This window comes from Sminthopsis crassicaudata, chromosome 3, assembly GCF_048593235.1.
Source record: "Sminthopsis crassicaudata isolate SCR6 chromosome 3, ASM4859323v1, whole genome shotgun sequence".
In the NCBI taxonomy this organism is placed as follows: domain Eukaryota; kingdom Metazoa; phylum Chordata; class Mammalia; order Dasyuromorphia; family Dasyuridae; genus Sminthopsis; species Sminthopsis crassicaudata.
In genome coordinates this window covers 365,739,178-365,811,266 of record NC_133619.1, presented here as the reverse complement: position 1 = coordinate 365,811,266, position 72,089 = coordinate 365,739,178, and the positions used below count along the sequence as shown (strand labels likewise).

The following is a 72,089-nucleotide window of genomic DNA, read 5'->3' as shown; positions in this document are numbered from 1 at the left end:
ACTTGATATCATTTTACTTGCTTTTTTAGTGGGTGGGGGAGGGGTAGAAAAGAAGGAGAGAATTAGGAACTCAAAATTTAAAAAGAAAAGGTTAAAAATAAATAATCAACTTAAAAATATGTTTGTTGACTGATTGACTTTATGTTCTTCTTTCTTACAATGGAAATGAACTACTAGTGGTAGCTTTTAACCATGACCTTATATAGGGATTCAAATGGTATATAGTAAAAGGACCTCCTAGGATGGCAAACTTTTTGGTTATATTCAAATTCAAAATACTGTTTGTATCATCTGTTCAAATTCATATTTGGAGTCTCTACTCAGAGCCTTTAAGTTTTAATCAAACAAATAAGTAATAAAATTAGAGAAAAAGTATCTAATAAAACAGCATAACAAAATAAATGCAAAGAATTGGATTTGGTATTAAATGTTCTCAGCACCCATTTCCAATTGTTCCAATCAGCTCCCTGTTAATCTTTCTGTCTCAACCCAGTAGAGAGGAGACATAGAGTCTAGCATGCAAATCAAGTTCTACTTAATCCTCCCATTTTCATCTTGGTGTATCATCCGGTTTCAGAGCACTGACTTCACAATAGCAACTAAATAAATTTCAGAAAGTCTTGGGAGTGCTGACTTCTCAAAATATAGCAACTGGACAAACATGGAAACATCAGATTGTAATTCTTTCTATCATCAAGGTCTGAGAAGCATTTTGAACTTCAACATATGACTGCCATTTCATCTGTTCCATTTCCCTAAACTGTATCCATCCATGTCTAAGGACTATTGCAGACCCCCACCAATCACCACTTTAGTTAGTCTTTCATGCTTTTTAAAACAAGACAGGTCAGCCTACCTAATCAGAATACAAACTGAGTGATATAATCACACTGTGAAACCCCTATGAAATGTTGCTGGAGATTAAACCATTTAAATTTGCCCCAATGAATGACACTTTCTCTTTGGCCCAATCACTGTAGGAACATATGGAATCTATTTATGGACACAATCTCTTTAAATGTTAAAAATTTTTACTACCTATGCTAAGAGTTTCACATCATTTGTTCTATGCCTACTATATGTTTTTAAGGGTCCATATGTCTGCTTAAGATTTTAGAAACCTTTTGTCCAGGACTAATTTAGTTGGCAGCTATATGTGTGATAAAATTTAAGAGATACCAGGCAGCTTTCTCTCCCAATTTTTTAAGCGATTTCCTTTCCCATAGTTTGTCCTAGTGCATACAATTTCATTATTAGCCATTCATTGTCTTGAGTTTTATGAATTTATTTTTAAGAATCCCTTATTAAAAATGAAAATATATTTAGAAAGGTTAAGATCATCTTCTGGTATAAAGGTCAGAAATACTAACTGGTTGAGGCCATGGGGCTGGCAACCTATTACACTCTCTGGCCTATAACCCAGTCACAATACTTTTCTTGGATTTTAATTCTGAGAGAAGCCTGACTTTTCAATAGGGAGGTAGGTTCCCCATTCTCATTGTTATTGAGCTACTCCAGAGATTTTTGGCTCTAGTCTAAGGCTTCCTCAAAAATCAAAGAGTTAAAAGATGTTTCCAAAGTACAGTTAAATAAAGTATAGAATATATATTTTTTTCAATTAACGAAAATTGATTTATCATGCACTGGGAGTCAAACACAAAAGCAAAGATAGTCCCTGACTTTCGTAGCAGCCAGAAAAGGGCAATTTGGTCCAAAAAATTATAGGCATGTTAAATGGGTCAATAGGAAAGTAAATTTATACATGCATTTCAGGATGACCAATAAAGTTGCTGAACCGAGCCACTTAATAGATATTTACCAAGAGCATTCCTTTTTCTTTTATGAGCTTATGATTTTGCCTAAGGCCAAAAAAATATTATGCCTGCAGGCTGGGTTAAGTGACTTCAAGTGTGTGGATAATGGAGGCAAGAAGCCAAAGTGCTTATTTTTTTTAATGTTAAATTCAATATATGTAAACATGTTTATATAATTATCTTTCTGCACAAGAAAAATCAGATCAAAAAGGAGAAAAAAATGAGAAAGAAAAACAAAATGCAAAGAAACAACAAAAAGAGTGAAAATGCTATGTTGTGATCCATACTCAGTTCCCACAGTCTTCTCTTTGAGTATTGATTGGAACTGGCATCAATCATCTCATTGTTGGAAAGAGCCACTTCCATCAAAACTGATCATCATATAATATTGCTTTTGTTGTGTACAATGATCTGGTTCTGCTCATTTCATTTAGCATTACTTCATGTAAGCCTCTCCAGGCCTCTCTAAAATCATCCTGCTAATCATTTCTTATAGAATAATAATATTCCATAACATACACATACCATAGTTTATTCAGCCATTCTCCAACTAATTGGCATCTACACAGTTTCCAGTTAGAATAATTTAGAATAAAATCTAGAAAAATTCATTTGTTTTCATAGAGAAAGCTATGATAAACATGAGAATAAAAGTATGTATTAACAGAATGATTTAAATAATATCCAGCATCTTAATTCATCCTTACTAATACAGATAGATGGAAGGTTGACATTCAAGATTTTTTGCCACATAAAACTTTTTTTAGAAGGCTACTAATTAATCATTTCATATTTTGCCTTTTCACTGGGCCCTAATCAAACAACCATAGTTGATTTTTCTAACATTTCTCTCACTCAAGCAAACAAGTCCTCTGGTACCAGCTCATTCCTGCTACTACCACCAACTTCTCTGGCAGATAATGTCATACCATCAGCAAACAAGCTCACAACGTCACTTTCTAATGGCAAGACCCCCAAAAAGTGATATAGGAAGACAGGAACCTTTGAATAAGCCTGGTCATCTGAGTCTACATTTCACATGGGGAGTTGTGGTACCTACTGCCAGTATGTCAGGATAGAGAATAGTTCTTTGCCCCTTGCTGAAACTACTGAATCCTAGAAGGGCACAAGTCAAAACATACTTCCTCTTATACTACATATGTTCATATAGTGTCATCAGTTTTTATGGCTTAACAGCCAGTGAAGAATGGAAGAATCATACATAGTTAGAAGCGGGCCCCTAAAGTTCCCTCATGATTAACAGGGATGATAATGATACCTGATGGGATTGAGACGCGAGAAGAGTACCATTACCACTATGTCTTTATCAGACAATAACACTTTATAGAAATTCTGTGTCATTCTTTTTCAGTCCTGATGGAGAGAAAAGGCTCTGAAACTGAAAAGAGTATTTAGAAGTAAATTATTACGTATTCACAAGCAACAAACCACAGGCTATCATCTAGCTCTGGTTTGGTGTGGTGGTTCCTTTATATCCAATTTTTCAAAGTCAAGAAGGAAATAAAATATATTTTGATTTCTCCTTTTCAGCCCTACTTTACCCAGGTTAACACACACACACACACACACACACACACACACACACACACACACACCTCAAAACTGTTCTCAGAATTCTTCATAGATTCATTGTACCTAAAAGACATAATTTCACCATCTAGATATTTTCTCAACTAATGCAAATATCTGGTATTACAAAATATATAATGGCCTCTCAAACCATGTTCCTATAGTAATAATAAAGAGTCTCGCAACAAACTTCTAACTAGAAAAACAATGAAGAGTGAATCTAAATATCTTTCTGTACTTAACCTTTATGGGAAAACTGATTCCACCTATGGGAGCCCTGGAGAAGCACAGGTGCAGTATGCAAGAGGGAAAGTAAAGGAAAATTTAGACAAAATGCATTGTTTCTCTGGTAGATTTCCTGAGTGTGTGGGGGATGTATATGGCTGGGGCAGGGACAGGCCAGAGAGGGAAAGGGTGTTTAGTATGAAGAGAGAAATATCACAGAGAGAATAATTAGGAAAACTTCTTGGAAGATAACATAACCATACTTTTTTCAAACCCCAGAGGCTTGCTTACCCCAAAGCCATCTGAAAGCAATTGTGTGGAATGGGTCATGAACCCCCTTTCCCACATTAAATAATCAGACACATCTTCAGGTATGAGTGCAAATAGCTGAAGTGAAGCTCTCATAACCATGGACTAAAGTAGATCAAGCCTACAAGCCTGTTTTAATTTATTAAAAATCATGTGGTTGGGGAGGGAAAGAAAGATTTATAACCTGTCAACATTCCAGTTCCTAATCAAGGAACACAACCTATATAACCAATCAGAATGTATATGAGGGGTACTGGGGGTGGGTCTGGGCTTTTTCTTGGGGTACTCTGTATACCCCCTCTCAGGGGTCCAAACACATCCTTTTGCTCAAAGTTTGGATGATCACCTGGCTCTTGCAAGGTCCTAATAAGGCTTTTGTTCTATACCTTGAGACATCCCTTGAAAGTTTAATTTTGGATAAAGTGGTCCACACAGGTACGAAGAGAAAGCATTTATTTAGTTCCTGGAGGGAGAGGCCCAGACACACCTGGGAGCTATCCCAGCTCCCGCCATGTGCTCATGGAACCTGGCCAGCTTCCAGCTTGTTGGAGTTTAAATAGCAAAAGGTCTCAGCCTTTTCATTGGATAGACTAAAAGGACGTAACCATCCTTGACCAATGGTCACCAATGCTGTCTGCTTCCTGTGGGTCACGTCACTTCCTGAAGGTCTGACCTTTAGAGGCCATGTGACTCCCTGCAACCCAAAGTCCAAGACCTGATCCTCCCATTCTGGGAATACAGATCATATGACAGTCTCAAACTGAGAAAACTTCATCCAATCAGTCCCATTCACAATAAAGCCACAATCAGCATAACTGGTTTCAACCTTACCAGTATCTTCTATTGCTCTTCCTCCTCCTCAAATATTCCAGTTGTAATGGACGCCTCACAAGCTGGTAATGGAGATACAAGTCGGTTTACTTGCAATTTCCTCCCTGGTCACAGTGCTATTCTAAGTTGGGTTGGACTCAGATCCATCCCCTGGTAACCTTAGATCTGATATTGTAACAAAATGACCTCAGACCCTAGCTATGTGTCCCTGGGCAAGTCACTTAATCCTGTTTATATCAGCTTCCTTATCTGCATAAAAAGAGCTAAAAAAGGAAATAGCACACCACTACAGTACTTCTGCCAAGAAAACCCCAAATGCCGGTCATACTCAGACACCACAGAAAAATGGCTGAACAACAATTAGTCTCGAGTCAATCAAATCTTTAAGATCATAATACCTTTCAAAGAAAGCCTAATTTGCTCCTCCCATCCCTTTCTGGTAAGGGGCTTAAGGTCAGCCAAGGTATTTTTACTACTTTAGTACTTATTGCCCAACCTTGACCTCTGACACAAGAAGCATGAGACAGGCAGGACTAAAAAGAAACAGAAAAACTAAAACAGAAACACAGCATGAATAAGACAATGTAACAGTTTGCAGAAGGATGGAGTGAATTTTGAATGAGTTCCAGAAGGACCAATGGAAAGATTAGGCTCATGGGATGGCTATTGCCAAATCTTTGCCATTAACCCAGAAACACTGGAGCTACAGCAAAGATGAAGACATTTTTTGCACAGTCATGTATCCTCATCTCAGACCAGAGTTTTTATCATGTAGCCCACTCACTGGCCTATCAGCCAGGGCCTCTCCTTTCCTGGAAGGGCATATAAAACCATTGCCTCTAGGGAACTCTGAGGGACTTTCCCCCTTCTTCCGTGGTTCTGGCTGGCCATTTTCACTTCCTCCTTAATGCCAGTCAAGCCCCTTCAACAGTAACAGGTGCTTGATTTACAAGCCTTCCCTGGAGAGGAGTTACACAACGATCACTGGGTAGCATGCTGGCAGAGATGTGAAGGGGAGCTGATCTGTCTTACATTAATTACAATAATCAAAAGGCTTTTGTCACTGCACATGCCAGTGTCAACTCTTGTCACTAAGCTGCCACTGCCTCCTCAGTTGGGCTCAACTGTTGGTTCATGAGACAAGATAGGATAATTATCACTACTGGGCCAAAAATTTTAATCCTCAAAATTTCAGTCCTTACAGGCTGCTTTAAAGGCAAACTGAGTTCTGATTAACTCCATTGGTTTAACCCTTGGAGGTTCAAGCCCAGCAAAGATGGAGGATTTAAAACATAATTTACTAAAATTGTCCTCAAGTTAGAGCTATTAAGAGTATCAGTTCTTCTGGATGAATAGTCACAGAGAGTTGACTCTCTAATCTCCTGGGAGTGGAGGGTGAGTTAGGATGGAAGACAGAGTTTATCATAAATTCTATTCCAGCCAGATACCAATAAGCTAACACTACAGGGCCTTATTCTGCCTTCCTATGCTAGGGGAAAAGATATTAAGCAACCCAAAGAAACAAGATAACCTCTAAACCAGTATGTGGTCTTTATTTTCCAAGTGAAAGCAGTAGCAACTTCTGCTGGACTTAAAGAAATGGTCCTGAGGCCTGAGTTCTGTGTCCTCAAAGACTCTTCACTGGGAATAGCAGAGAGAATTAGTTCATAACACATAGTTCAAGGGGAATAATGGAAATTAAAAAAAATTAATACCATGCACCCCTGGTTTTTCCTCAGTTAATTAAATGAGGATGTAATCATCATATTTCCATATTCCTATCTTCAGAAATATATGTGCTAGTCACTCTGCTAAAAGCTTACAATTATTCTCTCACATGATTCTCAAAACAACCTTAAGAGCTAGGTGCTATTATTACTTCCATTTTATATATGAGGAAACTGAGGCAATGTGACTTTCCTAGAGCATACTCACATTATCTCTCCTGATTGAATGCCCACAGTTTATTTTCTAATTTCCCAAGAGTTGAGGATTAGGAGGTGTGGTAGAAGACAGGATTTATCATAAAGCAATTGCCATCCCCAGAGATATTACCAAAAATAGCAAGAAAAATCATGGCTCACCTTCCTCTGTACTGTCCATTCCCCCACTTCAATTAGATAATTATGTTTAAATCAAGCTAGACTCAAGTTAGTCCCTTCATAATTTAGGTTTGCTATTGGAATAAAATGAGACACTTGTTGATTGTTCAATAATTAACAAAAGAAAATTTACTTAGTCAGAATAGGAGAAGGATATGTAATATGGATAAGATGGAGAATCCTTCAAGTTGACATAGCTCAAGGCTACTTAAACATTTTCCATTTGTGACCCCTTTTTGCCCAAGAAATTTTAAGTGTCCCTGGATATATGGGCTTATAAAATAGGTTTACAAATCAAACAAAATCCCATTTTCTCTTGCATATCAGTCTGTAATTCTTGGCTCCAAGGGCAATTTGCATGAAACTCTGCCTTTATTTGTGGAAATCAATGACCTAGACTAGCAAAGTTTATGAGAATAAAAGAGAAGAGAGATCTAGGCTTTTCTAGCTTCCAGAATTATACCAAAACTACCTTTAGGTTACTGAAGGGAGAGAAAGACTCTGGGAAGAAGTTAACATGTCAAATATGGATCATGTCCCTGTTTCCCAGCTTACTTTAGAAATTTCAGGGTATTTCTCTTTGGATAAGATATGGGATTCTCTATTGGTTGAGCTACCTAGCTATCCAATGGAGCTCATTTAATCTATATTATCTATTAAATATTCTTAATCCTCAATTTTCATAGGGATAATATAAATGGCACTTATACCTATGAGAAATAAAAGGTTAAGTTGCCATGAACACCAGAATTTTTGCTAGAGATTGCTGAAAACACGTTATGCATGCAATTCTTTGTAATGAAACATTAATTTTGATAATATAAGCCTTCTCTAAAACAGTAACCATGAAATAGCCCATAAAATACAATACACAAAATAAAATGTATAACAAGAAAAGCATTTTTCTCATTGCTAATTCTCTAGAATACTTTGACCTTTTCTGCTAACATCTGAATTTTTAAAAAAATTAACTTTCCATAACACATGAAATACACAGTATTGTGGATACTGTATAGCAAATAAAATTCTTAAAACTAAAATATTTTATAATCTGAATCTTACCTTCTACTATGTCAGAAAGCAATATGAAGGCATTTTATATATTGCTATAAACCTCTCTACATTAGTGACTCTGAAAGCCAAGGGAGAAGCTCCTGGAATTTTAGCTGGAATTTTAGACTGGTGAGGTCTTGACATCTTAAAGCCCAAAGGACTTGCATTATGCTTTTGAGGGGCATAATTACAAAATAAAACTTGCTTTAAAGACAAACAACAAATATATGCAATGAGTACATGGAGAGCTCTTTACTTAAGTAGGGAAGATCTATGAATAAATTGGTAGGATCCAGTTGCTCCATAAATTTACGTGCATCACCCTTCTTATTTTTTTCTCTACTGTGCATAGCCACAAATGTGTTTGGTTGCCAATGAAAAAGTGAAAATGAGGTTACTAATAAAAGTCACACATCTTTAAGCTATGAAAGTTAAATACTCAAATGTTAAAGATTTACTGCATGCATTTTCTCTGATTTCTGTTTTTCTTTCAACTTGGATAAGTAGATTTATTGGCTTTTTGATATTTATATCCATCGTAGAAGTAGCATTTAGTGGGAAAACTTGTATATAGAACTTGAGTTCTTTTCCCATTAAGGAATAGGGATCAAGAATTTAGCTTGAACTTTAAAATTACACCCCTAGATTAATGATGGGGGGAGGGGGAAATGGAGGGTGAGAAAAAGGGAATAAACATTTAAATAGCTCTTATATACTAGTCACTGTGTTAAGTGCATTTTTTTTTTTTTTACAAATGTTATCTCATTTGATCCCCACAATGATGCTAATAATATTTAAGGAAGCAGATAGATATAACTCTAGCCTGGAATTCCCTGGGGGCAAAGATGGAGTGGGGTACAGCTAGATACATAATAGATAGAGCACTGGGCCTAGAATCAGGACTACCTAAGTTCAGATCTGGCCCATTACATACTATCTATGTGACACTGGATAAATCAGTTAGTCCTGTTTGCCTCAGTTTTTTCATCTATAAAATAATCAGGCAAAAGCAAATGACAAACTATCCCAGTACCTTTACTAAGAAACTCCAAATGGGGTCACAGAGTCAGACATGACCAAAACAATTCAAGACATATACACACCCTACCCTCTTTCTGAGAACAGAGTGGACAAACCATCTGGCCCAAACCTCTTGCCTCCCTTCTGACAGGAATCATTCTCTCTTGGAGAAGGGTGGGGAAGAGATGCTAGAGATGTCTATTATCTTCTTGTGGACTATCTCTAGGTAGGCTCATTCCGACATATGCTACATGGGCAAAAACAAAACAGTATCATATACAACCTTGAAATATCATACCCTTTATTCCTATGCAAGAATAGATCTTTTCTTTTTTTTTTAAATAGTATTTTATTTTTCTGAATACATTCAAAGATAGTTTCCAACATTCATCTTTGCATACCTTGCTCCAAATTTTTCTCCTCTTTCCTCTTGCCCCCTCACCAAGACTGCAAATAATCTGATATAGGTTAAATATGTGCAATTCTTTGAAACATATTTCTATATTTGTCGCATTGCACAAGAACTATCTGATCAAAAGTGAAAAAAAAAAACCATGAGAAAGAAAAAAAGAAAACAAGCAAACAACAATAACAAAATAATATTTTTGACCCATATTCAGTCACCATGCTTCTCTCTCTGGATTCAAATGGACCTTTCCATTCCAAGTTTATTGGAATTGCCTTGAATCACCTCATTGTTGAAAAGAGCCAAGTCCATCACAATTGATCATAACATAATCTTGTTGTTACTGAGTACAATGTTCTCTTGGTTTTGCTCACTTCACTCAGAATGAGTTCATGAAAGTAGGAATAGATCCTTTCTTCCAAAAAGGGGGAGGGGAGGGAGGAGAAAGAGGGGCAGAACCAAGTCACCAGGCTAGACTGAATGCCTAAGTTTTGTAGTTATTTTTTAACAGACTGTAAAAAACTTACCAGGAAATAAACAAAATAGCTAGATCAGAGTTAATCTTTGAAATAGGTAGATAAGCAAACATTCTTTCCCCTTCTCCCATGCAACCAGACTTTAAAGGCACCCTGGGCTTCTCTTGTCTGCAATGTTAGATTAGAATCCCAAGACCTGGGAATGAATCATGACTTAAAAGACTCCACCTGTATAGCTTTAGGAGACTCAATCTTTCAGGGCAAAACAAAACCAAAAACAAAGTCATAAAAATATCTCTATAAAAATAGAAGTTTAATTGGGTGATTTCTAACCTCTTCCATCTCTAAATTCTGTAATCTGTCTCTCCATCCATCCTCTATTTTAATCTGTGAGCCTGTTCCTTTGAGGTTATCTCTATCACTATTGACTCTGACCTCCTAAATTCCCAACCCTTCTTCCTGTTTTTGGTGTATCCCTGCTAACCACCAACCACATTCACTTCATCTCTTTGTTACAATTTGTTTCAATGTTCTTGACTACTCTTACTACCATTAAACTTATCTTTAAGGATCAGAAGGAAGTATTAATCTTTCCACTAATACAAGAAAACAGGAAAAAAAAATAATCCCATTGCTATTTGGATCCATTCAGGTTTCCAGGGTTTCCTGTTTGTTTTCAAGTGGTCTCTAAGGAGTGGCTTTTTTTTTTTCTGAGTGTAAGTCTATAATGGACTTGGTAGTTCTACTCTTTTATAGTCATGTATTTGATTACAAGGAAAACCTATGGAGAGTTTAGTGCAGCCCATCCTCTTGCTGGATATACAATTAAAAGGACAATAAGCAATTAATACTTGTTTGCATTTTTTTTTGTACTTACCACTTAAGCTGAGTGAAGTGAGCAGAACCTAGAAAACAGTGTTCATATTAACAGAAAAATTGTGTGATAATCAACTATGATAGGCATAGCTCTTTTCTGCAATACAATGATCCAAGATAATTCCAATAGACTTGGGATAGAAAATGCCATCCACATCCAAAGAAAAAAGTATGGAGACTAAATGTGGATCAAAGCATACTGTTTTGTTATTATTGTTTGTTGTTATTGTTTTCTCATGGTTTTTCCATTTTGTTCTGAATTTTGTTTCCCAAAATTATTTATTTGAACTAAGTTAAGCAATTAATTGTACATATAAAACCTATATCAATTTGCATGCTATCTTTCAGAGGGGGAAGGGAAGGGAAGGAGGGGAAAAATTTAGAGTTCAAAATCTTTTTTAAAAAAATGAATGTTGAAAATAAACTTTTCTTGTAATTGGAAAAATAATATACAATTAAAATTAATTTTTTAAAAGATTGTTGTTCCAAAATCCATCTTCCTTAAACATTCTTCTTACTGAAAGCAGACCTACTTTAAGTGACTTATTCCTTCTGCCTGGATTACAGTTGAAGATATGGCTTAACTGGTTAGCAGTCAACTTAACCTGATCAGCTCTGGCATTCTAGGGAAATTCCCTTCCTGGAGAAGTGTAAAATTCCTAATAATTTCAGCACCATAAAGGAAATTCCCCAGGAGGAGTTCCCTAATTCCCATAGAGGTGCTTTCCAGCATGAATTAACCTGAAGCAACTTCTCCCTTCATGAGTGTCTCTAGTAAGTGTAGATATGGGGGCTGCACAGGTCAAGTCTTTGGGATAAGAGAACATTCTATGATTTTTGTATACTTTCTCATCTCCTCTAACTTTACAATTAGAACAATCCTAGACCCAATTTTTCTGGGTCTTAGGTGGCATGAAAATGATCTTCCAAATAGGAGGGTTAATTGACGTACAGGATGATAGAATTAGGATCCAAAAAATTTCTTGACAGGCTAGCGCATTAGGTTGAATCTAATAGGATGAAATCCAATAGGGCATAGGTGACAGAGGTTAAAGATGACAGACACAAAGTTAGCAGGAGTTTTGAAAAATTTCTAGTAGTTTTAATGGATTAAAAACTCAAAATGAATCCGCATTGTGATGCGGAAATCAAAAGAGCTAAGATGATCTTGAGAGAGACATAAGTTTCCAAGGATAACAGATAACACTTCTATTCTCCTCTGCCCTTAAGTATGGTGTAGTAGCTCCCGCTTCTACTCACATTTGATACCATAGTAATAGTGTACATTAGGGCTACAATGTCTCTCATTCTGGATATCTTGTTTCTACTGATGCAGGCTAAGATAATGATGACTTTATAGTAAACAGAGCTTTTCTTTACATTGAAGAAAGCAGGCCAGTCACTCTCTTTCTAAATAGCTGTATGAGCCAGAAGAAGATTTGAGCCACTACAAAATGAGCCAAGCAGTCCTTTCCCACAATGCTGTAAGTATAAGGAACACACATCAAGAAGATGGAGAGGGGGCGACTGAGCAAAGGAAGACAACTTCTAGGATATGTTGTGATAATGAACATGAGCTGGTAGTTACATCCAGGTGAGCAGCACGCTGAGCCAGTGTCTGAAGGTACAGAACACTCCAGTGATAATGTTCAGCTACAGGGTCCAGAGTTAAAAAAACAGGACACAGAACATGTATTCTAAATAAAAGAAGTAAGCAGAGGTCCCAGAAGGAAGATGTCAAACAGAAATGTGATGACACTAAACCTATTGGTATCTCACCTGCAGTTTAGTTTTTTGGATTTTTTTGTTTGTGTGTGTGTGTTTTTTAAATTAATTAATTTATTATTATTATTTTTTTTTGGTCAGGGTGAATACTGACCCTTTGGAGAGAAGGAGGTAGAATATATTTATCTCAGGATAAAATATAATTATTATGTAACCAACTGGGTCTGGGTTATGAATTCCTTTATTATGATGTATGTGCATTTTAATGTACCTGTTTCTAAATTCCATGCTTTGTTAGATTAATACTCAAATGTGACCTTGATGATACCTCTAGAGGAAAGCTGAAACTGATAAAAATCAAAAATAGAAATATAAGAAGATAAAGTCTGAATGAAGTTCTTCAAAGTTATGGATCATGAAGATCAAACAGTTTGGGGTGATAGTGAGATCAGGACTGATCATCCTTGGGTGTGCCTGAGGATGGAAGATGGAAGTTTTGGAAATTCAGAATGTAAGATGTTTGAGGCAACACCAGCATATATTTTGAACTTCCTAGAATCAAGGGAAAGAGGTTGTTTAGCTTTAGAGAGAGGACAGTGTGAACTGGATAGAGAAATTGTCAGGAAATGAAAGAGAAAGCCCTGGAGGTCAGCAAATTCAGAAATCAGAGCCAAAAGGAAACATCCTATAAGCTTTAGATAGCAGCAATATTAAAAAGGGATAATCATTCCAGTTTCAGTTCTTCTATTTGGAGAACATTTCTGCTCACTCTAGGACTTTGGTTTGCTATAAAGCAACAGTGACAAGAATTGAACTAGATGATAAAGATGAAGATATGAAGTGGATCTCAAAAAAAGACAAGCTAATGAGTGATCGTGGCAGAGACAGTTTGGAAGTGAGAGTGAGGAGCTAGGAGGATACTTACTCCTCTTCCTGGTACAGTGTTTTGGGCCAGAGGTGGGAGTGGCAGGTTGAGAAGAGGAACTATCAGAATTGGAAAGGATAATTAGGAACGTGGTATTTTCTGGAGAAAGCCAGGTTTCCATCATATAGGCTGAGCTGGATAGGGATGAAAGTAAAGGAGAGACAAAAGAGGAAGACAAAATATTGATTCAGAAGTACCAGGATAGGGAAGAGGAAGCTGGGAATTTTCCTACCATAGGATGGAGATTAAGAAATAGTGTGACACTGTGAAAAAAAGAGCTGATCTTAGAGTCAGGCAAACCTGAGTTTAAGTTCTGTTTTTAACTCATACTGGTCATATATAGTGGGTTGAAAGCATGCCTCGAAGTCAGGACAATCTGGGTTCAATTCCTGTCAATATTGACTAATTCACTTAACCTTTCATTGTTCCAGGCAGTAACTTAATATGGCATTTAATTATAAAGTAACTACTCATTTATATTAGTAAGGTATTTTCCTCAGTTAAAAAAAAAAAAAATTCCTACACCTATAAAATCACAAATCTAGATTCAGCTGTCCTCTTCTCCTTCCTCCTGCCACCTCTCCTCCCTTCATTGTAGGTAACTAAGTAGTACAATGGAAAAAGTTACAGGGCCTGGAGAAACAAAAACTCATCTTCCAGAATTCAAATCTGGCCTCAGACACTTAACTGTGTGACCCCTAGGCAAGTCACTTAACCTTGTTTGTCTTGGTTTCCTCATCTATGAAATAAGCTAAAAAAGAAAATGAAAAATAACTCCCATATCTTTGCCAAGAAAACCCTAAATGGGGTCACAAAGAATTGCACATGATTGAAAACAGCTGAGTAACAACAAAATCCTCTTTTAATGATAAAATATTGAGAAAAAAAAGTTTTAGAAGATAAAAAATATTTTACCAAGTGAAATATTTTTAATGGCGAGAAAGACAATAGAGGATGGGGGGGGGAGGATGGTGAGATTATATCTTTAGATTTCACTAACATCTAATTGACATTTAACATTTCCTTGAATTATTTGAAAAACAATATATTGAGAAGGGATCTATAGGCTTTATCAGAGTATCAAAGGGGTCCATGATAGAAACGAAGGTTAAGAATTCATGACCTAGAAGCAGAGGCCTTAGATTAAATATGTCTTCCAGCCAGCACTCTCTGGATGATATGGTCTATGTTACTTTAAAGATTTTTATTTTCAAAACATATGCTTGGATAATTTTTCAACATTACCCCTTGCAAAATCTTGTGTTCCAATTTTCCCTCCTACCTCCTACCTCCTCCCCTAGATGGTAAGCAATCTAATATATGTTAAACATGGTAAAAATGTATGTTAAATACAATATATGCATACATATTTACAATTATCTTGCTGCACAAGAAAAATCAAACTAAAAAGAAAAAAAAAAAGAAAAAAGAAAATTCAAGCAAAGAACAACAAAAACAATGATAATGCTATATTGTGATCTATGATCAGTTCCCACAGTGGTCTCTCTGAGTGTAGATGCTCTCTTCATCACAAGATCATTGGAACTGGCCTGAATCATTTCATTGTTGAGAAGAACCACATCCATCAGAGCTGATCATCGTATAATCTTGTTGTTACCGTGTACACTGATCTCCTGGTTCTGACCATTTCACTTAGCATCAGTTTGTGTAAGTCTCTTTAGGCCTCTCTGAAATCATCCTGCTGATCACTTCTTATAGAAAAATAATATTCCATAACATTCATATACCACAACTTATTCAGCCATTCTCCAATTGATGGGCATCCATTCAGTTTCCAGTTTCTTGCCACTACAAAAGAACTGCCACAAACGTTTTTTGCACATGTGGGTCCCTTTCCTTCCTTTAAGATCTCTGTGGAATACAGACCCAGGAGAAACACTGCTGGTCAAAAGATATACACATTTTGATAGCCCTTTGGGCATAATTCCAAATTGCTCTACAAATGGTTGGATCAATTCACAACTCCACCAACAATGTATTTGTTTCCCAGTTTTCCTACATCCCCTCCAGCATTCAGCATTATCTTTTCCTGTCATCTTAGGCAATCTGAGAGGTGTGTAATGGTACTTCAAAGTTGTCTTAATTTGTATTTCTCTGATCAATAGTGATTTAGACCACATTTTTATATGACTAGAAATGGTTGTAATTTCTTCATCTGAAATCTCAAAGAGCTTCCAATTCAGTTGGGAAAACATGTTTAACACACATAAAATGTACAGAATAAAAGGAATAAAGAAACTCAAGATACTCTTAGAATTGTTGGTGGATTGGAAGCTCCTTGAGGACAAGAACTTTTTTTTTTTTTCCTGAGGCAAATTGGGGTTAAATGACTTGCCCAGGATCACACAGCCAGGAAGTGTCTGAGACCAGATTTGAATTCAGGTCCTCCTGAATTCTGGTGCTCTATCCACTGGACCACTTCACTGCTCCTGAGGACAAGAACTTTTGCTTTTTTGATTTTTGTATCTCTACTGCCTAGCTTAATGCTTTGCCCAAAGTAGGCACCAATAAATGTTGAATTGAATTCAATCCAAATAGAGAATAAGTTAAAATGCTCAGGAAAGGCTTTAAGGAAGAAGTAGAAAATGAACTGAGTCTTGAAGGCTGAGGTAGGATTAGGGTAAGCAGAAGAGTGGGGTAGAAATTAGTTCCATGGTTCATTCAGTCTAGCATTCAATTTCTGATGGGACAGGTTGGAGGAGAAAGATAGTCCACCTCCTTGGTATTAATCTTGGATAGGAAGGAGTCCAGGATGTACACAGAGTATTGTCACTCACCTTTTTAAATTAGCTACAGTGCTCAGGACCTACACATGTGGATAGATTATTTTGGAGAAATGGTTAATTTTGTTCATGTTAGGAAATATTTTATAAAATCAGAAATCACAGCCAAAAGGAAGTGCACTATTCTCCCCTCCTCCCAATGTCTCAAATAGCTGCAAAATTAAACAGGCGGAATAACCATTCATGTTGTAGTTCCTCTAATGGGAGAGCATTTCTGCTAACTCAAGGAGTTTAAACCTACTATAAAGCAATAGCAATGGAAACTCAAGAGAATTTTAAGGAGGAAGAGTTCATCTGTCACACCAGAACTTCAGAACAAAAGATGTTTTCTTCAGTGGAGACCTTTGAAATCAGTGGTAAAGTATTCTTCACTGTTATTACAATATAGGGGCAATACAGTTGCTTCATTATCCATATAAGAAAAGAATATTTGATTGGGGAGATTGAATTTGCACTGGATATTCGTATTTAGAAATTCTGACTTTTTGCAGAATAATTTCTCATATGTTTAATTCTATAATTTTTTGAAAAGCTAATAAGAGCTGCATTACCTATTTAGCATCTTCTGTTTTTTTAATTAAAAAATTGGTTCTATTTTTAAATGATATTCCCTTACAAGTGAATTATCTAACTTCCACTATCTTTCTCCCTACTAAATATTTTAACTGGTAAAATTTTTTAACCTTTGGAAACTACTAGAACTTTTTCCCTCAGTGTTTTATTCTTAAAATAGGACAGTTGGATTGCACCTTGGGGGAGGTAGCAGGGAAAAGGAGGCTGTATGGGAAGTTCCTTAATGAGGAAAACTACTTTCATTGATAAAAATGAGTAGCAAATCTATAACTAAATGTATTATAAGGTATTGCCTGAAACAATGAAAAGTTAAGTGACAGCCCACTATGGATAAAAGGTTATATATGAACCTAGGTTGTCCAGATTTCAAGGCATGCTTTTAATCCACTACACCATGATGATTAAATGTGAAAAAAAAAAAACTTCTAAAGTTAAATAATACAAAAGAATAGGTTGTGGATATTTAAGTTTAAAATTTCATTAAAAAGAAAAACCTAAGAATCTTGGATTTGTATAACAGATACTGAACATTGACACCAGAAGACTGAAGGTCAAACATACCTCTCTTTTCTCCACAGAAAAGAGGTAAACTATGATGCAGAATGAACTATATGTTTCCAGATATGACTAATATATTAATTTCCATTAGAACTGAAGGTTGTTTTATAAAGTGAGGGAAGGGTTCAAATGAATTCTTTTTTATGCTTTATCTATTTCAATATTCCATTAAAATTTTTTCCCTCTCTTGAGACCCTTCTTCATCCATTGAGAAAACAAGGAATATATCAATGATATATGTGAATTCAGTTCAAATAAATTATTTTTTTTAAAACTTTAATTTTGTTTGATCCATTTACTCTGCATAATATAGCACAGATTATTTTAAAATAGATTTTATTGATGCCTTTTTGTCTTTACATCATCATTATTTAACATAAGCATAGTTTGAAAAGCTTTAGTGAGTTTTCTGTTTCCTTAGAGTGAACTCTTATTCTCTAATATTATTGTGGAAAACTTTAATCTCAGACTCCCCTACATAGCCCTGGAATTTTTCTAGAAGTATTTTATTCTGGGATATCAGCAGATCCCATCCATTCCTTTAGTAGTTATTGAGTCTCTGAGATCACAGAACAACAAATTTTAGAAATAAGAAAAAAAATCTAGTCTAACAATTTCATTGTCCAGATGAGGAAACTAAGATGGGAGAGACAAAGTGAGTTGTCCAGAGTTGTACAGGTAGCTTACCAAGTGCAATTACACTGTGAGTATTACAATAGATAAGACACAGTTTCCACAGAGGAGGGGAAGGGGAGAAAAAATAGCAGGGAATATGTGATGTATCATAAAAAAATCAAAAGCTAACATTGAAGGGAAAATAATTCCTGTAGTTTCTCAGGAAGAAGATAGCTTATAGTACAATGTGTGAAGAGGCAAAAGGAGGGAATGCAAAAAGGAAGAGGGGAAAGAAACCTTGTTTCAATTGTGGGAAGGGGCTAATATTGATGAATTCTCCTGTAGGAGAAGAGAGATATTCTATAAAGGGAAATAAGAACCTTCCAATTGGGTGGAATAGAGAGAAATAAGGTGAAGAACTTATAGGAATCTATGAATTCTTTTTCTGTATTTTATTTTCATTATTTCTGTGTTTCCCCTATGACCTGTATAATATATGCAGGCTCATATTTACTTGAGCCTTGGCCAGCTATAAACATGTTTACTTAACCTGAGCTGATGATATTTATCAGTATTTGACATTTATTGATATTTAGTCTATTAGCTGGACCACTATCTGCTTAATTAAGCCTGAAAGCCTGATTTTCTATTTCCTAAAAATCAGGAGATTTGGGGGCAACAGAAGCCTTCAATTCCAATCTCTCCAAAAAGCAACAACCAATTAGATACCTCCCTCTCCCCTTCTCAATGCTCTCTTACTTGTGATGTAATCTCTTGTATAAAAGCTATGTATTTTACTACTTCTTTAGCCTTCCTCTCACAAGCTTTCTCTTTCTTATCTTGTGATGGGACGTCTCATCCTCCAGAGGTTTTCAATAAACAACTTTTCTGCTTTTTTTTGCTGAATGATCTCTGAGTAATCATTTTGGGTAAGGGTCTTCTACATTTCTCACACAATGGATATCATCTGCAGAGATTCAGTATTTAGAAAAACCACTCATCTATCTCAGGAAAAGGGGGGAAGTAAATGGCAGAAGACTGAGAGAGCATGGATCCAGGGAAGAGATGCTGAAGTAAATCAGGAAAAATGACCAAGGAAGGGCAACAGTAAGTAGCAACGATCACAATGAGAGAAATGGAGATAACAGAAATGAGTGAGAGCCAGGACCTGGGGTATATCTGTGATTTGCAAGTAGGAAGAGAAAGATTAGCCAGAGAAGAACATAACAGTAGGATGCCTCAGAGAGCAAGGAAGAGAACTAGGAGGGTCCATTGTCATGGAAACCAAAGGGAGAAGAAGGTATTAAGAAGGAAGATGAGATCCTGAAGAAAGACAACGAAGATTAAGGCTGAGAAAAAGACATAGGCGGTTCATGACAAGGTTGAAACAGCAGTGAATTTACAAGGTATAGAATTATAGAATTAGAATTAGAAGGATCCCTAGATTATTTTACAAATGAGGAAACTGAAGGCAGACTTGTTCAAAGTCATAGAGGGAAAAGACAAAGTGTTCAAATCCCATCCTTTAACCTCAAATTCAGCATACTTTCCATTGTATAATGCTTATATGTTACTGAGACAAAGACTTAGGTTGAATCCTGCCTCTGTCACCTACTTAACATAAGTTATCTAAATGAATCATTTCGTCTTTATGAAGCTGAATTTCCTCATTTACAAAATGAAGTTCAATGAGATGAATTATAAGGTCTCTTCGAGCTCTAATATTTTATAATTTGATATTTAAGAAGCCATTGGTCCCAGAAAAGAGATAAGGAAATACAGTTTCCGGTGTTACCCATAGGACTCTGGCATTGGGATGTTGCATATGCTATTAGATAGACACCGTTACTAGATAGGTCGGTTTTGTGGAGCAGTTTTCTTGAGAATTTCCCTTCCAGTTTCCCAAAGTCAAAGGGGGAAGCTGGTAAAATCACAAAGTTATAAGTTTAAAAAAGAATTTGTTTTGTCTTGTTTTTAACACTTCATTATACAGCCTAATCAGTAAAATGATCTTCCCAGCTCAACCACCAATCATCTGCATCTCTTGTTATAATGTATAGATTGGATTAAATAGGTACCATAGTTTAGCTTCTTCCAACTTCAAATTACATAATTTAGAGATAGGAAATGCTCCAAACACATTTCTCTTCCTCCTTTCCTTTCCCCCATTCTATTCCCCATACTTCTGAGTTGCCATCAATTTAAAAGGATAGAGGCAGAAAAGCTTACTTAGGTACTGAAGACTTGTAGGTCACCCATCATTCAGCTTTCAATATCCTGCTAGGGCTTTTGATTGTATAAAAGGCAATTTTTTTTTGTAGTAGAAAAGTCCTTGGGTTTGGAGTCAGATAATGGAAATTTGGATTATGTCTTGGTTGCTTTTTAATTGTGTGAACTTCAGTTAAGTCATTTAACCTATCATGACCTCAGTAACCCTATCTGTAAGATAAGGGAGATAAACTTTAAGGTCCTTTTAAGTTTTGAATTCTATGATCCTAAGATATAGCTGTTTTTGAGTAGAAAGGTCATGTAACCAAGGAGAAAGATTAGTTAGCCAGCTAGCATCCCTAACCACAATCAACTGCTTGGACAATATCTGCCTTTATCTATAAAAAAGACTAAGGGAAGAAAAGAATAGTGGAATCTGCTTGGGTTATGTGCTCATTACAAAATAACAACAGACTCTGAGAACTAGAAAGAAACTAATATTTATTAAGCACTATGTGTTTATATATGCTATACTGTATATATTATCTCATTTGATCCTGAAAACAACCCTGGAGGCAGGTAATGGCTATTGTTATCCCCAGTTTATACTTGAGGAAACTTAAGTGATTCCATGAAGATCTTACAACTAACTAATAAGTGTCTGAGACCACATTTGAACTTAGGTCTTCCCAATTCTAGGCCCACCCCTCAATTCACTGTACCATATAGCTGGCTCTAGGCAAGGGCCTCAGAAACCATTTAGTCTCTCTTAATACCTAAACAGAAATCAATTCTGAAGTTTTACCTTACACCAATAAAATGAGAAAATGACTAAAGATAGAAATAGTCAGTGCTAGACAGATTACAGAAAGATAAGCCTTTGACTATGTTGATGAAGGTATGAGTTGATCCAATCATCCTGGAAAACAATTTATCTCTTCTTTGTCTATGTTTCTCCTGCCTTGTTGCTATTACTAGCATTTCTAGGCAATGTTAAATAATAATGGAAAGAGAACACGTACTTATTTTATTCTTGTACTTATTGGAAAATCTACTTTTTGCACATTAGCTTTTAGTTTAATATATATATCTATATATATATCTACACACACACACACACCACATTGCTTTTCAAATGATGCCTTAAAAGATATGCTTTGTAGGGTTTTTTTGTTGTTGTTTTTTTTTTTAGCATAATTTAGTGCTATATTTTTTCTTTTTTTATTATTATACCTTTTTATTGACAGAACAAATGCACGGATAATTTTTCAACATTTACCCTTGCAATCACTTCTGTTCCAACTTTTTCCTTTTTCCTTCCTTCCCTCTACCCCTTCCCCTATATGGCAGGTAGTCTCGTACATGTTAAACATGTTAAAGTATATCTTAAATATAATATATGTGTACATATTTATACAGTTCTCTTGTTGCACAAGAAAAGTCAGATTTAGATAGGAAAAAATAACCTGGGAAGAAAAACAAAAATGCAAGCAGTCCACACTCATTTCCCAGTGATTTTTTGCTGGGTGTAGTTGGTTCTATTCATCATTGATCAACTGGAACAGAATTGGATCCTCTCATTGCCAAAGATAGCCATATCCATCAGAATTGATCCTTATATAATATTACTGTTGAAGTGTATAACAATCTCCTGGTTCTGTTCATTTCACTTAGCATCAGTTCATGTAAGTCTCTCCAGGCCTTTCTGAAACCATCCTGCTGATCATTTCTTACAGAACAATAATATTCCATAACATTCATATACCACAATTTGTTCAGCTATTCTCCAATTGATGGGTACCCATTCAATTTCCAGTTTCTAGCCACTACAAAAAGGGCTGCCACAAACATTTTTGCACATATAGGTCCCTTTCCCTTCTTTAATATCTCTTTGGGGGATATAAGCCCAGTAGAAACACTGCTGGATCAAAGGGTATGCACAGTTTGATAACTTTTTGAGCATAGTTCCAAATTGCTCTCCAGAATGATTAGATCCGTTCACAACTCCACCAACAATGTATCAGTGTCCCAGTTTTCCCACATCCCCTCCAACATTCATCATTATCTTTTCCTGTCATCTTAGCCAATCTGGCAGGTATGTAGTAGTATTTCAGTGTTGTCTTAATTTGCATTTCTCTGATCAATAATGATTTGGAGCACCTTTTCATATGAGTAGAAATAAAAAAGAAATCTTAAATAATCCAAATTCAGAAAATGATCAAACCATAAAGGAACTACCAAAAGAAGGAGAAACAAAGGCTGTTCAAGATAAATTTGTGGGTAAAGTATTAAAAATATTTTTAAATGATTATTACCTAGGCAACACAAATAATAATTTTTCTCATTCATTGGGATAGAAAATACTCTACCAAATTCCTTTTTATAAGATAATTATAGTCTTACTATCCAACCCATGGAAATATAAAGCAGAGAAAAGGAATTATAGGTAAGTAACAGTAACATTGATTTTAAAAATTTAAATAAACTTCTAACAAGAAGACCATGATTTTGTATTTCAAAATTTATTTTCTATGACCAAGTTGAATTTTACTAGAAATTCAAGAATGGTTTGGAATTCGAGAAACAATTGATGTTAATTTTATTAATCATATTAAAAGTAAACCATAGACTAACATGATTATTAGTTTTAGAAAAATCCTTTGGAAAAAATATAGCACTACGGACCCACACTTAACACCATACATCAAGATAAGATCAAAATAGGTTCATGATTTAGGCATAAAGAATGAGATTATAAATAAATTAGAAGAATATAGGATAGTTTACCCCTCAGACTTGTGGAGGAGGAAGGAATTTGTGCCTAAAGAAGAACTAGAGATCATTATTGATCACAAAATAGAAAATTTTGATTACATCAAGTTTAAAAGTTTTTGTACAAACAAAACTAATGCAGACAAGATTAGAAGGGAAGCAATAAACTGGGAAAACATTTTTACAGTTAAAGGTTCTGATAAAGGCCTAATTTCCAAAATATATAGAGAATTTCTAATTTATAATAAATCAAGCCATTCTCCAATTGATAAATGATCAAAGGATATGAATAGACAATTTTCAGATGATTTAGCCCAATTCCACTCTAGGTCATGTCCTATTAAGAAGTTGGGTTTTTTTTGTTTTTTTTTTTTTTTTTAATAGAGCTTCAAACTGACTTTCTACAGTTTTGCTAATACTTACCTAATGACTTCAAATTACTACTCTATACTCTTTGAGTATTGTTATTCAAAGGCTATAAATCCATTTTCCCACAACACATCTCTCAATATCATGAAGAACATTGTCAAATGTGTTACTAGAATTAAAAATGGCATTGCTCCAATATACAACTCCAATAACTCATTCAAAAGAAGGAAGTGAGATTAGCTGACCATAATTTGATTGTTAATCACCACTTTCACTCTGAAGTATTAAAAAGAAAGTTTTCCTTAGAAGAAAATTCCTTCAGACAAATAGGAGACTTTGTGATATACATTTTTGTGCACAGCCAATGCATGGGTTTGTTTTGCCTTGTCATAAAAAATTAATGAATTTCTAAATGGAGAGAGGAATTTAGGATGGAGAGGAGACAAAGTAATGCAAGAAAGGAAGGAAGAAAGAGAGGGGGAAAAAAGAAGAAAGAAAGAAGGAACGAAGGAAGGAAGAGGGAGAGAAGAAAAGGGATAAGATTGCAGAGAGAAACTAGGAAGCTGCCTAAGCTTTCCCCAGTTTCCCTCCAGAAACAAAATTAAATCAAACCTCTAAATCAATACTAGAGTGACAGTACAAAAATTTGGAATGAGGCAATTTTCTAGCTTAAGATAACATAGGATTTCAGGAAAAGTCTTTCTCACTTGGGGGAGTGCACCCAGCATGGGTGTGATGAGGGGAATCTAGCAGGAGGCTCTAGGCCATGGTAAAGTTGAGCAGCTGAGGCCCCTTAGTCCTGGCTAAGTTAGCCAGTGGCTTAGAAGACCAGCTGTGAGATGTCCAGTCCCAGTGTTGAAAGCAAATGGCAAACCCTTGAACCATTGCACAACAGGTTAGGCCATCCTAACACAGTGGGAAAGCTTCCAGCACTTCTGGCCCCAGAGTTGGTAAGCCAGTGAGAGGTCCCTGTCCTCCTGCAAAAGAAGCTTGTTACAGTGTTCCCCATACCTAGGAGCAAAGTTCAATTTTTTTAAATGAGCAAAAAAGCAAAGAGAACCCTGCTCATAGAAAGCTACTATGATAACTGAGAAGATCAGAACACCAACTCAGAAAAGGGCAGCAGTGGCAAATTGCCTATATGGGAAGCTTCAAAGGGGAATATGAGTTGGTCTCAGGCTCAAAAACTTCTCTTGGAAGAGTTCAAAAAAAGATTTTAAAAATAAAATAAAAGAAGTAGAAAAAATGGAGGAAAGAAATGAAATAGGAGAATTATGGGGGTGGTAGTCAACAGCTTGGAAAAGGAAGCACAAAAATATATTGAAGAAAACAACTCCTTGAAAAATAGAATTGGCAAAATCAGGGGAAAATCCACTGAACAAAATCATTCCTTAAAAAGGAGAATTGGCCAAATGGAAAAAGAGATAAAAAAGCTAAATAAAGAAAATAACTCATTGCAAATTAGAATTGCATAAGTGGAGGTTAATGACTCATTGAGAAATCAAGAATCAGTCAGACAAAAAAAAATTTTTTTAATGAAAAAAAAAAAGAAGAAAATGTAAAGTATTTCACTGGAAAAACAATCTATGAAATGGATACATTTAAGAATTATTAGATTACCTGAATGCCATGATGAGAGAGAGAGAGAGAGAGAGAGAGAGAAAGCGAGAGAGAGAGAGAGAGAGAGAGAGAGAGAGAGAGAGAGAGAGAGAGAGAGAGAAAGGAAGGAACCTGGACATCTTTCAAAAAATCATAAAGGAAAACTGCTAATATCCTAGAGCCCCAGGATAAAATAGTTATTGAAAGAATCCACTGATCAACTTCTAAAGGGACTCCCAAATGAAAACTCCAAAAAATATTGTAGCAGAATTCCATAATTATAAGGTCAAAGAGAAAATATTGCAAGCAGTCAGAAAGAAACAATTCAAATATCGAGGAGCCATAATTAAGACTTCCCAGTACTTAGCAGCTTCCACATTAAAGGATTCAGAGGGCCTAGAATATGATATTCTAGAGGCAAAGACGCTTGGACTACAACCAAGAATCAGCTACCCAGCAAAATTGAATATATAATATTTCAGGGGAAAGATGAATATACAATGAAATAGAAGATTTTCAATCATTTCTGATGAAAAGTCCAGAGCTAACCAGAAAATTTGATATTTAAATACAAAACTTAAGAGAAGCATAAAAAGGTAAACAAGAAAGAAAGAAAAGAAAATCTATGATTTACTGTTTATATCCCTACACAAGAAAATGATACTTGAGAGCTGTTTCTTTCTTAGGGCAGTTAAAAGGGGTATTCGTAGATAGAGGGGGTTGGTAAAATTTGATTTTGATGTGATAATATAAAAGAGAAGTTAAAAGGTGGTAGAAGAGGAAAGGGAATGTTAAATGGGATAACTTATATCATGTGAAGAGATACATAAATTATTACAGTAGGGAGAAAGAAGGAGGGTAGGAGGTTTGTGAGCATTGTTTGAATCTTAATATCATCATATTTTTTCTCAAATAGGAGATAATATACAAATTTAGTTGGCTATAGAAATTTATCTTACCCTAGAGGGAAATAGGAGGGAAAAGGAGAAAGAAAGGGAATGAAAGAAGTCTGATAGAAGGGATGGCTGAAGTAGCAGGGGAAGAGGGTAATAAAAGGGTGGAGAACTGATAGAAGGGAGGAAAGATTAAGAGAAACAAATAGAAAAGTGGATTAAAAACGATAATGTCAAGATATATTGTTTACAAGAAATACATTTGAAGTAGAAAAATACCCACAGAATAAAGACAAAAGGCTAGAGCAGAATATATTGTGCTTTGGTTAAAATAAAAAAGGCAGAGGTAGTGATCCTGATGTCAGACCAAGCAAAAGCAAAAAAAAAAAAAAAAGAACTAACTAAAAGAGATAAGAAAGGAAATTTCATCTTGCTAAAGGGTTCCATAGAAATGAAGCTATATCAATACTAAACATATGTGGACTAAGTGGTATAGCATCCAAATTCTTAAGAAGTTAAGTAAGTTATAGGAAGAAATAAAAAATAAAACCAAATGAATGGGGGATCTCAATCTCCCTCTTTCAGAACTAGATAAATTGAATCACAAAATAAACAAGAAATAAATTAGAAGGAAGATAAGGAGGCAAATAGAATTTTAGAAAGCTTAGACATAATAGAACTTTGGAGAAAATGAATGGATATAGAAGGGAATATACCTTTTCCTCAGCAGTAACGGCACTTACATAAAATAGACCATATGTTAGGGCATGAAAACCTCAAATCAAATGCAGGAAAGCAGAAATACTAAATGCATCCTTTTCAGATCATGATGAAATAATAATTACATATAAAACGGGTCATGGAAAAATAGACAAAAATTAATTGGAAGTAAATAATCTAATCCCAAAGAATAAGTAACTAAAAAACAAATCATAGAAACAATCAATAATTTCATCCAAGAGAATGATAATAATGAGATGATATACCAAAATGTATGAGATGCAGCCAAAGTAGTCCTTAGGAGAAATTTTATATCTCTAAGTGCTTACATGAATATAATGAGAAAGAGATCAATTGGACATGCAAACTAGGTCAAAATGGGTTCAGGATTAAGGTTGGCCTATTAGTTGGCCTATTAGATCTTTGGTGAAAGGAGGAATTTATGGCCAAAAAGAACCACAGAGCATTATGAAATGAAAAATGAATAATTTTGACTACATTAAATTAAAAAGGGGTTGCACAAACAAAACCAATGCAACCAAGATTAGAAGGGAAACAGAAAGCTGGGAAACAATTTTATAGATAGTGTTTCTGATAATGACTTTACTAAAATATACAGAGAACTGAGTCAAATTTATAAATTCCCTAGTTAATAGGTGGTCAAAGGATATGAATAGAAAATTTTCAAATGAAGAATTTAAGCCATTATAGTCATATGAAAAAATTAAATTAAATTTTAACAACTTAAATTAAAACAACTCTGTGGTATAACTTCACACCTATCAGATTGGCTAAAATGGCAGGTAAAGATGATAAATGTCGGAGAAGATGTAGGAAAACTGGAACACCAATGCTAGAAATATGTGCATTCCCTTAAAGTAGACCAAAATAAAAAATGAGGAGCTAAAGGCATTGTGAAAGGAAGGCTGGTAGTTCATAATCAAGGCTCATCTCTGTATTTATGCATGGAATGCAAAAGACACTTAGGACCTGGACCTAGACTTGGGAGATCTTGCTAAAGAGTGTCTTGAACACTAGAGGGTGATTTAACCAGAGATTTCAATCTAAGTAGCTCTTCCAGTCCTATCCTAGAAGGAACAGGAGACATCTAAATAACTCTCTGGGACATATGTGCTTTTCCAGCCTCTTATATACCTGAATCTTTCTCTTAGTGTCAAATGTAAACCAGATGCTTCTGTGGATGAGACCATTAGAAATTATATCCTGCATACTTTTAGAGACTGTTTTGTTCAGTCTCACATCAGCTTTCTCTTCTCTTTATTTTAGAGTCAAAGCCCAAGAAAAAATGTGGAGGGAATTGTATCACTTCTGCAATAATCATCTACCTAGTGCTGTTTACAGCAGGTGTGGGATTTCTGGCAATACAAGGTAACTATTTTTCTTGGAAACAAGCTCTGTATACTAAAGAATGATGTTTGGTGTGGCATATGTTTCTGTTAATCTAAGAGATTTCTTATTGTCCAAGTCACTGGGTAAACAGAAGAAATCAATATGGTTTCAGGAGTTAGAAAAAAATAAGTGTGTATACGTGTGTGTGTGTGTGTGTGTGTGTGTGTGTGTGTGTGTGTGTGTACTGTACTTCTTTAATTTGAATTATTTAACCAAATATAAAGGCTTTTTTAGACTAATCATTTCAAGGGATCATCCAATTCCATCTCAATTCTGGTGGATGATAGAAAATTAGCTAAATAGAAAATTCATTAATCATTAAATTGGAGCCACCTACTTTGAAATTTGGGACCAGTTCAGACAATGACTAGACAGATCATAGGATCCTTATATATTTTTATAAAACATTAGTTTAAACAAATGAATGATGTGAATGGAAGTGAAAAGGAAATTTAGGGCAAATAATTTTCAAGTATTTTATAAGAAATATTTATTTGCTAATTACAAATAGCAATTCCCTCTAAGGCTTCTATCTTTGTTAATTTAGTTGGGATTACTGTATGTTCTTGAAGATTACACTTTTATGTTTCTTTAAAAATTCTTCTACTATTCAAATTCTTTAATAATTTATATAGGCCAGCTATAACTATAATCCAGGTATATTCCTGAATTAACATGTTGTTAGTGTACCCATTGATATAATTGCAAAATCTACCCATTTCAAAAGCCAGGGATTTCCAACTTTTGTTTGTTTGTTGAGGAGTGAGTTTGAGGTATTAATGGGTTCTTCTCAAACATCAAGATTAAATAGGGAATTGGGAAGAGGTCCTGATAATGAAGCCATTATGGTGGGAAGCTGATAGCATTCCAGCTGAAATCAGTACAAGTAACAGATATCATGCATGAGCAATGATAAGTATGGTACAGTAAAAAGCTATCCACTAACCCTCCCCCAGGGTTTGCTTCTTGACATGCTAGAGAGTCATAAAGGAAGGACTGGGAAGGCTAATGAAAACTTTTAACAGTCTTCAGTTATCCATGATGGACTTGGATGTGGTCTCCATTCTAAGAAAATTGGTTCTACATTTTAAGTCCAAAGGACTAGGTCAGGTGAGGGAAATCAAACTGTGGTCATGTAAGAATGCCATTTAAACAGTCATCCCTAGGACTTGTCATATTAATATGACTCCTGGCTTAGGGAACTGTTCTCTTAACTGGAAAACTTGATAATGATTTAGACACAGCATGAGCAAAAATGAGGTGGCCTTGCCAACGATATTTGAAAAAGAAAGAAGAGATTCATATGCACACAATCAGCTTATAAATGCCTCACTAAGGTCAAGGTGAAGGAGGATCAAATTCACCGTCCCAATAAACCACCCTTTTATAATTTATTTTCTTCTTTGTGTCTAGCTCTTAGCAAACAAAACACTTCTGTGGTCTCGATTTCCATAAATTTAAAATAAAGGGAGATTGGAGCTATAAAATGCATTATAATTTTAGCCTCAATGATCCTTTGATTTGGAAATTAGGATGGCCATAGTGTTGATTTACCCTAGGTCTTCCATCCTCCTAGGGAAATATGAAAATATGAAAGTCATACATTAATGTGATGAATTAATATTAAGGTTCTATAAGAAGCATATATTTGTAGTTTTAAGTCTACAGAAGGAAGTGACTTCCCAGAGATCTTGGCTGCTAACACTCGAGAGTCTGGTCATTCCCAATGGAACACTGGAATCCTCCCTGGACCAATCAAGTCCATCCTTCTCCTCTATGCTGTCCAGCCAGTCACCTCTCAGCATCAAGAAAGAGAGTCAGTGGTTTCTAGAAATTGAAAAGGGGATCACTGAGGTGCAGGCTAGTCAGAAAGAATTACGTGGAAGGATAGATAACATTACTATGAACTCAGGTAAGTGGCATATCTTTTTCTAACTCTTTCTCTGATCCCTTTCACCTTTTTCAAAATGACTACTCAAAGAAGAAAGGGAAAGAAGCAAATCCTTTATTTATATTGATAAATCTGTTTCATCCTGGGAACACTGAACATAGAAAGATGTATTAATCTGCTGGAAAATCATCTTCCTATGACTAAGGAGAACTGAGTGAAATGGATTCCTGGATTCATCCTTAATTCCTCATGTATCTTTGGAGTGGGCAAGCATTTTAGACACCTTGGACCTTAGTTTCAGTACTGTTATAACAAAGGAGAATAATGTCTGCCTTTTCTCTTTTTGGCCCCTTCCTAGGGTTGAAATGAGGCTAAAACAAGATGAAAGCCAGATTCTGGTCCTCTCTAGAAAGGGGATCATTTCATGGATACATATAATAGAAAGAGTATAAAAGAGGAAGTAACTCCAAGGGCTTAATATTTTCCATCTTTTATTCATTAAATCATTATTAAATATCTACTATGTACAACATACTGAGAATTTTTTTTAAAAAAAGGAAGCAGATATAGCTGCAGAATTTACCTTTGAGGAACTTACATTTGAATGTTACATTATATAAAACTGACTACAACTGCTTAAAGACGAGGTAAGATATATTTCCCCTTACTCCAGAGTCCTATACAAAGCAAGCCTGATTATAGTAACCAAAAAAAAAAAAAAAATAGGGGCATGAATCTATAAATTCAAAAGAAGAAGGTAAACTTTGACTTTATTTGCCAAATTCCTTAATCCTAGGATGAGTCATTCTTGATACTTGAATGAAAGTTCTAGAATCAACAAAAAAAAATCTCTGTGTCTATGTGGAGTAATCTTAGGAAACCTATCACTCTGAGAAATACTCTTGGTTAAAAATACAAAATGGCTAAAATTTCTAAGGGACATAAGTTATTAAGAGAGGCTAGGGATATTTGGGGCATATGTCTGAGCTTTCAGAATGATGTCTATACAATTCCAAAGGACTTATGATGAAAAATGCTATCCACTCCAGAGAGAGAACTGATGAACTAAGTTTCAATTGAAATATATTTTTCTTACATTTTATTTTTCTTGCTTTTTTGTGACATGACTACTATTAAATGATTTTATATGATTTCATATATATATTTGATATTTTGTTTACCTTCTTGGTGAGTAGGGAAGGGCTTAAAGGAAGGAGCAAATTTGGAACTGAGAATTTTAAATAGTTTTTTTTTTTCAAAAAAGAAAATGATGTATGTAAGAACAACCCAAACCTTTTTATGGTTCCCTATTCAGAACCAGAATTTGGAGCTATAAAGACTATAGGACTGAGCTAAAGGGACAGTTTTGCTAGTCTTATTACATGGAGAAATCAGATATAGTTACCAAATACCATAAATCTCACAGATGCTATTTCCTGCAGGTTTGGACCATCAGCACCTTTTGCACTGACATCAACAAAGTCATCTAAACTAATGATGTTTATTCTTGGTTTTCTTAAGACTCTGTAGTTCAGAGTCCTGAATGATACATTATCCTTCCATAAAGACACAGAGGTCAATTCTATGTGAATCCAGAATGTCTGAATAGAAATTAAGAAATTTAGATCTGTAGGTTTCAGAGAGAGGATGAGGAGAAACTCTTTTCCCTTCCAAGCCAGAAACTCTCACTAAAAATATCCTTTCTCTTAACTTTGAAGATCCTAGGGATCTTTGCCCTACAAGGAAAAGTGTCTTAACTCTTCCTTCTCATGAAAATAAGTTTACTACATAAATTCGAACAAAAGAGTTGCAAAAAAAGTTTTTTAAAATTTATTACTACTCATACAGCTCTTTAGTCTACACACCAAACATTTCTTCCTAGGTGGATAGTACAATAGGAAAAAAATGCAAAATATAAACAAAAAAAATTTGATTGAGCAAACAAAATAATGTCTCTTCACTTAGAGTGTTTTGACCACCCACAATGAGAACACTCTTCAAAAATATATTCAGTACAGACAAGAGATTATATGTGCCTAGGATCCAAACTTAACAGAAGAATGTGTTCTTGGGCAGTGTGGTGTCCCTATGTATCTCTCTGAAAGGCTGAGATCTTTTTTAGCTTAGGCAAAGCTGAGCTCTGTGGAAGAGGTATCCAAAATGATACAGAACAGACTGTAACATATAAAACTTTCTGTTTCAGGGTTTCGAGGAAGCAAAGGTGATCCAGGTTCTCCAGGTAGGTCTACTCTTATTTCCCCTACTCCTTCATAAACTTCATAAGGTTATGTTGGAACCTCTCTTTTGAAATTTCACAAAATATAGCCCAATCTAGTCTTATTTCCCTAGGGGACTCCTCTACATTAAACATCTCAGCAACATGCCTTGTATTTTCTTCCCTCTTTGCCTTTGTCTGTACTTTCCCCCCTGTTGGGAGGGGGCTGTCTACCTCCCCTCTTGCACCAAATAATCTCCACATATCTTCCAAGGTCAAGTCCGAAGCTTCATCTCTTCTATCCCGATCATCAATAGCCCATCTCTTCTTCCTCTGAATTCCTGTTGCATGTACTATCTGTGCTATTCATTTAATACATAGCATACCTTGCCTTCTATTTTCAAAGATGTCTTATCTTTCTTGTTAGATTGCAATATCCTCGAGGGGAGGGACTGTATCTTATTCATCTTTGTGTCCTCCAGAGGACCTTGCATATAGTAGCTATTCAATAAAATCAACAATAAATAACTCTTGATTTGGTTGACATTCAATTCTAGGAATAAATAGATGAAACTTTCTGAAGGCAAGAATCTTTGGATCCATTATTTATTAAGTGACTCCAATATGTATTGTGTACTGTCTAGACAATAGCAAATCATTGTGAAGAGAGGAAATTTTGAGTACTTCCAATATTGTGGGTGCTTTTCCAAGAACCATCAGAAGTCCAAACATCTGTTCCCAGCCTATCTTATTAATTCTTTAAAAGTTCTCCTCCCAACTTCCAGGTACAGAATTCCAAGCCACAGATTTATTGTTTTTCCCGAACATCCCTGGATGCAATGTCATCCTTAGAATATGGTAAAAAGGTTCTGAACCCCTGCTTTCTTTCACCTTATGCTAGATGCCAGTGGTTCAAGGAAGACAGTTGGTAAGAGAGACAGAGCTCTACAAGTTAGTGCTAATGATAATAATATCAATGATGATGATTATATCCAAATATAACAAAAAATTACATACAATTAGTCCTTAAATTCTCCCATGACCAGACTAAGCCTTAGGCCTGCTCCTTTCCCTTTCCTTAAATTCTTTAGACTTCCTTGTCACTTTATCCTTCAACATTTTCCTTGTTGGGGCAGCTAGTGGTGCAGTGGATCCCAGAGCATCAGGCCTGAAGTTCAAATCTGTGATACTTATCACATCCTAGCTGTGTGACCCTGGGCAAGTCACTTAATCCCAATTGCCTCAGCAAAAAAAAAAAAAAACCACAAACAACAACAAACCATTTTCCTTGTTAGTACTATTTCTTGAAAACAGATAATATCTATAATACAATAAGTCTACAGTACTAATAACTAACATTTATATAATGTTTTAAGGTTTGCAAAGTACTTTACAGGTTATTTCATTATATCATCACAACTATCCTGTGAAAGAAGTATTATTATTATTATATATTTTTATCATTCCCATTTTACAGAGGAGGGAATTAAGGCACCAGAGAGATTAAGTAATTTTCCAGGATCACACAGCTAGATACAGGTTTCTCTAGTTCCAAGTCCAGCATTAATGCTGCCTAGCAGTCAATCCCAGGGATTTCTAACTAGAAGTTGAGGTCTGGGGCAAAAATCACAGAATCACGACTTCTCCGGCTCTTACTTGAAAAGTTTGGCCAGAGAATCTAAGCCACCATACCCACACATACCACAGCCACCCATGAAAGAAAGGGGAAGCTACTTCAGATTTATTTACATTGGAAAGCAGCTCTGGGAACTAGGGGCAATTTCCCTATGGCACTGAAACTATTCAGAACCTTTTACTTTCCCTAGAACCACCATGGCATGCAAGTAAGTGAATGCTAATTAGCTAACTCAGAACTTGTCTTGTAATTTAGACAGAAGGAACAAGCCATTGAATTCTGCTTCTTCGGAGAATGCTTAAGAAAGATGGATTCTAGATCAACACTTCTCAAAGTATAGTCTGAAGATCCATGAGGTCAAAACTATTTTCATAAAAATAATCAAATGTTTTCATTTCTAACAGAGTATATATATCAATGGATATAATCCACATAAACAAAAAATCTTTGGAGGATTCTTAATAACTTTAGGAATATAAACATTCTAAGACCAAAACGTTAGAGAATTACTGTCTTGGAGGAACTGAGAACAGTATTCTTCCCTTGAGTGTTTAGAAAACAAGAACCACCCTGTGATAACATGTACCAAGATCCATGTGACTCCCTTTTTATTATTTAAGTAATTAAGGTTAAGAAAGCTTAAGATATTGGGAGAGATCTCTGTACTAGATGTCTAGGAACAAACTCCAAGTTTCAACAAATCACAGTGACTTTGCAATCTGTAACCCAACTCCTCTGAACCTCAGTCTCATTATTTATAAAACCGTCATGGATTAATGTGAGGGGAAAGTAAGACAGTAGCTGTGAAAACACTATAATAAAATACTCTATGAGTACATATAATATAATATAAATATAACAATAGCATGTTTCATAGAATTTTAGAGTTAAGTGAACTTAGGAGATGATTTGGTATATTTACCTTGTTTTACAATCAACTGAATTTTCCAATTTCATATAGCTAAGAACTCAGGCTAGAACCAAGCTTCCTAACTCCTAATCTATTGCTGTTTTCATAAATCAAGAAGTTATTTAGTTTTTGCACATGCTGGAACTGACATGAGAGGAATACAAAGAAGCATGGCATGGACCTCTACCCCCAAGGAATCATGGGATATCAAAAATTGTAAGATTTCTCAGAGGCTATATCTAGTCTAATTCTTATCTAAACAAGAAACTCTAAAAAAGGACTATATAGCCTTCATTTGATGTTCTCTGATGTTTACTATACATTTTTCCTTGAGGCTTCTCGGTCTAGAACATTCCTCCCTATGCCAATTCCTTTCTCCCATTGGCAACTTTCTCCTGCGACCTCCATTCAGGAGAGAATCTTCAATTTTCTTCTGGTTCTGATTCTGATTTTTTACTTGGATAACATCTCTTTTCATGGATAACTTCCCTTCCCAACTTCTTTTCTGCTCCCTTTTCTGCATCTTCTTCTTCCTTCATTAGAATATTAGTTTTTACAGGTCAAGGACTGTCCTTCTGTTTGTTTATCCCCAGTGCTTAGTATAGTTCCTGGCACACAGTAAGCACTTATTATTACTTTGCCTTAATAGCACCTTGAACATGTCATTTAAACTCCCTAGGTCTTGCTTTCCTCATCTAAAAAATTACACTTGATGGCTTCTGAAGTCTCTTTTAGCTCTAAATTCAGGATTTTTTGATGCTATAACCCTTCAGTGATGGGAAGCTGACAGCTATAATGGTTTAAAAGTTCTTTCTTATTTTAATCTGAAATCTTCCTGGCTGTAGTTTTTAACCATCACTCCTGTTTCTGCACCTTGGAATCAAGTCTGATCTCCACTTTTATTCCATATAACAGCCCTTTATCAGGAAGGAAGGAAGAAATAAAGGAAGGAAGAAAGGAAAGAAGAAAGGAAGAAAAGAAGATGGAGGGAGGGAAGGAGGGAAAAAGAGAGAAATAAAGAAGGAAGGAAGCAAGAAAGGAAGGAAGAAAAATGAAAAGAGAAAGGAAGGAAGGAAGGAGGGCAAGGAAGAAAAAATATAAACAGAGGGAGGGAGGAAGGAGGGGAGAAAAATGAAGGAAGGAAGAGAGACAAAGAAGGAAAGAAGAAGAAAAGAAAGAAGAGGAAGGAAGGAAAGAAGAAATAAAAAGAAAGGAAGGAAAGAAAAAAGAAAGAAAGGAGGAAGGAAAGAAAGAAGAGGAAAGGACAAAAAGGTGAAAAGGGGGAAAGGTGAGAAAAAAGGAAGGAAGAGTGAGAAATAAGGAAGAAAGAAAGATGAAGAGAGAGAGAAGGGTAAAGGAAAAAGGAAGAAAGAAAAGAAAGAAAGGAAGGAAGGGAAGAAGGAAGGAAGGAAGAGAAAGTAACTAAGGAAAGGAGACAAGCATTTATCAAGCACCTATTTTATGTCTGGCATTAGACTGAGCACTTTGCAAATATTATCTCACTTAACTCTCATGACAACCCTGTGGCATAGGTGTTATTGTTATCTACATTTTACAGTTGAGGAAACTGAGATAGATATAAGTTAAGTGACTTGCTCAGGGTAACACAGCTAGTGAGTTATCTGAAGCCAAATTTGAATTCATCCCTTCCTGGTTCCAGGTGCAATATTCTTTCTACCATGTCACCCTTCATCATGAATTATCTAATCCAATTCTGTCATTTTAGAGATAAGGAGCCTGAGACTCAAAGGAATGAAATGACCACAGCCACCTAGTAGGTGGCAGGGCTGAGAGCTGAATCCAGTTGCTATGATTAACTCCTAGGTCAAGGCTTGTCCTATTACAATTCTTTCCTCCAGAATAAAGATTCCCATTCTTCTGTCATTTATCCTTGTGTGGTAACTTGTCTAAAAATTACAACTATAACAAGCCCAGATGCACACATCCTTCAAGAAGACTTGATTAAGGGTCTATCATGTGCCAGGTATCCTTCTGAGTGCTGAGGATACACAGACAAAGAAGAAAACTATCTAATTCTCAATTGTCTTCTAACAGTAAAGAGAAATGAAGAGGCAGCTCACAGTCCAAAGCAGACAAATGAGTGATGTTGGTGACTGGAGTTCAGAGGAAAGAGAAATGATCAATTTGATTTCAGTTTCATAGAAAAGCTGGTATTTTAAACTTACATAAGTAATTGTCACAAGACAAGAGAATGTATCCATCATTTTTTGTTCTCTTATTGGTACTTTCCTTTTTGTCCAGGACCCCAGGGGGAAAAGGGTGATGCTGGATTACCTGGATTACCAGGTGTAAAAGGAGAAAAGGGAACCTCTGGAAGGAATGGAATTCCTGGTATGCAGCCATCTATTTTGTGCCTTTCTAATGCTGTGAGAAGTCATTCTCTTCAGGCACTAATATTTCATGATTGATTCGCCTTTCCTTTCAGGACAACCTGGACCTAAGGGATCACCAGGGAGCCAAGGAGCAGCAGGTAAACAAAAGATGGGCCTATTTAACAGAGATATAAATAAACTCTTAGAGAATACCCAACTTCATTCTTTCTGAAATGAATTTCCACAATGAACAAATAAAGGATTTTTTTTTCTGATCTCCTAGCTAGCACAAGAGAAATGTAAATAAAAGCAACCACTCTGACTGGCATTCCAGCCAATCTAATGGACTCATCTTCTCATCAGGCTCTGTGCTTTTGCACTTCTTTGCTTTTGCTCACACTGTTCACTCATCTAGGATGCTCTCTGCACTTCTAGAAACCTAGCCAAATCTTGCACATTGTTCAAGGTTAATATAAATCCAAATCTCACTATTACATGATACCTTCTTTTCTTCTTTCCCTCCAAGATAATTGGGGTTAAGTAACTTACCTAAGGTCACACAGCTAATAAGTATTAAGTGTCTGAGGCTAGATTTGAACTCAGGTCCTCCTCACTTCAGAGCTGGTGCTCTATCTACTTGCACTATCTGGCTGCCCTGTATTTTTACTTTCTCTTATTGTTTTCAGCCTACTACATTCTCTCCCTCCACTGATATCTTAATGACACTTATTTTCTGTAATTCTTACTTTCACTGACTACATGCTAACTTATAGTGTTAATCTTTTTTTCTTCCATGTGTTGATACTATAGTTTTTATATTACAAATATATCTTTTCCCCCCTATTCTGTCCAGTGAACTATCTAATAACAAAATTTAAGAAATGGAAAAATAAAAAGCTGTTTATCAATAAACATTTTGATTGTGTTTGATAAAATATAAAATAGACAGCTAGGTACCACAGTGGATAGAGCATCAGGTCTGGAGTTGGGAAGACATCGTGCTCTTACTAGCTATGCATCCCTGGGCAAGTCATTTAACCTTGTTTGCATCAGCTTGATAAATGTATAAAATGAGTTGGACATGACTGAAATAATTGAACAAGTATATACAACACACACCACACCCAAAGTCCCCCAACTCTACTAAGAGATGAGGGAGGTACATCAAGTACAAACTTGATTGTTCACTTTCATGTATGCTGTAATTTATTGGCAATTACATCTCCAAATGCTTTTTAAATTTTTGTATACACACAACATCTAACACAATGCTCATAAATATTTTTGATGACCTGAATTAGAGAATAGTGATTGAATTTCCTCTTTCTTCATATATACTAGGTATTCAAGGACCAAAGGGAATTCCAGGGGAACAAGGACCTGCTGGTAACGAATTTCCTTATGGCTATTGATATAACCTTGTAGTAAAATTAAACCAGATTCCTGCCAATCTATCTCCAAAGTTCTAGGAAAAGAGAAGGAACTAAATTGAACTAAAGCTGACTCTTTTTTACCAAGTTCCTTCTCCCCGGGCCTTTTCCTAAACTTGGTCAGTTATTGCTAGAATGTCTAGAATCTTAAGCATAGGAAAGAACCTTTGTTGTGTGGGAGGTAGGATAGAGTGGAAATAATCAAAGATACTCTCTTTTCCCTCATGTATGTGGGAAAGATATGTACCAGAAATGGAAAGGTCTCAAAGGGTTACTTCACTCTGCAGAGAAGTATCCAGTGTAAATGATATTAATAATCAGATGAGCTAAGGCTTCACTTTAGAATTTGTTCATTTTCTTGATGTCATAGCTTCCTGTTTCCAGAATACCCACTGCTATTTTATCCATGTCCCCAAGGTAAGTTTGCTCACTTGATATTCTGTGCTCAGGTATTGCAGGACCCCAGGGTGAGAAAGGCATCAAAGGGGATAATGGCTTGACAGGCCCTAGAGGTGAAGCTGGAGCTAAAGGAGATAAAGGAGACCAGGGATTCACAGGTAAGTACAATCTAGAGAATTTTTTTTTTTTATTCTTACCTGGAAGGTATATGAGAGCTGTGAGTAACAATTCGATCCAACAAACATTTATTACGCAAATATTACATGCATCACACTAGTTTAGGTTTTGAGGACAGAAGAATAAAAAAGGAACAATCTCAGACCTCATGGAATCTTGTGGGGTAGGGACAGGAGATGCATGACATATACACAAAAAAAGAAAACAGATAATTTGAAGAGAGAAAGCATCCTTATATGTAGAGGGATTCCATATATGACCAAATCCTAGCAGGAAGATAAGAATTCAGTGATATGAAATTGAGGTTGGAATACATGGAGACAAGAGGAGATAGCTGATGGAAAAGGTATGGAGGTGGGAAATAGAATGTCAACTTCTGATAACAGTGGATCAGATAACTAGGACATAATATGAAAGGCAATAATATGAAAAAGGATAGAAAAGAATATTATTAAATGCCTTAAATGGGTAATTAGCTTAGAGGCAATAGGGAACTACCAAAATTTTTTGAACAAGGAAGTGGACATGGTCTACAAATGCCTTAGGAAGATATATTAGTAGTTTTGCGGAGGATGAATCAGAGGGAAGGAAAAATTGAAATCATGTAAGAGAATTTAAAACATTTAAAATAGATTGTGAAAATCAAAAGGCAAGGGATTTTATTAGAAGTTAGAAAAGTAAAGGGATGGATAGAAGAGAGGAAATGAAAACGAGTGGAAATAAACTAAAATGGAATGGCTGAAATGTGCTGCTACATGATGTAATCATTGAGGTGGACAGACAGAGATTTAATTTTTTAATTTGTATACTATTTTCATTATTTGGATGATGATAGGAACAAAAAAGATTAAGGCAATATTGAAAAGTCCAATAAATATATAAAATGTATGCTATTTGTTGATACCTTGATAAAGGCTCATAGGGGAAAGGGAAGCTGAGATACTTTGAATACATCTTCTGAATGGATTTTCTAATTCTTTCATGAATTTTTCCACAGTAACATAACTTGAAAATGAAGTTATAATCTTTTTCATCTTATATAAGTTCAGCATTTCAGAATTAATATTTTCTTTTTTTGTATGTTCATGGGAATAATCAATTCTTTTATTTCTTAACTGATGGCTATTTTTATCACCACCTTCCAAAATAACTAAATTATCATAATGTCCTCCTTCCAATCATTCACTTATTCCCTCTGTTCTAGTTTCTCCCCTCATTTTCTACTCCCTTATAAAGTCCCTTCACCTTGCTTTTTACAACTTTTTTTAAATGTCCTACATTAGTTCATACTATTTCAATTTTCCCCTTCCTCTGATCTATCCTCCACAAAACTATCCAAATATCTTCCTAAGGTATTTCTCAGACCATGTTCATGCCCCTATTCAAAAATCTTTAATGGTCCTTTGTTACTCTAGGATAATTTTATAGACAGACAGACAGACAGACACTCCAACCAACCACTAGACTAGGTAGATATACCACTAAGTATATAGGTAGACAGATAGATAGAGAGAGACAGAGAGACAGATGATAAATAGATGGAGACACAGATAGACAGACAGATTGGACAGACAGATGAGTGGATGGATGGATGGCCAGCAAATAGCTAGAGGAAGGGAGAATCAAACATAGATTCATAAGTGATAGATGTAGAGAGGGAGATTGATACATAGATTCAGAGATGATAGATTGATAGATGATGAGTAGATAGATGATAATAGATAAATATAGATTATAGATATATATAATAGATACTAAATATGGATATAGATGTAGATGTATATGCAAAGCAGGACAAAGAAACTGATTAGGAAGATATTAAATGGGAGCTAGGCTAGTAATATAAATATCTGAACTAGGGTTGTGGATTTGTTAATCATAGAATCATATGATTATATATTGAGAATTGGAGTAGATCTTTGAGTTTATCTAGCCCAATTTCCTCATTTTACAAATGAAAACAAGTGGGCCAAAAAGACTTGACAAAAGAAGTAAAAGAGTCAAAATTGGAATCAGACCTAGTAGTGCCAAGTTCACTTTTCCATATGCAGCACTAAGGGAAGGCTGAATGGGATTTCTTTGAATTTATCTGGGGTAGAAACACCAATACTTGGCAAGTGATAGAATATGGAAAGGGAAGAAATGAAGTTGTAAGACTAATCTCCTGTATGTATAAGTTAGATATAAAATACATATATAGATTCAAAGATTAACTTTACAAATATGAAGCATGGGACAACCTGGTTTAATGGTAGTTAGTATAAGATAGATTCAAGTATGCAAACTCATTATAATCCAACAATGTGTGGGAGTCAGAAAAGTTTACATAATCCTAAACTTCTTTAACAGAAACACAGGGTCCAGAAAAAGCAAGCCTCTTTAGTGGTAGGACTATATTGAGAGTACTATGTCTAGTTCTGGAGACCATAGTTTCAAAAAATAGCAAACCAGAGTGCCTCCATGGGAGAATGAACAGAATGGTGAAGTGGACTTAAACCACACCACATAAGGCATGTCATCACGAGGATGTCACTTACCTCATTCTCTCAGCCTTAATTTTTCTCGTTTATACAAAGAGTATAATAATAGCTGTATTATCTCTCTCATAGGACTTTTGTAGGATTCAACAATGTGCATATTCCCATATATATATAAAATACTTTGCATATTTTAGAACATTTATAAATGTCTATAATTACACTAAATAGCCACTGAGATACTTTCTGTTCATAGATACAGACACTTCATACAGATACTTAATACAGTGTTGAATCTTTTGTCTAGTCATATCACACATGATTGATTCAGGTAGAGATTGAAATCTACTTTGTTAGTCCTTGATTTTTTTCTCTAGTGTTGTCATAAACTTCTATTAAACCAGGTTTCTCTTTCCTTATTTTATGTAGGTTTTTTTGTTTGTTTGTTTGTTTGTTTGTTTTTACCTATGTTGGTATTTGATATTTAACTGAGATTCTTTGTTTCTATATCATTATTGAGTATTTATCATGTAAAAACCCTAATCCTAATTACTATAAGAGCCATTTGAGTATAAAGCTCAGAAAACTGAGAATCTAATAGGGGTTAGAGGGTGGTAAAATCTCAGCTAGGAGGGGAAGTGAATAAAGTACTGAGCCTGCAGTCAGAATGAGTTCAAATCTGATTTCAGACTCAGTTACTAACTATATGACTTTGGGCAAGTTAATTAACCCCATTTTCCTCAGTTTCTCATCTATAAAATGAAATGGAGAAAGAAATAGCAGACCATTACAATCTCTTTGCCAAGAAAATCCCAAATGGAATCACAGAGAGTCAGACACAATTGATATAAATGGATTAATAACAACAACAAAAGTCTTTAAAGTTAATCTCTATTCAATACAACTATATGTGGATAATTACAAAGTAATATCCCTAAAAAGCTGGTTGTTAAACATTTATTCTTAAGTATAAGCAAGAAAGGATAGTCTGGAAAGTCATGAGAATATAGATTTTTGGAATGGAAAGGGAAAATCATTTGAGTGGAGGAAAATCATCTAAGGGAGTGAGGAGTCAGGGACTTGGGGGGAAAGCAGGGCAGGGAATTCTAAAATGAATTATTAAAGAGATTTTTGGTAAACATATAGAACAGAAAATGGTGACTACAAAGAGCTGGCTTCATCAAGAACAGATTAGGCTAGACTAAACAATTTAGGAAACAGGAGGAAACACAGAGGTCAGTTGATTTGCTGGTTGTAATTCAACTAGTTAGTAAGCTTCCAGTCATGATAGAACTCAGATGCCAGGTCTCCCCTTTCTAAGGCCTTTAACTTTGGGCTCCTAGCCAACCTAAAAACATTTCCCTGAATATCAAACAGTACTATTGCCCCATCTCTCCAGATCTGCTGTCAGAAGTCTTGTTGCTTTGTCATTTTTTTTCCTTTTTTTTTTTTTTTTTTTAAAGAAAAATTCAATGGTTTCATTTCCTCAGGAATCAGGAACTCCATCCTGAGGGCCCCCTGAGGCTTTCCTAAGATATCATCACAAGATTCTCTTACCCAATTCACCCCAGTAATTGTTATTTCTAGAAAAATGAAAATAACTTCAAATAGTATTAAACCCAGCCTAAAAGAGGGTCTCTAAGGTAAAACCTTCAACCCTGTAAAACACAGGAAACTGTGTACAAGAAAGGATAAAATCTCAGAGTTGGTAGGTACTCAAGGCCTAAATAATCTCTATGCTATCTTCTATCTCCCAATCATAGGATCCTTTGATTTGAGAACTAGAAAAGACTTTAGCAATTATTTTATCTAGCAAGGTAGATGGTTAGATGGATAAATGGATAGATAGCTAGATGGATAGATGGATGGGTGGATAGATACATAGCTTAGGTAGTTATCTTAGTTGTTTTTGAAATTTCCATGGCTTTGGTTAATGGTCCATACATAGTAACAATGATTTGTTGAGCTGGTTTCAGCTAATTTTTTACAGTAATTGCCTTCATAAATCTCTGTCCATGTTAGTTCTCAATAATGGGGTAAATTATCTGTTGCAAGGCAGAGAAAGGAAAGCTTAACTGAAGCTGAACTATTTCAAGTTCTCTTACCTTACCATCATAGAGCCAATGACCTTAAACTTCATTTCTAATCACATTTGGATTTTCTGAACAAAACACACCTAAAACCCCAAATGAAGCAGCTTATTGAAGTGTGACAAAAAGATTCCTAAAATCGACAAATTCTTTTCCATGTAAAGTTCAGAGATTTCTTCTCCTACTTTTTCACTATTCAGTGGCTGGATATTAATATTTTGATCTTTAGCTTTTACTAAAATAAGAATGTGATTTCTAAAAATGAAAATATTTTAACCCAATTTTTATAAATAACTAGAGTAAAGTTTTCAGAGTTCACATTGTGGGACTTTTATCCATAGCAAGTACTCCACTAATGTTTGTTTGCAAAGGATTTTTTAGACTATAAACTGATAAAATTGAATTGTGTAAAAACTAAACCTATGGCTCAGAAGGAGCAGAGAAAACTTCTCTGAGACAAGCTATTTTCCCCGTAGAGTCCTTATTTGGGGGTGAGTTATAAAGTGAAGACTAAAAATTAAGTGGTCTGGGAAGCTTCCCAACCCCCTCCCCATCCCTATTGATATGTACCATGTATTGTTGGCAAATAAGAATTAGAGCAAGGAATGAGAAAAGGACAGACCTAATGCAAATGAGCTTTGAATGATAATGAGTGGAAAGTTTGAAATCAAGGTGCTCTAGGAAAATAGATATGAAATAAAGAAGGAAAAACAATCATATACTTTTTTAAAATTCTCTGAATGTTTTAAGTCTTGCATTTATTCCTATCCTTTCACATCTTTGTACATGAAGTCCCTAAATTTCATTTTTAAAAATTAATTTTAGAAACTTAGGGACAAAATGAGTTTGGGAGTACTGATTGCACCTTCAGGTCTGGTTTCTCATAAAGTGAATAGTTGATTGCTTAGAACTCATAGCACTTCCTGTCTATGCTACTTGATGTAGGCAATGAATCATATGCTGCCTTATCACATCCCTCTTACCCGGCTTTAGTTATTAACTCTTGTATTGTTGTTTAATCTTGCACTTGAGGATTATTTGGTGGAGGAGAGCTGCTCTCTCAGCAACCTTATTATATACAGGTCTACAAAGATCAGACCTCAATAACCCCAAGGCACTTAACTCATTCGAAAGTGTTCTGAGAATATCTCTAAGTCTATGATTTGAAGATGAATTTCTGATCTTTATTAATAGGGGAGTTTTCATACCAGAAGTTTCTTATATCTTTGAAATCACAGACCCAGACCAAAGAATAATAATATAGATTTGTATAACACTTTACAAAGTTCTTTATATACATTATCTATTTGAACCTCATGCCTACCCAGTAAGATAGGTACCATAAGTATTAGTATCACTACTGTATCAGATTATAAATTAGAGCTGGTAAATACCTTAGAAGCCATCATATTTACCTCCCTCATTTTACAGATAAGGAAACTGAGTGTAGTTTGCACCAAAAACCAAATGAAGAAAAGGAGCTCATCAGAATCTCTAGAAAAAGTTTAAATGACTTATTTTAATTTTAACCTAGACCTTTCTGACTCTCAAATCCAGCATTCTATTCTCTGTAGTAGGAATGCCTAAATATTTGGAAGTTTCCACATATTCATGATAAAAACTCTTCAACTCCATGAAGACATAATCAAAGTTGCAAATAATAGCTTCATCCTTTAACCCCATCAAGTTGATTGGTCTCTGCTAGTGTCCTAGTGTCCTTCTTTACATGCAACTAGTAGTAGGTTCTCAAATAGATTGGAGATTGGTTAAAGAAATTGGTTAAAATATACTTTAACATATTTAACATGTATGGGACTACCTGCCATCTGGGGGAGGGGGTAGGAGAAGGAGGGGAAAAATTGGAACAGAAGGTTTTGCAAGGGTCAATATTGAAAAATTGCCCATGCATATGTTTTGCATATAAAAAGCTATAATAAAAAAGAAAATTAAAAAAAAGAAAAAAATTAGTAATTTAGACCATTTTTATATGACTATGTTTAATTTTTATTCTTTTATTTTAAAACTTCCTATTCATGTTCTTTGACTATTTATTAATTGGAGAATGACATATTATACATTTGACAGAGTTCTCTATATGTTTAAGATATGAGACTTTTTTCTGAGAAATTCTTTACAAATTTTCCCCAAACTTGTTGTTTTCCTTCTAATCTTAACTTTTATTTGTATAAAACCTTTTTGATTTAATATAATAAAAATTATTTTACATTCCAAAAAAAAAAAAAAAAAAAAAAAAGAAATTGGTTAAAGATTTCATCTTAGACATCATGGCATAGTTGAGCACTAGGCCTGGAGTTAAAATGACCTCAATTCTAACCCCATCTCAGGCAGTGCTAATTAGTATGTATCATTTCTGAGTCTTAAGCTTCACATCTGTAAAATGAGGGGACAACTAGGTGGCAATAGAATACCAGAATACAGACCTGGAGTCAGAAGACTCATCTTCATGAGTTCAAATCTGGCCTCAAACACTAGCTATGTAACCCTGGACAACTCACTTAACCCTATTTGCCTTAGTTTCCTCATCTGTGAAATGAGCTGGAGAAGGAAATGCTAAACCATTCTAGTATCTTGCCAAGAAAGCCACAAATAAGGTCACAGAGAGTCAGACATGGCTGAACAACAATAACAAAATGAGAATCACATCTTTAGTATTTCCCTTATATGTTGTGATTCAAATGTAAGAAAATATATTAAATGTTTTGCATATTTTAAAGAACTATATTAAATATCAATTATTATTATTTGTGCAGAATACAGGAGTAGAGATTTGTGATCTAGTCCAACTCAACAATTAGGTGATCTTGGGAAAATAACATTATCCCTGTGGTTCATAGTTGCCAAACCTCGAGAGGGTGGGGTTAAGTAAAAGGAGGGGGATGGACTTAGGTAGTAAACAATGCTTAGACTGTAAATAGTTGTTTGGGGACTTCAATCCATATTCTAATGTTCTCCAATACAGTTTCTATATCATCATCCTTAATTTCACCCTCAATTTCTCTTCCCTAATTGACTCCCACTCCCTATAGTTCTGCTTTTCTTCTCTCCTCAAATCTACCACAACTTCCTTCCTCATCTCTCAATGAATAATATACTTTATAGTTTACTAAAAGAGCCTTACTGAGTGTGAATCTCCTTTGCTCCTCTTATGTACCTCAAAAGTTATAACATTGAACCTACATACTCTTCTTTTCTCCATTCTTTAATAAAGGAAAAAATGGCTACTTGTGCTCTTGACTTAATATTCCTCCCTCCTCTCTTCCACCCTCCTCTCTTCCAATAGCTTAACCCTGAAAACATCTCCTTTGTGGTTTTCAATCTCTCCATATATTTCTCCTTTTCTTGATGCCTATAAAAAATATCCAAGTTTCCTCTATCCTTAAAAATTAAAAAAAAAAAAAAAAAAAAAAAGTCCCAAACTTCCACTGATCTTACAATTCCCTCAGGCTATCATTCTCTATAATTCCTCCCTTTCACAGTCAAGTATCTGGAGAAAACGTCTACATCCTTTTCCTCTTTCTCCTTGCATCCAGTCAAGGATCCCATTTAACTGAAAGTGTTCTCACCAATTTTACTACTGATCTCTTATATTACAAATCTCACATCTTTTTCTCAGTCTTCATCTTTCTTGTAGCACTTAGACTTCTTTTGTTTATTTGTTTTTATTGTTTATTTTTTGACACTTTTCTGTTTTAGATCTTTATCAATTTGTCTGACTTCACATTCTCCTCTACTAGATTACCATTCCCTCTCATCTCCTCATCATGGGTTTACTCCAAAGCTCTGTCCTGAACCCTCTTCTTTTCTCTCCCCTATCTCCTCACAGTGGATAGAGCTTTGGACCTGAAGTTAGGAAGACTTCAGTTCAAATCTTACCTTAGGCATTTACCAGCTATGTAACTCTGGGCAAGTTTTCTACTTCTGCCTGCCTCAGTTTCCTCATCTGTAAATGGGTACAACTAATAGCACCTTGTTCTGGGAATAATAAGAAGTATTTATTTGTAAAGTACTTTGAAAACTTCACATCACTATATAAATGCAAGCTATTATTTTTATTATTATTCTCTCTCGTGATTTTATCAGCTTTCATGGGAGCAATTACGATCTCTATGAAGCTGACACTCAGATTTCTACATCTTAGTTCAACTCTTTTTTCTGAACCCACCTTTTATCCTTATTTTCCCAATTTAGTTGCATCCAAATCCTGAAGTCATTTTTTATTTTTTATTTGTATCTTATATTTATTTATCTGTAAGCATGTTATATTTCTCCAGTAGAATGTAAGAATAACCCTGAGAGCAAGGACTATCTAGTTTTTCAATTTATATTTCTCATGTCTTGCACAGTGCCTTGCATATTATAGATATTTAATATATATTTGATGGTTAATTGATTAATTGATCACAAACTTCTCTGAGATCTGATCACCAAGTTCTCTGGATGTCCCAGTCAGTGAATTCAACAAATCTTTCTCCCTAAACCCTCTCATCTACCTCACTTTTCTCTCTTTATTGAGGGCACCAATATCATTCCTGTCAATCAGGTCCACAACCTGAGAATAATCCTTGATTTCACTCTCAGCCATATTTCCAAATTATCAAGTTTTCTTGATCCTACTTCTACAATTATTCCCCTTTCCAACTTACAGAGTCAATACCCTATTAGTGAAATCTTTTATCACCTCTGAATTATTATAGATACTTAGGATACTTAGATTCATTTCCTTCCTAAATCTATTATCACATGACTCCCCAAATGCTATTTCTTAAAGCAAAGGACTGACTATGTCACTTCTGCCCAAGAAGCAACAGGAGCTTCCTATCGTCTCTCAGATAAAATACGAATTCCTCTGTTAGGCACTTAAATCTCTTCATAGTCTGATTCTTGTGATTTTCCTGATTTAAATCATGTTATCATGTACTTTTTTTTTCTAGACATCTATGCCTTATGTTCATCTTTTGTGTTTACCTCTAAACAGATCATCTCCCATGGCTCAGAGGACACTGCCTCCTCATTACAACCTCTGAGAATACCTAGCTTACTTATAGTTCAATTCAAGTGACTCCTCCTACACAAGACTTTTTTTGATATCCCAAGTTATTAGGGCCCACTATCTCTCCATCCCAAGAACATACACAATACTTTGTACTCCATCAACAAGCATTTCTTAAGTGCTTCCTATATGCCAAGCACTATGCTAAGCACTCAAGATGAAAGTGAAATAAATAATCCTAAACTTCAAGGAGCTTAAATTCTGATAATATTATCTCTGAATATATTTTATATTTACTTCTCTGTGTATTTTCTGTTTCTTCCCTCCTCCAATAGAATATAAACATTTTAAAGACAGAGATGGTTTCATTTCTGTCTTTGTATTTCCATAATCTATCATAGTACCTGGCACATATTGAGTACTTCACAAATGCTGATTGAATGAATAAATTAATGGTTTGGAAATAGCAAAAAGTGACAGATGTCATTATTGTCCTCTCTTTAAGTTTAACTTATGTTTTCTTGTTTTCCTAGGAAGCAAAGGGGAAATGGGCCAGAAAGGAGACATAGGTATAATGGGACCTCCAGGATTACCTGGTTTACAGGGTGTTGCTGGGGAGCCAGGCAAAACTGGTAAGATGTCACATGACCAGATATCTCCATTTTCCATTAAGGTAACCCTATGGGAAAAGTTACCTGAAATTTTTTTTTTCCTATTACAGGAATGAAAGGGGCTACTGGGCCAAAAGGAGAGCCAGGTAAGAGCTGGGAGAAAGAATAATAGCTATTTTAGTTTTATTCTTGCCACCACTGCTAACATCTGGTATTTATCCAGCCCCCAAAGCATCCCAACTGTTGAACAGAACCCCAACTCAAAGTCAGCATGAGAAAACCTTTTTATTTCAGCATTCCTTTAGGCATCTGGGTTTCTAGAAAAATCTAGTCAAATTTAGACTCTAGACTTGCAAGAGTTCTCAAACTACAGCCCACAGGCCAGATGCCACCCACTGAGGATATTTATGCGCCCACCGGGTTATGGCAAATGGGCTGAGGGGCAGAGAGAGAGTGTGAACTTCTGTTTTTACTATAGTCTGGCCCTCCAACAGTCTGAGGGACAGTGAACTGGCCCCTTATTTAAAAAGTTTGAGGACCACTGCAACTGAGCAGCAAAAAGAGGCAAGACTGATTGATATTGTCTATTATACTCTCCTCTCTTTTTCTACAATAGGATAGTGCTATTGAAATCCAAAGCATGGTCTCTAACAACTACAGAAGTCCTAACAGCATTCTACCTTCCCAACACTATGTAAAAACATAGTTAAACTCGCTTTCTTTACTAGCATTTTACCACTTACCCTATTAGTTTATAAAAAGAAGCACACAAAGCTCTATGGATATCTTTACTAGTGGCCAATTGAGTCATAACTGAAGCTTTCTGAAGTAAGATGCTTAAAAGTGTGTTCTAGGATGTTTAGGGATAGGGGAGGGCAAATCTTTAACCTTTGAGGACAAGAGGACAGGGGATATCTTTTAGTTTTTTTCCAGAAATCTCACTAAAATGACCATTAACTTGAAGACTTTATTTAACTTTCAGGTCAGCCTGGAGCTAAGGGTGTCGCTGGAATACCAGGTTTAACAGGAATTCCTGGTATCAAGGGAGAACCTGGCAAAAATGGTCCTTCTGGACCACAAGGTAATTCAGTTCCATGAATATCTGGTAAGCGTTTACAACTACTTAGCTTTTAAGGATACTAAGTCAAAAACCAGCCAGTCCCTGTCTTCAACAAACATACCCTTTTGCTGCTCTATCTTGATTTTTATGGTGAATTTTAAAAGTCCTTCTACCCACTTCTAACTGTCTCTGTGTTCCATGTGATCTCTAGGACCTCCAGGACCATCTGGAATTATGGGAGTACCAGGTGCAAAAGGAGACAAAGGAGATTCAGGTAATAAAGAACACAGGAGGTCAGATCCCTGGGCAGAACATTCAGGGGCTCAGACTACTGCAACATTTCTCTACTTGCCAGCACCAAACAAGACTATCCCTGCCTTAATATTTTTCCTGTCTATTCTTTCAGTCCCTTTACCCACCCCTCACCCAGGTTCTTGGACACATGAGGGTGAGAGATATTGCCCATTTCCAAAGGGTCTTCAATGACTGACCTAACTATAAGATAATAATTTGACATGTTTAGGAATGTAAAGTGCTTTATTATCTATCTCTAATTCTAAAAACAGAATTTGTCCCTGGGACATGGAAGAAATAATAATTTGTCTTCTATACTTTTACTATTTCTGTGACCATAAGTTCATCACTGAGGCACAGGAGTAATTGATCTCTGTGTCTACCATCATTATAAGCTTCCCAATAGCAATAATGATTCAGCTCAGACCTCAGTGACTACTGATCCTGGGGCAAGTTTTGAGGATGGGGAAGTCCTCAGCTTTGAAGGTTCAGAAATTCAGTCAATCCATCAGCAATAAGGGGAGAGGAGGGGCATTGATTCATGAGACCCAAACTCAAAGAAAGTGTCATAATACTGTCAATCTACTAACTTACTGTGAAACATGTCAGAAAGATTAAAACTAGAGCCTTTGGTTCAATCAGCTTGCTTACTATTTCAATAAGGAAAACTATTTGTGAAACCAAATTTACTTCAAAAAATGACTTGGTGAGCCCAGGAAAAGCAGAGGCACATAATGAGTTTTTTTGTTTGCTTTTTAAAACTTTTTTTAAAAAATTAATTTACTTTTTTTCAACTAATGAAAATCTATTTTTCACCATCTCACCCTCTCTTCATCTCTGCAATAAAAATGAAATGAAAAAGAAAAAGGAAACTTTTGTAACAAATTGAATAGTAAAGCAAAATAAGTTCTCACACTGACCATATCCAAAAGGATATATGCTTCATTCTATTCCCCAAATTTAACCATCATCTCTCTTCCAGAAGATTGTCATAGGTAAAAAGGTGGGATATAGTATCTTGTTCTAAGAACTTTACAAATATTTCATTTGATCCTTACAACAACCCTTAGAAATAGGTCCATTATTTTCACCATTTTATAGTTGAGGAAACTGAAAAAGAAAAAGAAAAAAAAAAAAAAACAGAAGTTAAGTGACTTACCTAGAGTCACACAGCTAAAGAGTCTCCAAGACTGGATATGAACTCAAATTTTTCTGTTTCTAGATTTAATATTCTATCCACCTTACTGCCTACTTATTTTTTATTAGAGGCACTAGTCTTTAAAGGGATACTGAGAGTGACCTCACCTCCCTAAGCCTCAAGGGTTCCATCAAGTGGACAGAAATGCTCAGAATTTCCTCTATCCACACATTTGAATACTTCCCACCTTCTTTCTTTAAAAACTCCCATTGCCTTACCTGTTTTCTCTTTCTGCTCAACAGAAGAAAAAGAAAACCCTAATTTTTGTTATGTAGTAATTTCCAAATTGATTGTGCAGTTTCCTATGAAAACATTTAAGAAAACTGCTTCCCAAAATCACTTTAGAGGGGCACTTTGATGATACTGGCAAACTTCTTGGGAAAGTGGAGTTAGTAGGGGTGTACTTGTAGCCAAGTAATAACATCCTTGCATGGAAAGACTCTTTAGTCTCAAAGACTATGTGTCTCTTTAAGGACCAGCTGTATCCAATCCTCCTTACCTTCTAATCTAATCTCCTCTTACTCAAGATCATGAATTAATTAATTAATGAAAAGCACTATTCTACCTGCTTGGAATACAAGTACAGAAACTGAAGTGATTCCTACTTGTGATGAACCTAAATTCTAATGGGGAAGACAACAAATACATGTAAAAGTATGTACAGCAAAAATATAAAGTCAATTCAGATATGTAGCAGTTAAAAGACTCTATAGGGAGGAAGACACTAGCAGTTAGCAGATTGGGAAAGGCTTCACGCAGAAAATAATGTCTGAGCTCTGTTTTAAGAAAGAGAGGGATTCTTTGAGTTAGGAATAAAGAGAGAGTGCATTCCAGGCCTGGGAGATGGCCAGGGCAAGGATATAGAGTTAGAAGACGGAGATAGGAGATAGAGTGTTATGAATGAAGACAGAGAAGAACACTTTGGATGAATCTAAAAGGGAAGGAAGGGGTGCAATTCAAAAAGGTATAAAAATAGGGCCAGTTTTTGAAGGGCCTTAAAAGATGAACAGAAAAGTTTATATTTTATTTTAGAGGCAATGGGAAATTATTGGTATTGGTATTGGTTGGATAGGGGAGTCATATCATCAGAATTGAATGTAAAGAAAAAAAATTCGGCAGCAATGTATGAAATAGACTGTAATGGTGAGAGGTCTGAAGCAAGGGGACCAATGAGGAAGCAATTACGGTGTGCTAGGCTAGTACCTAGTACCTTTCCCTGAACTAAGGACCTGAGTTAAGATGATAGCTATGAGATTAGAGAAAAGGGATCATATTCAAGAGATTTTGTGAAGGTAGTGATCTGGCAACTGAATGTATATGTGAATAAGGAATAGTCAAGGATAATACTAAAATTAGGAACCTGGGACACTGGAAGAATAGTGATGATATCTTTGACAAGGATGAAGATGTTTAGGATGTAGAAAAAGATAATAAGTTTAATTTTAGGTATGTTGAGTTTAAGATATTTCTGAGAGAACTAGTTTGAAATAGCCAAAAAATACTTGTTGATATAGGACTAAAGCTCTTGGGACAGTCTGGCACTAGATATGTAGATTTAGGAGTCACCTGCATAGAAATGATAGTTAAACCCATGGGAGCAAATAAAGTTATTGAGAAAGTCTAAGGGAATAAATGTGATGAAAATCTAGAGAGGAAAATTATTGAGGAAGAGAGGGTAAGTCAAAAACTGTAAGGGACTTCTCCTTTTAAAGAGTTTATAATAGGAAGAAATAGCATGCAATCAGTCCTTTATGGTCACACATTTAACTTTCACTACTTCAAGAATTCCAGTGATTTTATTATTAATGCTCATTTTTACTTTTGTATTGACAGTCTCAAACATTTGGGGCTCTATAACATAGAGAAAAAAAAAGCAAGAGAGTCATGATGCATGCAAGTTTGTAGAGTCACTGATATTTTGCTAGCTGCTTCACCAGTCTTGTTCACTCTATCTTATAAAGGGATTTCCTCATCAGTTTTCCATCAGCAGACTAAAGTCCCAGAAATTTCTCCCTTAGTCTTCAGAAGGTGGCCATTGTAGAGAGGTTTATAGTAGTATAGTATTATCTAAAATCAATGATTTTTAAAAATTGAGATGTTAGTACAAAATATCACAGAATTCTAAGGAATTACAGGTGAGAAAAAATGTTTTCCATGTTGCCAATTATTTTGCATACTGCATTTTATGGATTATTTTATGGTTACTGTGTTAGGAAAAGTACATGTTTTCAGAATTAATGTTATAAAGAATTGTATGTAAAACATTTATTTTCAGTAATCTTTAGTGAATGATTATAGTTTTTGGTGATCATAAGAACCTGATCCCCTACTTCCTATAGGAAGTAATGTGTCAAAGTAATGTGTCAACATTTGCATTTTGTTGACTTTTGCACTTTTTTCTTGGAACATTACTCTTATGAAAGTTGAAGGATTGATGTTTATATAGTGGTGATTGCCAAGAAGGGATGTTTTGGTCCTAAGGGTTACCAGTATGGTGATGGGGGTCATAGTTTTCCTTGAGGAAATTAATATTGTATCATGGTTCCAGAAAGAGAAGATGGGGAAAGAAGTAGAAAGGGGATCTTATGAAGCTGCAGGAGGTTATTGAAGTTAATAGAGGTTAACTGAGGTTAACTATAGCAAGAGTAGGGGATAAAATGAGTAAGCAGGATTGTTCTCATAGAATGGACCAGAGAGGAAGTCACCCATCAGGACAGAGGGGCAACTGGGCATACATCAAAGTGTTTAAAGCTTTTAGGCTGTGGTCTTTGATATAATCTGCAAGACTGTTGGCAACTCAGAAAATAATCATGGTTTAGGGAAATAAGTGAAATTTCTTTCAGAAAGAAATCCTTTCTCCCCTGACTACATTTCCTTGCTTTCTTTTTATATACTCTCTTCACCTTCATTTCTATTTCCTATACCCTGAAACCCATCCTTTTCTTGTGCCAGAAAACTTCAGACCTTTGCTTGCTGACATTTCTTTCTGGTTTTTTCACTCCCAATGTCTCTTCCATTGAGTTTTCCATTCTACCCTGCTCCAAGTACCTCCAACTTTTCTATTCAAAAAAAAACAAAAACAAAAACAAAAACAAAAAACAAAAACAAAACAAGATGGCTTTTTTTCCTTTTCTCTTGTCCTGTTCTCTATAAACAATACCATATTCTCCTTTTAGGTGGTTTTAATTAATTTTTTACTACTAAATGAAGGGGGAAAGTTTATAAAAGTCTTCTCATTGACTATTGACTATATACAAATGTAATCGGAACAAAATCTCCCTCTTCAATATCCTCTGTAATATCCAGACTAGCTTTCTGGAGAATCTCTGGATAGGCCTTGGTTAGGTGAAGAAGTGATGAAGACAACAGAGCCACCACAAGGCTGGTCAAAGATGGAATATCTCTATTTCCAGTCCTCTCAGCCCTTAAATACCTCAGTATGATTATATCATTATAACACACTAAGTATATGTGAAGTAGAGAATCATTATCTCATCAATCACACTGAGTAAACACCCTGCTGTAAATATCCATGTTTCAAGTAGACTTTTCCAGAGTTCTGCCCTCTACATATAGTGATCTCCTAATTGACAGAGTTGGTCCCTTTTCCTCAGCTCTTGCTCCTAGTCAACAGGCCTAATAAGCTCTCATCTGTCTGCTAGATCAAACTCCAAGTTTCTAACTGATGGATTTAGTTTGGCAAGGTTACAAAATGTCTCAGTCCTTCCAAAATCTACTCCCTCAACCTTTAGTTCTGATTGTGGGATCCCCAAGCTCCCCAAAGGCAAGCATCTTTTTTTTTTTTTTAACCTAATCTTACTCCCTGCTCAGGACAAGTAATTCTACTGGATTTCAGGATTGTCCTCTTCCTTACCTTTTATACTGGCTAAAGAGGTAACATTGCCCAATTAATCAATCTGGAATCAGAGTGTCTGGGTTCAAATGTCAGCTTGGACACACCATCTTTGTGTCTTAGGAAAGTTGCTTAATTAACCTTTCTAAGTATCTGTTTTCTCATCTGTAAAATGTGGGCTTGAACTAAGTCTCTTCTGTGATCTAAATCTATAATCCTATGACTCATTGGTCATAGAATTAGAGCTTTCTCTCTCTAACCCCTAAAGATTTTTCTCTTGTCTTTAAGCTTTGATTCCAAATGTGCTTGTCAGCTATTTCTTCCTCTCCTACAGCTGTCCATCTTCTAAGAAATTTCTCTGTGTGTGTGTGTATATGTGTGTGTGAATACATATATATATACATACATACACATATATGTATATAAACATACACACATGCATATAAAATACATATGTGTGTATATATATATGTATGTATTAGAATTTTTCTACTGCATAATTGCTAAAGTTCCTTCCAACTCTAAATCTAAGATTGTTTAATCCTTGCCAAACCTGAGCATTGAAAAGAGGATTTTCTTCTAGACTGAATTTTTATTCTTGCTTTTCCCTCATACTCCCTGGTAGACCTCACTTTGAACCCTCCTCATTGGCAGACTTAGAATGACAGACTCACCCCAGAGCCAATGATCACTGGACTACATGCCTGACCCAATTTCTAATGATACCTACTTCTCTACTCCCTAATTGTTAATCCATAGTTTGAGATCTGCTACCTCAAGGGATTGCTCAACAAGAATCCAAGTTCACAATCAGAAAATTTTCTCAAATATACAGAGAACATGAATAGATCATTTTCTGCCTTCTCCTACTTTACTGATGAGAGCAAGGCCTATAGCTAGTTTCTATGGTAATGACTCCACTCATTTTCATATAATAAAAAGTTTATTTCTTTCTCATGATGCCAGGAATTCAAACTTGAATTTCAAGAAGTTGGCCATAAAATTCAAATTTCATAGAGCACTTATGTGTGTATGTGTGTGTGTGTGTGAATAAGAAATTAAATGAGAATTTGAGGGGCACTTTGTGGAAACCATAGTTAACATGGGAAGGCCAGCAAATGACACAGCAAGTTTAGAAAATAAAAAGGTACATTATATATACACACATATGTATATATATTGTATTAGTAATATATTTTAATATCATAATAATTCATACTTGTTTTCTGGTACAAAGGAAAAATCAAAAAATTTACGTGAATTTTTCAGATTATGGGAGATGTCATATCCCTAATCCCTGCAATATGGAAAGAGTAATTCTTTATGCTTACATATATGTGAATCTTCATTATTCTTGCTCTCTGGACAGAAGATAACAGGTATTATAAACCCCATTCCTCTGGTGTGGGGAAGCCCAATGAAGAATGAGCTATGAAAAGCATGCTAGACTTAAAGGCAAACATATTGTATAGAGGCTTTGCCTCTTACTATACAATCTTTGGCAAGTCATATCTCTCGGGTTATGCTACTTCTCACACCATATTCTCTCACACATAAAGTCCAACTCATGGGATTCTAGTGGAACCAAGTCCTTTCCCACCCGGATGCATATTCTCTTTTGTTCTCCAGTGAAATGTTTTGTCTCATCAGCCACAGTTGTGACAGATATCCATTTATCCCTAGGAATCCCATCATGTTTATTCAGTTTCTCTTTGTCCTTTGCATCCAAGCCTTCAGATCCAGCTACTTTTCAAATTTGTTTTCTGTTCTACTTACTCATAGTTACAGGCTCTTTCATTCTACTTATCTATCTATCTATCTATCTATCGGTCGATCTGTGTCTATTTTTCTATCTCTCTACCTACCTACCCACCTATTATATATTTATATATATATATATATATATATGTATGAAATTATATGTAATATATATTAGAGGGAGATAGATAGATATGGAAGGTTTAATAGTATAATGCCCATTAATATATGGGCTACATACAACCATTTTTCTGTAACATTTTACATTTCTTGCATAGATACCTACTCATTCTTTTAGCTGTCTCATTCTCTTCAACAACTTTTTACACTGACAGATTTAAGTTCCTAGATAAGAGCTACTACCATTAAATTACACTCAAATTTTCTCAGGGTCTTGGGGTAACCCCGTTGAGGAGACATATATAATATTTGCTCATCACTCAAGCCCCCATCAATGTATTTCTATTTACACAAAACAGAAACTCATAAGATGATACTTGTAGATTCTAAATATAATCATCTACTTAGCAATAAGGGGGAAAATGACATAGGTACACATATATTAAAGCAAGTCGATGAATGATAAAGACAATCAAAAATAACACAAACTTTTGTAGATATACTACCAATGCTTTTGATATATATGAGGAGAGTGGACACATACATGAACCTGGTAGGGAAGCAGATTAGGGAAGAAAGCCTATGTATTCAAGTTAATTCACATCTCTGTATTAAAGACTTTAATGTTGTAAGTCCACTTATGAGCACATGCAACACACTTCTCTACCAACTGCTTGTCTGTTGGTACTTGGCACTTTTCATTTGGTCAGATCTACTTCTCTTCCATATTCAAAGGAATAAACAAACCAATAAAAGCTCTTTTGACTTACAATCATATTTTAAAGGGTATTAAGGAAATATTACTGGATAATATCTATAATGGATTCCCTTAAGCCTAATGAATTGCAAAGTGTATTGGGCTAACTATCTCTGAGCAATACAGACAAAATCTAGTTAATTTTCACTTATCATGATTCTGTATTTTTACAATCAAATGGTAACAGATGATCACAACATAAGAACTCAAGTTACCTCAGTAAGACAGATAAGCTTAGTCAAATTTTCATTTACCAGGACTCCATGTTAATATATTAAATCTCAGGATTTCATCCTATGTATCAGCTACAAAGCTGTCTTTTCCCTTTTTCATTTTCTCTTTCAAATCAGAGGGAAAGAAGATTGCAAAATAAACTAGGCACTTCTGAGGCATTACCTCACTTAAACTCTAGATGGCACTGAGGAGAAGTCCTGATCCAATGAGGATGAGTTTCTGCCCAATTCATCAGAAATCCCATGATTAACTCTTTAGATAACTACTCCTGTTGCTGGTTTCTTCAAACAACTTTTATAAATATGTATTTTTACTACCTGTTGACACTATTACTTGGGCCCTCAATATCTTCACTGTTAACAACCCAACTTCTGCCTCCTGTTGCCTAAATCTTTCAGGACCATATTGCCCTGAAGCACAAATTTCTCAACATGGTCTTCAAATTTTATTGTGTGCTTGAAATTAATTTCTTCATATTTGTGTTATTCCCTTTTTGAACAAAAACATTTTCTTCTCTGCCCTAAATAGTAATATTAGTAATAGTAAACTATTCACTTACAAACATTATTCACTTATAAACACACAAACATTACAAACAGTAATTATATCTTTTATATCAATTATTATATCTTTTTGTAAGATGATTTAAGTCTTTATATTTGTGCCACAAGTCATTATCTATGTGAAATGGCTCAAATTACATCTGAAAACTGTTTCTTCATATACATATTTTAACAATTTTATTAAATGAAATATTTATCAAAACAGAGACAATATCTTATAGACCAATTGATATAATTCTTTTTCTTTACACAAAAATATTTACTGCCCTTTTTGAGAGTAACCTGCTCCATATGAAGAGAGAGTTACTTTAAGAGAATATTAACTAACAACAATGATGACAATGAGGAGGAAAAGGAAGAAGAGGAGGAAGATAGGTAGTATTTGTATAGTGCTTTAATATTTGCAAAATACTTTCCAAATATTATCTCATTTTATTCTCAAAACAACTCTGAGAGATAAGAACTATTAGCATTCCCACTTTACAGATGAGGAAAGTGAGGCAGATGCAGATTAAAGTAATTTGCCCAGGGTCACAAAACTAGTAAATGTCTGAGGCTGGTTTTGAATTCAGATCTTCCCAACTCCAAGTCCAGCACTCTATTTGTTTCTCTAGCTAGCTGCCTTACATTAGGATCACACATGCAGATCTAGAGGGGACTTTCTAGGCTATCTAATCCAATATCCCCATTAAAGATGAAGAATGGAGATCCAAAGAAGTTTAAGCAGCTTGTCCAAGACCACAGGTATCAGAGATGAGATTTGCTATAACTGATGCTCATTCCATGTCTTCTGTGATCTGTGGGGAATAATTGATTGTTTTACCTCAGAGCCCAGGGGTAGGGGAAAGGAGTTGTGATGTAGCATGGTGGAATCAGAGGACCATCTCTGATATGATCTTGGTCAAGTCATCCAAATTCCCAGGGCCTTACTTTCCTAATATGAATGAGACTGTGGACTAGAGGGTCTGACATCTTTTCTACCTTGATACCTAATATACACATATATTATTTAGACGTGTGTGTGTGTGTGTGTATACACAAAGAAATATATACAAACAAAAAGCAAACACAGAGACCTATTTGGAAAGGATAGAAAATTTACCTAAGGTTACATCTGTGTGTGTATATATGCAAACATACACATATATATGTATATATACTCACATGCATATAGCTATATACATATATGAATATTCATGTGTATATGAAATCACATATACAAATGAATGTATATGTATGCATATATAAATATGAGTATGATTCTATGTAGATGTATATGCATGTGGTTATACCATAATACATATGTATATCCTATATCATGTAAGTATTGCTATATAACATGTATGTGTATATACATGTGTGCATGTACATGCACATAAGATATGCATACAGGTATAAAGTGTGACTTGCCTATAGTCATAGCCACAACCAAGTATGTATCTGAGACAGGGCTTGCACCCCAGTCTTCTTGGCTTCAAAGCTAATTTTCTATCCCTATGGCACCTCATATATTTGTATAATAAAATATGAATTAAATCTCACATTTTTAAAATGACATATGCATTATATCATATACTAAAATGTTTTACTTTCTTTATATCAATGTCATTTCTGAATAAATCAGTTTCCCCCAATATACACACATACACACACATACATACATACACACACACAGTAGATATTTCCATTGTAACAAAAAAGTACAGTTAAGCAAAACAAATCAGCACATTGGTCAGGTCATAAACACTTCTGGCAGGTTGTCTCATTAGCGCCTTAGGTCATCATAACCTATCTTCATCTCTCTGACCTTTCTCCTACTTAAAATTTTTTTTTCTTAAGAAATTCAAGCAAAATTTCTAGTTTTTCAATTGAGCTCCCTTGACATCATCAGAGAACTTAGTTTTGTTCAATTTATTCCTTAGGCAATATCCTCCACTCAGAGAGTTATATAGTACATTTTTGGATAGTTAGTCACAATTGACTCATTTAACAAACATTGATTAAGCTCCTATTGTGGGTAATAATGCAGTGTTGGCCATCTAAGCAGAGAACCAATTTCTTTACTAGTTGTGTGAAAAAGACTTATGAAAAGACTTTTGATTTTGATAATTAAGCATCCAGTCAATCTTCTTCCTTATAAAGATGGCAGCCTTATGACAAGTCTTCCTTAATTTTCATTTTTTCACCACTTCTCAGCATCACCATCCATTCTCTGTTTCTTCACCTAGAGGTCACTCCTCTTTGCAAATATCTTCAGTGTGGCTAGCTAGCAATTGCCAAATAAAATTCAAATTTCTTTTGAACACATCAGTGTTCAAAACCTTCCACAGCATGGTATAATTCTACCTTTTCAGCTTTATTTCATATCTCTTCCCTCATTATTTTATGCTTTTAGCTGAATTGATTAAATCTTTGTCTACTTTATCTCTCTCAATACCCCACCAAACACACACACACACACACACACACACACACACACACACACACACACACAGAGAGAGAGAGACTTGTCATACTTCCATGTTTTTGCTTACCACTGTTGTCAGAATATCCTCTTTTCCCCTTTTTGGCTATGAAATTTCTCTTTATCTTTTAAAGCCCACCAGAAGAGCTTTTCCTCCACTTTTGTCACAGTTAGATATTTCAGATATTTCCCTAGCTTTGGTTCATACTTTATAAATTTCATTTGCCCTTAACCAGGCCACCTCACATAGGTTGATTCAATCCTAAGTAGTCCAATATAGTTCCTAATTCTGACAGCCAGTAATATTATATTTACATTTTCCAATTTTAGGTACACAGCAATTAAAATGTGCATAGATCTTATATATAACATTCCTGTAAAGAGTCCAAAACAATTTGAATGTTTTTAAACTATAGCCTCTTATCAGAGATATGTTTCTGAGGGGTCTTCCCATTGTCCAATAGTCTGGCAGCATCTTATTAAGGTAGTACTAGAGGCTAGATATTGCAATGCAGGGATCTTTTCCTGGTTATATTTATAGACATATTTTTTTTAATGTCAGGATGTTGGTATTCCCCAAATCAAAGGGACTATGGTGTTTGTCCAGTTTTGATTAACTCAGGCCAAGTTCCCAGATGGGAACTCATTTTATAAAAAATAATCTCTCAATAGAATATAATTTATAGGTGTCCCAGAAAAAACAAAGGCATTCCAGTGCACTTATCCTAAAAATATTAGGAATATATGTGTCATTTAGGTGTGTATGTATGTATGTATGTATGTAAATGTATACTATATGTGAATGTATACATACATATATACTTGTATAAAATTCTTCCTTGGGGAGAATATTAGGATCATAGGGTCAAAATAGAGCTAGAAAAAAAATCTTACATCTACTTCACTCCTTCCATTTTAAAGATGAGAAAACTGAGGCCCATTTAAAATATTAACATAACTAAATCATGTAGATAACAAATAACAGAATATCAAGATTACTGATGCTAGAGTCAGAGGAACTAGTTTCAGAAATTCCCTCTGATGCTACCTGTGTGACCTTAGCAAATCATTTAATTTCCCTATGGTAAAGTTTCCTCATTTGAAAAATAAATGTGATGGTCTCTTGGGCCCCTTTCAAATCTAGACCTATGATTTTATGACATTAAGTTGGCATTTGAATTCAGGTTCAATGCTCTTTCCAATATACTATGCCATCTCAATAATAACTATCAAACAAAATGATATAAATTGTATCTGCAGAAATATTCCCAGGATCTATATTAAAACCAAAAGTTTTTATCTAAATGTCTTATGACTGTGATTGGGAAGAGAAATGACAAACTCTACCCGGAAGGTCTCAATTCACATAAAGTATAATTATCTGTACTGCAATCCGTTGAAGCAGATATTTAATGAAAATAATTCACTCATTTGAATGGCAAAAGTCTCATTCTATAACTAGTTATTTTGCGTTTCTATATGATGGATTCTAATAATTTGCTTGAACGAAGGCCTCCAAACTTTGTTACCAGTTTGAATGTTAGTAAATGTGTGAATTTCATCTCACAATAGAGATCAAGCCTCTGTCAATATTTTTATGTATGTTTTAAAATATAATTTAAGATTATATTTATGTACAATTATAATTCCAAATGTATAATTATTCTTCACAGAACTACTAGTAAACAGTTGCTATAGTCTGTTAAAAAGTATTCTCTCTTCCTGACTTTAATCCTGATATGACACACAGATTCCCAAAAATAATCAAACTTGTGCTCCTACAATATACAATGCACCCAAAGTTCCTAATGGATGCCATGTCACAGTTGAGTCCCCTATTTTTTGAGGCAGGTAGGTGGCTCAGTGAATAGAACACCAGTGCTGGAGGACTTAAGATCTTCAAGGACTTCAAATGTGCTCTCAGACTCTTGACACTTAGTTGTATGACTCTGAAGAAGTCACTTCTACCAAATTATCTCATTTCTTAAAGGTATATCTTGGGATTCAATGCTTTCATTATCCATGAATGAGATGGTAAATTATGTACTATTTCAATTCAGCTTTACCTATCAATTTCTACTCTCTGTCCTCAGAATATATGCTGTTTTTCTCCCTCCAAGCTGTTTGTTCAATCCTTTTCTGTTTGACTAGTCCTCACTCCTCATTTTTGTCTGTTAAATGCCTACTCTATCCTTTAAAGCTCAATTCAAATTCTGGCTCCTCCTTGAAGACTTTCCTAAATTCTATCACACCCCCCCTTCATAATAAGCTTCTCCTTCAGACTTTCTTTTTGTATTTCTCCAATGCATTCATGTTATTATTGTACCTATAGCTATTGTGTGCTCAATAAGTATTTCAAAGCCAAAAATGAAACAGATACTGTATCAAAGAGCTTATATTTTTATAGCTATGTGTACTTACTAGACAGTTGACTCTCCAAGGGCAGGAACCGTGCCTATATTTCTGAGCTTTGTGGCTCCCCGTGTGTCTAGCCACAAGAATGTTCTGTACACAGGAAACATCAAACAATTTTGTTGAATTACTATATAGCAGACAGTCTCAGGCAGGGAGCACAAGGCCTAAAGGACCAAGGTTTATAGTTCCATTTGGTTCTGTTGGATATGAAGACACAGACTAGTATTCATCTGTAATCCTGTCTCCATTTATGCTAAGTGAAGGGGCCTTTTAAAAATCCTAGAGAACCAGTGTATTTTCCCTCCTGCATTAATCAAACAATAAGTAGAAAAAGTGTCTTAAGATTAAAAGTGCCTAATATCTAAATTTTATTATCTTCTCCCCTCTTTTTTTTTCTTTTTTGTTTTTCTCTTAGGGCATCAAGGACAAAAGGGAACAAAAGGAGAAGCAGGAGTTTCAGGTAGAGTATTCACTTGATTTTAATTTCTCAAAGAGATGAATAAAGTCTGTGCATTCAAATGGCAGGACTCTGTGACTTTGAAATGTAGAACTGCAACTTCCTTCTCTCTCCCCCTCTTCCCAAAGTTGTAATAGACTTAAAGGGACTATAAGGAAAACCAGAATCTCGGAAAAGTCAATGAGCTTTTAGGATCCCGATTTCCTTTTATAAAAAATGGAGAGAATAATGTAAACCCATATCCCAAATTGGGGTGGGTTTAGGAATGGAAAGTGTTGATGGAAAACATATAGCATATGTACAAATATATTACATCTGGATAAAATGAAATAATTATGTTCATTAATTGTGAGAAGACTGTAAAATTACAGATCTGAAAAGTCTTTATCTTCCAAACAATTTGCACTACCTTATCCTGCTTTCACCAGGCCAGGATCATAGAATTTTTCATTTAAGCTAGAATGTACCCTAAAAGTTCTCCAATCTACCTGCCTCATTTTACAAATGAGGAAACTGAGGTCCAGAAAATTCAAATGATTTTGGCAGGGACCCACAGCTCATGTCTAAGATAAGATTTCAGTCCAAGTCTTCTTGACTTCAGGTTCAGCACTCTGTCTTCCATCTTCCCCAAAAACAATATACTGAGACTAGGGCTTCTACACAAAGCCAAACATCTTAGGATGCCAAAACAGCTGGATGTAGCCAAGGAGACAGATGATTTACAGAGTTTGTCCTGGTGTTTGGGCTTGTACAATCTCACAATTAGAGGTTGGAGTATTTCTATCAGTTGACTACCAGTCAAACACACTAGTTTGGCTAAATAACCAGTTTAACTGATGCTTTTCAGTTGAAATAATTTAATTGACAGATTATTATAGCCTTCAGGATTCAGTGAAAATTGAACCAAAAAGATTATGAAAAGAAGAACAGTGTATAATTTCTTTTCAACTGGATGTCTGATTTTTCTTGAGTCTGTTTCCCAATTTCTGTTGATCACAGATTTGGGTAGGGAGGCAGTATCAATTTTAGTGTCTGAATTATATATAAATTACCAAGTGGAGACAACCTCTGACAAATATCCTCTAGTTTAGCCTCCACATTTTGCATAGGAGGAAATTAAGACCAGTTAAATAACTTACCCATAGTCAGACAATTAGTAAGTGGCATGGCTGAGGTTCAAGTTAGGTCGTCTAAGTCAAAAATCTATATTTTTTCTATCATCTTTTGAGTTCCCTGGAGTCTGAGGACAACTAGCATTCTCACAGAAAGACACAGAAAGAACTAAACATCTCTTGCAATCTGAACATTCGTCCTGTCCTGCCCCTCCTTAATTTTCCTAAAATCCTCTTTCTTTAGGTTCCACATACATACACACACACACATATACACACATATGTGCATGTATGCATTTGTCATAGGAATGACTTACCACCTCTTTTCTCTACTGTAGGTCTTCAAGGTCAGAAAGGAGAACAAGGAAGAATGGGGAATAAAGGTGAACCTGGCTTAAAAGGCACCAAAGGAGAAAAAGGACAGCAGGGTAAGGCAGGGTTCTGGTTTGGTTTGGTTTGGTTTTTTGTAGAGTATGATTTTAAATTTTCAAGGAGTTGGATTTACATTTAGGAATAGAAGTCATACCATTCCTCCTAGGAATCCTCCTAGTCTCCAGGGAGAATGGATCCATCTTAATATCAATCAATGTCCTCTAGTAAAGATTCTATAGTCCTTTCTTATAAATCCTCACTACCTGAAAGTTCTTTCTCAGATCTAAACTAAATCCTTTTGTCTGAAGATTAAGCCCTTTTTTTTTTTTTGCTCATGAACAAAAGTGGAAAATAACATAAGCTGCAAAGCCTTTCCAGAGCAAAATGAATAAATTCCTATAGCTCATTTCAAGTTAATTAAATTCTACTGATAGGTCTCTGGACAGAACAAGGGAGAACATGATCTCTTCTCCACCTTTCAGGTCCTCATTTACCCTCCACTAATTATCCCTATAGGAAAAAAAAAAGTTGCTGCAAACTGGTCTGTACTCATAATGACTCATTTCTTTTCATCACAGGTCAGCCTGGACCACAAGGGATCAAAGGAGGATCAGGTATTGCCCCACTATTTTAAAGTAGTATTATTAATTTAGCAAGTTATATAATATGATTCTTAAATTCAAGTGGATAGAACAAAAATATATTGGTAATTAAGAACAATGAATAGAGCCAGAAGGTGAGGACTCTCCAAGAGAAAGAGATCTGTGATCCTAGTCATGATCAAAGTAAAGCAGAAGGCACTCTGGATCAGATGTCATAAGGATGCCAAATTCAAAAGGCTAGGAAAATGGCAAAGAGGATCTTATTAGCAAGAGTTGCAAATCTGAGGACTTGGTGCTCAATATCTCTGAGATATCCATATGTAAGGAGCAATAGGTGTCAATGAAATTGTAGTGATATGATATACAGTAGCTGGATTTTTGTCCTTTGGCCCCATTGGTGTTGCTGTTGGACAGAATAGTAATTTCCTCCCATGTTTCTTGTGAATCTTTTCTACTTCCCCCACAGGACAAGTCTCTTATGTTAGAATTGTTGGCGACAGGTCTAGTAGAGGCCGTGCAGAAATTTTCTATGGTGGTATTTGGGGCACTATATGTGATGACTCCTGGGATGACAATGATGCCACTGTCTTCTGTGGCATGATGGGCTACAGGTCAGGAAGAGTATACTCTGGTGTAGCAGGTAAGTCACAAACTGAAAATAAACAAATGAGCCAATATTCCTTAGACACTTAATTGGAGAGATTTGTTACTAATTTCAATACCACTTTCCTAAATTAAAAGCCAGATATTTAGAAACCTTTGGTTCAAAAGGATTTTCCCCAATATCTCATTACTTAAAAATTTCCTTTGAGATATAAGCTCTTCTCAAACCCAATGCCATCAGAGATAAGACCAACCAACACACACATCCCAGTTTGAATTATTTTAATCAGCTAACCAAATGACTTTCTTCTGACCCTCTAACCACTCATGGTAAACTAGAGTTGTAATATCTGTGTGGGTGCTGGGAGTCTTAAAAGGAGAACAGAGTTAAGTGAACTGATGCAAGGAGGTATCTTTGAACAGTCAGAATATAGCATGAAGGTTCTGGACCCCTGGAGAAAACACGGGAAGGGCTCCTGAAAGGAGAGATCTAAGGTGCTCTGGGAAGCTTTTATGGAGGATCTAGAATCTAAATGGCTTCAAGGTGGTGCAGTGCTGGGCTTAGAGTCAGTGATATTTAATATCAAGGTCCTAGGCAAAGATCATTGCAATGGTAAGGGAGAGAGAGATGGGAAACAATTTGAAATTAAAGTTCATAGGACTTAGTAGTTAAGTGAATTTTCATTTGGAAGCCTATGATTTAATTATCCTTTTCACTGTTGTCATTTGAAAGGTTCTGGACAAATTTGGTTGGATGACGTTGCATGCACAGGGTCTGAAAAAAGCATCTGGGCATGCCCAAAAAGTTCCTGGGGCGTTCATAACTGTAACCACAATGAAGACGCTGGGGTAACATGCAGCTGATTCTTACAGAAAACATCCCATATTGTCCCCAAATTCCTTGAAGCTCAAACTGTAACCTGATTGTCAATCCTTAATTAAGTGATTAGCTTCATTCATAAGATGTACTATATTGAATACACATGTGTATCCAAGTGGATGGTTTCACTCTGTATCATTCTTTTTTCTCTCTGGCAAGATCCTTAAGAAAAAGGAAAAAGAAAACCTCACTAATTGTGTTTTCTTTGATTGGAGCCAACACTGAAAAATCAAACTAATTCCCTACTCCTGGACCACAAATGATCACAGAAAATGAATTGATGCAAGTCCCTCGAACTGTCCCAACTGCCAGTTGCTTCCTTTACTTTTGCATGGTTATATAGAAAGCAGGGGAAGGCCTATGGATAGGCAGGTTAGATGGCAGGCTGTGTGTCATGATAAGAAGATACTATGAAGTTGTCTGTCTCAAAATTGACTCCCCTACTTTTTGATTGCCCAGAAATTCCACCATTAAAATGGCCTGACAGTCAAAGTTAAATTGATGTGATTGTTTGAGGTAAATCAAAGATAGATATGGACAAAATCTGAAAGGTCTATCTGTCCTTGAAGAAATAGAAGGCTTAAACATTAGCCTTAAGATCTTATTTTCCTTTAGGACAGGGATTTTTTTTTACCATGTTTGTGTCATGGAGCCAATGGACCTCTAGTCAAAATAATGTTTTCAAGTTAAGTAAAAAATAAATAAAAATAAAGATAAATTTTTCCCATCCAGGTTCTCCGAATTTATCTACAGATAAATGGGTCTCTGGCTACCAAGTCAAGAACTCTTGCTTTAGAGGATAACTAGGCATGAAAAAACAGGTTATAAAGCATGTCAGGACTTTTCTTTCCACCAGTCCCTCTCCCCCCAGAAAAAAATAGGAAAATATCAATTTACCAGAGATACTCTGTCCTTTAAAGACTCATTTAGTAAAGGGACTGACACATTCCCAGAGTGCTGCTACACTGCCAAACTGGAAAGATCTGAAGGACTGGTTCAAAAGGGAAGATTATAATGGATCCTTGGAATGACCATATATTGTAAATAGAAACCAACATAAAGAATCTTTAGCAAAGGAAAAAAAGAATGGAATTTGGGTCATACCAAACAGTGGGCTTAAGCCCACTTACCTGGCTTAAGCAATTTAATTGTAATCTATTCAGTTCAACAGACATTTATGAAGTGCCTTGTGTTAATTGTTATACAAGATGCTCTATGCACCAAACCACAAAGATTCAAGGAGAAAATAATAGAGTCCCTGACCTTAAGAAGCTCACATTTTATTGAAAAAATAAAGTTTGTTTATTGAGGGCAAGGAGTGTGCCAGGGTAATGTTAAGTACAATACTCATAGGATTGAATATAATTAATAATCATATAACTTCAGAGTTCCATAGAGTTTCATGCATTATCCCATCTGAGTCACAAAACCAGGTAAATGCTATTTTTATCCTATTTTACAGATGAGGAAACTGAAACTGAGAGAAATTAAATGATTTTTCCCAGTCTCACAGTAACTCTATATCAAGAGTAGAATTTGAATCCAAGCGTTCACAACTCCAAATCTAGCATTACATGTACTCCAGTTGGAATGAGAAAGAAGGAAGAAATAATGAATAATAAAAAGGTGTTTTAAATGAAATGTTCAATCAATGAAAATTCTCTTCTATTCAGTGTCCAATGAGAACTTTCAGTTATAAAATGAACATAGGATTGTAGGTCTATAGCTAAAACAAAACTCTTTTCATAGGTTAGGAAACTAAAAAAAAGCCAAGGGAAGTCACAGGGTCATAGGATTTATAGATGGTGACTGATCCAGCTTTTGTTCATCTTTTTCTCCACTCCTATATTGGTTCTGAAGTGGTTTTCACTGTTGTTTGGAGAGGAATTTGAGTAGGCTCTGGGGACTTTTTGCTCATTCCATCATCTTGACACTAGGAGTCAATTGGCCTGTCTGATGAAAAAAAAAAAAAAATCCTATCTTAGATCAGGTTGGCTTTTAGGACTTGTCCCCAGAACATGCTAGAAAGGAACCCCCCCCCCACCTCTAAAGCAAGCCAGCAGCTAGGCCCTGGTCCAGTGAAAGCCAGCAACAAGACTCTGAGTTCTGACACAACAAGGTGAAAACAATGCAGGAGCAGAGTCCAACTCTCACATAAAAGTATCAAATAACAAAATAGGCAGAAAAAATAAATTTTTAAAAAATGGAAAAAAGAAAAATTGACTACAGAAAATAAATATGGTAATAGAAAGAATCAAGGCACAAACTTAGAAGATGACAACCATGTCAAAATGGCTCCATGCCAAGCTCCCATCCAAAGAAAAATGTAAATTGTTCTCAGGCTCAAAGAGACTTTATAAAGCAAATGAGAGAACTATAAGAAAAATTGGAGAAAGAAATGAAAGTAATACAAGAGAATCATGGGAGGAAGGAGAGAATCAATAGCTTAGCAAAAGAAACACAAAAAATAGGGGAAAATATAAATACAAAGATTCACCAGAATAAATAACTACTTAGAAAATAGAATTGGCCAGATGTAAAAGAAAATACAAAAGCTCACTGAAGAAAATAGTTCCTTAAAAATTAACATTGCACAAGTGGAAGCTAATGATTCCCTGAGACATCAAGGTATAATAAAGCAAAATCAAAAGAAGAAAAAAAGAAGAAAATGACAAATTTCTCATTGAAAAACCACTGACCTTGAAAATAGATCCAAGAGATTTTTGTGTACATTTTCAAAAATAAATTTATTGGACTAAGAAAAAAAGATTATTGGATTATAAGAAAACCATAATAATAATAAAAAAGACTCTGGATATCATTTTCAACAAATTATTAAGGAAAACTGGTTTGGTATCCTAGAACCAGAGAGCAAAATAGAATTTGAAAGGCTCCTCCAATCACGACTTGAAAGGGATCCTCAAATAAAAACTCCTAAGAATATCATAGCCCAAAATGACAGGAACAAATAATGATGAATGTTGGAGGGGATGTGGGAAAACTGGGACACTGATACATTGTTGGTGGAGTTGTGAAAGAATCCAGCCATTCTGGAGAGGAATTTGGAACTATGCCCAAAAAGTTGTCAAACTGTGCATACCCTTTGACCCAGCATTGCTGTTATTGGGATTATATCCCAAAGAAATACTAAAGAGTGGAAAGGGACCTGTATGTGCCAAAATGTTTGTGGCAGCTCTTTTTGTTGTAGCTAGAAACTGGAAGTTGAATGGATGTCCATCAATTGGAGAATGGTTGGGTAAATTGTGGTATATGAAGGTTATGGAATATTATTGCTCTGTAAGAAATGACCAGCAGGAGGAATACAGAGAGGTTTGGAGAGACTTAAATCAACTGTTGCTGAGTGAAATGAGCAGAACCAGAAGATCACTATACACTTCAACAACAATACTGTATGAGGATGTATTCTGATGGAAGTGGAAATCTTCAACATAAAGAAGATCCAACTCACTTCCAGTTGATCAATGATGGACAGAAATAACTATACCCAGAGAAGGAACACTGGGAAGCGAATGTAAATTGTTAGCACTACTGCCTATCTACCCAGGTTACTTACACCTTCGGAATCTAATAATTAATGTGCAACAAGAAAATGGTATTTACACACATATATTGTATCTGTTATATTGTAACACATGTAAAATGTATGGGATTACCTGCCATCGGGGGGAGGGAGTGGAGGGAGGGAGGGGATAATTTGGAAAAATGAATAAAAAAAAAAAAAAAAAAAGAATATCATAGCCCAATTCCAGAATTTCCAGTTCAAGAAGAAAATATTTAAGACAGTCAGGAAAAAGCAATTTAAATATCTTGGAACCAGAGTCAGGATTAAATAGAATTTAACAGCTGCTATGTAAAGAAACAGAGGGTTTGAAATATGATATTCAAGAAGGTAAAGGATTTAGTACTACAACCAAGAATCATCTATCCAGCAAAACTGAGTATAATCCTTTGGGGGGTAGAGGTATATATTTGATGAAATAAAGGACTTTCAGGAATATCTAATTAAAAGACCAGAACTGAATTTTTAAAAAAGATCTTCAAATATAGGACTCAAGAGAAACAGAAAAAGATCAAAAAGAAATAAGAGAAAGAATAAAAGGTTTAGTAAGATAAAGTTTATATTCCTACATGGCAAGAAAATATTTTTAACTCTTAAGAACTTTATCACTACAAGAGTATTTAAAAAGTGTATACATAGAAGGTACAGATGTGAGATGATCATGATAGGATGATATCCAGATAAATAAAGTTAAGGAAGAAGATATAAAGGAAG

At 35.3% G+C, this 72,089-nt stretch overlaps 1 protein-coding gene across 2 annotated transcripts; it reads left to right on the top strand.

Annotated features, from left to right (window-relative positions):
• Positions 1-16,331: 16,331 nt before the first annotated feature.
• On the top strand, positions 16,332-69,393 carry MARCO (macrophage receptor with collagenous structure). 2 transcript variants are annotated; one of them, XM_074301844.1, is made up of 18 exons: positions 16,332-16,512; positions 27,751-27,852; positions 29,528-29,785; positions 31,968-32,003; positions 36,788-36,877; positions 36,972-37,016; positions 38,200-38,244; positions 38,738-38,845; positions 48,976-49,074; positions 49,164-49,199; positions 50,036-50,134; positions 50,325-50,387; positions 64,185-64,229; positions 65,677-65,766; positions 66,289-66,324; positions 66,779-66,952; positions 67,649-67,764; positions 69,258-69,393. In XM_074301844.1, the coding sequence occupies exons 1-18, from the start codon at positions 16,413-16,415 to the stop codon at positions 69,288-69,290; spliced, it is 1,575 nt and encodes a 524-aa protein (XP_074157945.1). In that variant the 5' UTR covers positions 16,332-16,412; the 3' UTR covers positions 69,291-69,393. The 2 variants fall into 2 exon arrangements, with proteins under 2 accessions (XP_074157945.1, XP_074157946.1); XM_074301845.1 differs by lacking the exon at positions 69,258-69,393 and having other exon boundaries at positions 67,649-67,980.
• Positions 69,394-72,089: the final 2,696 nt, after the last annotated feature.

Coding starts and splice junctions, on each gene's coding strand:
- MARCO (XM_074301844.1), top strand. CDS start 16,413: ATGGAAACTCAAGAGAATTTTAAGGAGGAAGAGTTCATCTGTCACACC. Junction 49,075..49,163: donor TGGGGAGCCAGGCAAAACTG/GTAAGATGTCAC, acceptor TTCCTATTACAG/GAATGAAAGGGGCTACTGGG. Junction 65,767..66,288: donor AGGAGAAAAAGGACAGCAGG/GTAAGGCAGGGT, acceptor TTTTCATCACAG/GTCAGCCTGGACCACAAGGG.